At 31.5% G+C, this 68,654-nt stretch overlaps 3 protein-coding genes and 2 pseudogenes across 4 annotated transcripts; 2 read left to right on the top strand and 3 right to left on the bottom strand.

Moving 5' to 3' along the window:
• Positions 1-9,557: 9,557 nt before the first annotated feature.
• Positions 9,558-16,220, bottom strand: LOC125867324 (phosphomannomutase). 2 transcript variants are annotated; one of them, XM_049547778.1, is made up of 12 exons: positions 16,050-16,220; positions 12,898-13,035; positions 12,183-12,227; positions 12,009-12,075; positions 11,549-11,625; positions 11,201-11,236; positions 10,677-10,732; positions 10,377-10,476; positions 10,180-10,275; positions 9,997-10,086; positions 9,864-9,915; positions 9,558-9,758 (listed from the first exon to the last, which is right to left on the bottom strand). In XM_049547778.1, exons 2-12 carry the CDS (start codon positions 12,964-12,966, stop codon positions 9,688-9,690), a joined length of 759 nt encoding a protein of 252 aa, XP_049403735.1. In that variant the 5' UTR covers positions 12,967-13,035; positions 16,050-16,220; the 3' UTR covers positions 9,558-9,687. The 2 variants fall into 2 exon arrangements, with proteins under 2 accessions (XP_049403735.1, XP_049403734.1); XM_049547777.1 differs by having other exon boundaries at positions 12,898-13,040; positions 16,050-16,184.
• A 2,324-nt stretch (positions 16,221-18,544) lies between these two features.
• Positions 18,545-25,944, bottom strand: LOC125868420 (uncharacterized). Its single transcript, XM_049549075.1, has 6 exons — positions 25,933-25,944; positions 24,884-25,009; positions 24,153-24,227; positions 19,878-20,086; positions 18,874-19,000; positions 18,545-18,742 (listed from the first exon to the last, which is right to left on the bottom strand). Exons 1-6 carry the CDS (start codon positions 25,942-25,944, stop codon positions 18,659-18,661), a joined length of 633 nt encoding a protein of 210 aa, XP_049405032.1. The 3' UTR covers positions 18,545-18,658.
• Positions 25,945-29,475: 3,531 nt separating this feature from the next.
• Positions 29,476-32,909, top strand: LOC125868032 (uncharacterized; annotated as a pseudogene).
• A 1,172-nt stretch (positions 32,910-34,081) lies between these two features.
• Positions 34,082-34,643, bottom strand: LOC125866696 (uncharacterized; annotated as a pseudogene).
• Positions 34,644-53,591: 18,948 nt separating this feature from the next.
• LOC125867946 (peroxidase 27-like) lies at positions 53,592-56,079 on the top strand. Its single transcript, XM_049548535.1, has 4 exons — positions 53,592-53,834; positions 54,290-54,478; positions 54,582-54,747; positions 55,629-56,079. The coding sequence occupies exons 1-4, from the start codon at positions 53,631-53,633 to the stop codon at positions 56,036-56,038; spliced, it is 969 nt and encodes a 322-aa protein (XP_049404492.1). The 5' UTR covers positions 53,592-53,630; the 3' UTR covers positions 56,039-56,079.
• Positions 56,080-68,654: the final 12,575 nt, after the last annotated feature.

Raw genomic sequence — 68,654 nt, 5'->3', positions numbered from 1 at the left:
GGGTTCTATAGTAAGCTTGGAACTTGAAGTTCTTCCAAGATCTTGTGGTATGTCCTCATATGTCGAGGACAAGACTTTTCTATTCTAGTTTTATGATAAGGTTCTTGTAATAGACTTAATAGACTTCTTTTGATTGTAAAGGGCCGTGTCCCTAGTATGTTTTCACGTTTATGTCTAAGATGGCTAAGAGACTTAGTATTCCGCTTGTGTACTTTTGAATGATGTTTTTAAAAGTGACCTTTGAGTCTTATGGGATTTTATTTAAAGAGTTTTTAATTCCGCACTATTTTACATATCTAATGTGATGAATACTAAGGGCTTGTATAAGACCTCCGAGAGGTCGAATACGCATGTTACGACTTGGGGGTGCTCTCGGGTCGTGACATTAGTGCATACCTTGAATGCACACATTTATCCCTAAAGTGTCACTAAGTATATCTTTATAGTTTAGACTTGCAGGCCTTCATTGTCTAATAAAGTAAAAAATCGATTCTTCATTTTGCTAATGTGTGTTTGTAAGTTCTGCCATTCTTATGGTACATTTTGTGTTATAGAAACAATTGATAAATTTTTACTTCATTTGCTCCTAACTATCAATGCAATCATATTGAGGTCTATGTACCAATCAAAAGAATCACCTTTAAGGGAATGAACAAAATGTTTAAAGAGGTATTCACCATATTTTCCAGCATTGTTGCACATTTCAATGAAGTGTGCCACTTTTTGCTTTTGATTGCCCTTACCATAAAATAGCTGAAAATTTGGGGTTGACAATCGACAAGCATCTTCAAGCTATCATTCTATAGTGTACGACTTTACATTTATAAAAGAGGATTTTGTTCTAACCTTGTACTTATCCTTGATGATCCCCATGATGAACTCCTTTATTTGACTTATTGGAGCCATCCCTTCGGAGAAAATTTGAATCTCCTTAGAATGCTCCACTTGCTTTGCTAGATGATCAATCACTCGTTGTGTTTGCGGACACTTTTCAGGTGTATGACTAGATTCTTCTTTTATCATGCCTTCCATATTATCTATTAGTTTAAAATTCGAGCACCTTGATCTTAAACATAATTGGTTAATCATTCAATAGCTCTTGTCAAGCTCGTCAGTTGTTCCTCTACATATGAAGCATTAATCATCATCGCATGCATCACTATTGTAGATGATGGAGAATAACATGGATATTTCCGGATATCATATGTAGACTTTTTATGCGGGTAGATCTAGTGCTTAAGACATCATAATCAACTAGAGGGAAGGACTTCTTGGACATAGATAAACTAAGTTGGGCAAGGACCTTCTTGACCATTTAGGCGATGTCATCTCCTTATTTTGTGGTGTTTGCGAGGGACCTCATGTGTTTTGAAGATGAACCAAAGACAATAGTAGATTCAGACTGCACTTGTGAGGCTTGTTGTCCTAGCAATTTGGCTTTATTCTTTGTGTTTGATCTCATGCTTTCCTCAATAAAATCTAGGATGTTTTCCACTACAACAGAGAATTCAGTTTCAATAGTTCTTGCGGATGCGAATTTCAACTTGACCTTCCTTGAATCCATTTTAGGGTACTTGAACTTTGGTTGTTGAAGAGAAGACATGAGAAGTGAAGATTTTTCTATTGGGCGTGCCAAATTTGTAAACAACTAAATTTTATTCTTGAAAAATAATATTCAAGACAAGAAAAATAGCGATTAGTAATAATATTTTATTTCAATAATTTATGTGGGGGTTACAATCTTTATAAAATCTTATAGAAAAAGATGCAATCCTTTGATTCTTCTACTCATGAGCGCTAACTCAAGAGCTCACTTTGCTCTTGAATTGATGAAATACTTGTTGGAATTTCACCACAAACGTGGAGTCGGGCTTTGATCACAATCGTGGAGGTATGACAACTTGCAGCCCTCCACTTGGAGACAAAGACTTCTTTGTATGAGCAAGATTTACGGATCACCACCGAAAAACAAAGTTTCTCTATTTATATATCATTTTTTCTTTCTAGCCTTATGAAGACTCTTTTATATAGTCTTTAACTAGGCTTGAGGGTATTTTGGTCTCCTAATAATTCTAGCGGACCTTGGGCTTGAAGAACATGGGTTGGGCTCATCTTGTCAACTAACAGACTAACCCTAATGTAATTGACTTCGTTTAAGTCATATAATTTTAACTTAAACATTAATCTAACTTTACTAACCAAAAATTTGACTTGATCCACATATCATGAATTTTAGATTTAATCCAAAACTCAATATAAATATATCCAATAAAATTTCAATATCTACAATATTAACCATAGATAAATGTCCTAAGCCACCCCCCCCCCCCCAAACCCAACCCCAACCCCAAAAAATAAAAATAAATAATAATAATAATAATAATTTAAAAAAAAAAACAGGTAAATGCATTTGAATGGTGAAGCATCTTTAGTGAGCAAGTCCTATCACATTATTACTCATTTTTCATTCTTATTTGGGCATTTTATTTGACAAGGGTGTGTTTGGCATGAAGGAAAATATTTATTGAATAACGCTTTTTAATTTTTCATGTTATGATATTTACTTTTAAATTTTAAATTACTTTAAAATCTAAATTATTTTGTTATACATAATAAAAATGAAAGACAGACAATAATAAACCAAGCTATGATATTTACTTTTAAATTTAAATTCAACTCTTTACTTTAAGATCTAAATTTATTTTTTTTACCGAATAAAAATGAAAGACTGACCATAATAAACTATATTATGTAATTAACTTTTAAATTTTAAATTCAATTCTTTACTTTAAGATCTAAATTATTTTTCTCTTACCAAATAAAAATGAAAGATTGGTCATAATATATTATGTTTTGATATTTACTTTTGAATTTTAAATTCAATTCTTTATTTTAAATCAAATTTCATACATTTTTTTAAAAAATGAATAATTTTAATTCTAGCTACAAAATCTAAATATTTTTTCTTTATACAGAAGAAAAATAAAATAATGGCCATAATATACTATATTATAATTTTTGATACATTTTAATAAAATTAATCAGTTTGATATCTAGTTTAAAGAATCCAGATCTAAATTATTTCTTCTTATGAAAAGAAAATAAAAGAATGACCAAAATATGGTAGTTTGTAATCTATTTACATTTTTTTTCTTGTAGAATAAAAATAAAAAACTAATAAAAAAATATTATTACACTAACTAGTTCTAAATTTCATTTTTGGTCTATGTTTTAATTTTTTTTTATATAAAAATTATAATATAATTTCTGTAGTTCTAAATTCCTTATTTTAAGCCAAGTTTAATACATTTTTACAAAATTAATTAGTTTGATATCTAGTTTAAAGAATTAATATATAAATTATGCTCTTTACTTTAAATAATATTTCGTACATTTTTTTAAAAAAATAAATAAAATCTAGCTACAAAATCTAAATATTTGTTCTTTTTATGGAAGAAAAATTATATACTAGCCATAATATACTACATTATAATTTTTTATACATTTTTACAAAATTAATCAGTTTGATATCTAGTTTAAAGAATCCAAATCTAAATTATTTTCTTCTTATGAAAAGAAAATAAAAGAATGACCACAATATGGTAGTTTGTAATCTATTTACGATATTTTTTCTTATAGAAGAAAAATAAAAGACTAAACAAATAAAATATTATTACACTAAATAGTTCTAAATTTCATTTATGGTCTATGTTTTATTTTTATATATATAAAAATTATATTATAATTTATGTAGTTCTAAATTCCTTATTTTAAGCCAAGATTGATACATTTTTACAAAACTAATTAGTTTGATATCTAATTTAAAGAATCAAGATCTAAATTATGTTCTTTACTTTAAATGAAATTTTGTCCATTTAAAAAAAAGAATTTAAATCTAGCTACAAAATCTAAATATTTTTTTCCTTTTTACGGAAGAAAAACTAAATACTAGCCATAATATACTATATTATAATTTTTTATACATTTTTATAAAGTTAACCAGTTTGATATCTATTTTAAAGAATCCATATCTAAATTATTTTCTTCTTATAGAAAGAAAATAAAAGAATGACCACAATATGGTAGTTTGCAATTTATTTACATTTATTTTTTTCTTACAGAAGAAAACTAAAAGACTAACCAAAAAAATATTATTACGCTAACTAGTTCTAAATTTCATTTTTGGTCTATATTTTAATATTATTTTCATAAAAATTATATTGTAATTTATGTAGTTCTAAATTCCTTATTTTAAGCCAAGTTTGATACATTTTTACAAAATTAATTATGTTCTTTACTTTAAATCAAATTTCATACATTAAAAAAAACAGATAATTTCAAATCTAGCTACAAAATCTAAATATTTTTTTCTTTTTTAAGGAAGAAAAATTAAATACTAGCCATAATATACTATATTATAATTTTTTGATACATTTATACAAAATTAATCAGTTTGATATCTAGTTTAAAGAATCCAAATTTATATTATTTTCTTCTTATGAAAAGAAAATAAAAGAATCCACAATATGATAGCTTGTAATCTATTTACAATTTTTTTCTTATAGAAGAAAAATAAAAGTAACGAAAAAAGATATTATTACACAAACTAGTTCTAAATTTCATTTTTGGTCTATGTTTTAATTGTTGGAGAAGGGCCTAAAATACCCTTCAGGTATAGGGAATGGAACAAAAATACCCTCCTTCCACCTTTGGGCTCCAAAATACCCTTTCCTCCACCTATATGGACCTATATTACCTTTTCACTTAACAGATTTTTTAAAAGTAATAATTAATAATTTCATTATTGACGTGGCGGCCTTTAATTGGCTGAAATTTTAATTATCCAAAAATACTCTCCACCATTAAAGATGCTTCTTCAACTTCATACTTTCCAAGCCCAGCTTCTTCTCAATGGAGAAATGCTCAAAAATCCCTGCACTGCATACAGTTTACCTTTCCATCAAATTACAAACCTAATTAAATAAAATAGGAAAATACTCCACTAATTCAAGATTCAACTAAAATGAAAATATCTAAGAGTGCTTCAGTAAAGTTACATTCATCGGAAAAACATGTAGCACTGGGACAAACCTCATTGTTGTCCTTCTTAGCTTGCAAAGTAGCAACTATATCCACACATTTCTTTATATCAGGAATCTTTGTTTGCATAGAGTGAAGGAGTAGTAGTCAATTGTCCACTTATTAGAAAAGATAACAATATAAAAATATCAAGCAGTTAAAATAGAAACTCTCAAAATGTCTTAGATCGAACACTTGATCGGTCTGATTTGTTGTTGGGGATTATTCAGATCTTCTGTTTTCTACCCAATTTCTGAAATTTACAAATGGAGTTTTGTTAATTTGTTATTGTGTCATGGATGTATAGCTTAAGAGCTTATTTGAATTGCCAAAGATGGTATTTTTGTTAATCTTTTCAAACAGTGAACTGCATTGCTCTTCTATATGGTAAAGTATAGTGTTTTTTTTACTAGTTGAATTTAGGGATTAATGTTAGGGAACCCAATTTGTTTAATATAGCAGCTAGGTGGGTATTGAAGATTCTTTGTAAGAGACTTAAAGATCGCCCATTTGTGTATCACCTTTGGTAATTATTTTGATCCTCTATTTTCCCTTAATTCTGGAATTTACCAATGGGTTTCGCTAATTTGTTAATGCTCGTGGATGAATAGATGAAGAACTGATTTGAATTACTAAAGATGGTATATTAATTTAAATTTCAGCCAATTAAAGGTTGTCACGTCATTAATGAAGGAATACTTATTACTCTTAATTTGTTAAGTGAAAGGGTAATATAGGTCCATATAGGTTGATGGAAGGATATTTTGGAGTCCAAAGGTGGAAGAAAGGTATTTTTGTTCCATTTCCTATACTTGAAGAGTATTTTAGACCCTTTTTCGTTTAATTTTTATAAGTTATGTAGTTCTAAAATTCCTTATTTTAAGCAAGTTTGATACATTTTTACAAAATTAATTAGTTTGATATCTAGTTAAAAGAATCAAGATCTAAATTTTTATTTTTTTTAAACTTTAAATCAAATTTTGTACATTTAAAAAAAAAATCTATCTACGAAATCTAAATATTTTTTTCTATTTACGCAAGAGAAATTAAATACTAGCCATAATATACTATATTATAATTTTTGATACATTTTTACAAAATTAATCAGTTTAATATCTAGCTTAAAGAATCCAGGTCTAAATTGTTTTCATCTTATGAAAAGAAAATAAAAGAATGACCACAATATGGTAGTTTGTAATCTATTTACAATTTTTTTTCTTATAGATGAAAAATCAAAGACTAGCCAAAAAAATATATATTATTACACTAACTAGTTCTAAATTTCATTTTTGGTCGATGTTTAATTTTTTTTTATAAAAATTCTATTATAATTTATGTAGTTCTAAATTCCTTATTTTAAGCCAAGTTTGATACATTTTTACAAAATTAATTAGTTTGATATCTTGTTTAAAGAACCAAAATTTAAATTATGTTCTTTCTTTTAAATCAAATTTCGTACATTTTTAAAAAATTAAATAATATTAATCTAGCTACAAAATCTAAATATTTTTTCTTTTTACAGAAGAAAAATTAAATACTAGCCATAGTATACTATAGTATAATTTTTTACAAAATTAATTAGTTTGATATCTAGCTTGAAGAATCCAAATCTAAATTATTTTATTCTTATGGAAAGAAAATAAAAGAATGACCACAATATGGTAGTTTGTAATCTATTTACAATTTTTTTTTGTTTATAGAAGAAAAATAAAAGACTAACCAAAAAAATATTATTACACCAACTAATTCTAAATTTCATTCTTGGTCTATGTTTTGTTAAAAATAAAATTATATTATAATTTTTGTAATTTTAAATTCCTTATTTTAATCCAAGCTTGATACATTTATTTCTAAATTAATTAGTTTGATATCTAGTTTAAAGAATCAAGATCTAAACTATGTTCTTCTTATGAAAAGAAAATAAGTGAATGACCATAATATGATAGTTTGTAATCTATTTACAATTTTTTCTTATATAAGAAAAATAATATACTAACCAAAAAAAAAATATTGTTACACTAACTAGTTCTAACTTTCATTTTTGGTCTCTATTTTTTTTTTAAAAAAGAATATGAATTATTTTTAACACTAATGATTTTCTTTAATTCTATTTAATTTTTAACACTAATGATTTCTTTTAATTCTATTTAATTTTATTTGTGTTTTTGTCATCTAACCTTAATATTATTATTTTAATAAATTTACTATATATCTTGGCATGTATGGGGTCCGCATCTAGCTATGTGCAACTGAGAGTCTTACTGGCCTATAAATTCTTCATATATTCCATAGAATTGAGGTGCATTACTCAGTATCATTCTTTCTTTTTGAATAAATCAAAAGGCAAACTCGATATCTCTTTTAAGAATATTAGAATTTATTTTCATTACATCTATTAACATGTCTAACACAGATGTGTATATTGTTATGTTCTTTCGAACATTGAGTTCTCACCCTACACTTCTTCGTTGCCTATATATATACTCAAATCAGTGGCACTCATGAAGAATTTATGAGTCATTTTCAATCTCATTCAATGAAACAACAAGCACATTTCCTGTTACGAAGTTTTAACATGTTAGGTATAACGTCATCAAAAGATTTACCATCAGAGCAACAAACAAGATTCACAACAGTTATTCCCCAAACACCACTTCCACCACCACAGGGTTCTTCCTCAATTGCAGGTAACGTCAGGGGCAAAAGATTGCGTCAAGATTCAATGGATATTGATCTAAATAAAATTCCTTGTATGTCCATAAGCCCCTAATTAAACGTTCCTATCCAGGATACATATGATGAATTCCAGTTGTTTAGAACATTTTCAATGTTTTTTTTAAGTTTTCTTTTTTCAAGAGTTGTACTCTCTTAATAAATAAAATTTTAATTTTAATTTAGTCTTTATTCCATCGTAGAAGTTCTTTCAATTGTAACAAACATAAAAGGTAATGCATGGATCAACTAAAGAATACTGCAAACTATAGTGCTACTTTTTATACCTTTTTTTCATGATTCCATATTCTAATGTCCAAGCATAGAGAATATTTTAATGTTATTACACAAATTGTAGTTTCATCCATTCTTTTTTTATTTGGGTTTTCCACCCGGTGTTCGGAGCCCACATTGGAGCTTTGACTAAATTCGGATAGCACTCTGCAAGGCCCATTAGGGGGTGGCGCTCCCAACAAAATTTTCTCCATACCCAGGGCTCGAACCCGAAATCTCTGGTTAAGGGTGAAGCACTCCCACCAGTACATCACAACCCGTGTTGGTGTAGTTTCATCTATTCATGTCACAACAACATTGAAGTTCCTCTAACTGTAAATTTTAACATATAATGAATTTAAGAAGTTGTGTTAGTAGTTTTTTGAATTAAATTATTTTGAAACATAAAGAGAAAGAGAAAGAAGTAGTAACAAATGTATATTAGAGCTTTAAAATAAGGTCAAAATGTATTAAAGGAGGTCTAAACAAGTCAAATCAATGAACGAAATAACTTATTCAGAGATTTTTTGTTGATGCAAGAAGAAGTTATTCCATACGCACAAAAGAAAACCTTAGAGAATTGTAATTAGCCTTGGTTCAATTGTATAAGGAATTTATTGGGTTTAAGCAGGATGTGAATGAGAAATTGGGAAATGTGGGGAACCAATTTGGAGGAAAATGAAATGTCATTTATCTCATATTGATAGAAGAAAGGAAAATGATTGTCCTTATATGAGGAAACACTTCCTTCCGCTTTTAAAGGGTTAAGTAGAAGGTGCCCCCTCTCGCCTTCGTGATTGATTGATAATCTTTTAGGCAAAATTTATTTAATTAATCAAGATTGAAATTTGCTCGAAAATGAGCTGTTTTTTTCTGAATAGGTATGTTCACACCTATAGATGGCTATAAATAGCGAGGATTTCTCTCATTACTGCTACTTCTTTAATGGACAATTCTTTTTATTTTGGGAGGAATTAATTTACAACCTCGGGTACTTGAGGGAATTAAATTTCTTAAGGATAAACAATGGGTTTCATGAACTCGGATTGTTTTATTTTCTGTATTTCAATTTCATCTTTTTTGTTTCTATTTTGCTAACCTGAATACATGAGATAACAGATTTAGAGTTCAATACATGAAAAGTTATCATAATTGAACAAAAGGAATTACATAGCTTGGAATTATGAGAAGTTTGACCGACTCCAAATCAAGTCAAACAAGGATTGGATTCATGAAAGGTCTTGAACTTCAATATAAAAAATTGCATTGATACTTTGAAAACTTATCACACAAAGAGATTTGAGAGATAGAACAAGACCTATTTGAGAGTCAACTAAGAATCATAAAAAAGGATTACCATAGAGGGAACAAAACAAAACTCTCTTAAGAATAAATAAAGACCAAAGCTTTAATAATCACAACTAAATTCTCTTGAAGCTTTCTTGGCTCAAAGAGACCATTATTGAGCTACCTATTTGGATGCAAAGTTTGGATTTCAAGAAAAAGTAGTACAATCATTATAATTTTGATGAGAAAATTCAATACAAGAATTATTGCAATGATTCATTTCGATTGTGCGTAGAATACAAGCATAAAATCGTGTATTAGAAAACTGCAACAAGCTCAAGAACTTCCATTATCCTTGCCGAGGAATAGAACAGAACATTGTTTCAATGTCTCTTCCGGGCTAGTAACTGGAAAAAGAAAAATCAAAACAAATAGCAGGTAATGTGATTCCTCAAGTAATTATGCAAGAGAATAACTATTCAAACATCAAAAGAATGAAGTTTTAGACAAACCTGTGTGACCCACAGTTCTCTCAGACTCATAGATCTCATAGTCATTTCCTCCCTATTCAAGTAAAAAGCAGGACTCTTATATCAACTCAAACATGAAAAGAAATCTTCAAGCACGTCAGTAACTAAAGATTACCTTGTATGTTTTGTCTCCAAAAAAGTGAATTTCATTAAATTCTTCAAGGTATCTCAAACAATAAGTCTTGTCCCAGCCTTGGGGGAAAACCTGTCATGACCAAGATCCCCAAATCATCTGTTAATAATATACTTAAAACGTTTAGCAGTCAATGAGCACAAGAAAAGGCTTAAAAATGCTCACATCGAAACTAATTTGGCCTCCGATGGAGAAGGTGAGATTAAAATGTGCAAACTTTTCTCTGAGCACTGATACCATTGTTTCACGTATCTTCTGTACCTGATTATAGTTTAAAATGTCTTTAAATCACAGAGAAAAAGAATCTATTGGAGGTACATTACTGCAAAACATATATGCAATACTAGAGCAGTTATCTATACCTTGTCATACTTTTCAAATTCAACCCTTTCTTCCTGACTACAGTTCCTCCCAATAGGTGACACATTTAACATGCCACTTCTGAACTCAATGAATGTTCCTCTGCAAACAAGAATGATTAAGAAGTTTGCCATAACGATGCAGATAATTCAAACTTTGACTATGTTTGCTTGGATCCTTTAAAAATGTTTGTCGGGTGTGTGTCAGGTCCTCCAAAAAAAAAATTTGGAGGATCTGGCAGACTGGCATGGGTGCGCGACATTTTTGGAGGATTCAAGCAACACAGACTTTGATATGCTTACCTCTTTATTGGAATATCCAAGTCAGCAATGTAATGGAGAGTAAAGCTAATAAATTCCTGCATATCATTTGCATCCCATCAAGATATTTCTTGGACATCTACATATAAGCTCATTTCTACTTCAATTGGGTGAACCTAAGCTATAAACATAAATTCTCACCCAATTATACGCAACAAACATACACAATTAACTCTTCATGGAATGTGTAATAACTTGATTTTCAAATTTTTGTTAACTATTATAAACCTTGCTTTGAAAACTTACGAAATACCACGTCACAACAGTTTTCAACAAAGTACAAATTACATAGTAATCTCTCTTTTTTGCTCTTAGGCAAATTATTCTTCATCTTATAGATAAAGGTATACACGCAGAGACTAATTTATCACTTCAACGAAATTATTTTTCTTAAGCTAAACAACAAATAATTAGAAGGATCACTAAGACTTTATCGAACTGTACTCTTTGCACTATAACAAAAATAAAACATTTTCTCGTTAAATAAGAAAAACGTATTGACTAACCTTGAGCTTCTCGTCTCCAAGATATGACTTTAAGCTCTGCACGCACACCGGGAGTCATGTCATTTCAAAACAAATCACCCTGCTAATTAGCAACTAAGGAGAACGAAAGAAGGGATGCACATTGAAGATGGGTAGAAAGAAAATCTCTTCAAGTTGTTCGATAGTTCCAATTTTCATGAGACTTTATTTAGTTTTAACTTGGTACAAAGTGCTTAGGTAGTGGCAACAAGGATGTTGTTTTGAGTTGATAAAGACAATATCCGAAGATTTTGTTTTGAAACATAGTGAATATGCACTCACAAGTAATATAATACAGATACAATATCAAATTCTAGTCATTAAAATTACCTGTTTCCCAATAAGCTTGCCATCTTTATGTGCTACAAGGCCATTTTCAGAGAAAACATAATCATAGTCATTTGTAACTGCATCACAAATATTAGAAAGATCAAAATGTCATCATTCTCAAGAAATTCTTTTAGCCACATATTGGAAATCAAGGGACATGCATGACCTCAGAGATTGTTTAGCACTAAAGTTGGGCAGAAAAAGGTACATTTCAACAGTTAACATGGAGCTATAACCATAAGACTATGTATGCCCTTATAGTGAAAAGGTACTTTCATATTTCAAATCAAAACACAATCCAGTGCTCTTGGCTAGTAAACCCATAGTTCTACACTTCTACTCTTGCTTAATACTGTGAGGAATTTCAGATACTGAGCTAGAAACATGAGCTCTAATAAGTTGATGTAGCACCTTTCATCATCCCAACTCCAATTTTAGTATATATGCTACGTAAGCTAACCTGTATTGCCAAGCTGTTCTGATATCTTTACAAGGTCAGAACCTCCAACAACTCCAACAGTAACAACCTGTAAGTCGACAAAATTGTTAAACCAAAGAATCCTTAAGAGCAAAAATAATATATATGTGGAAAAAAGAAATAAAGAAAAATGAGTATGGCAAAAGAATCATCTACCTTTCTAAGTTCCTGCATGAATTTTAACATTTGTGGAGTAGATTCCTGACATTTTTATGCAAATTTACCAAAAAATGGAAAATCAATATCGTTATGAGAGTGATTAAATGTCACTACTAGTAAATTTACTGTAAAATTAAAGAAAGAAATAAGAATCAGAACAATAAAATTCATGACAATATTTTGAAAATAAATGTACAGGCTAGCAAGAATACACTGAATCATTCGACAGCGCCTCAATCTCAAACAGGTTGGATTCAACTACTAAATATACAAATCATTTATATCATTCTGCTCTATTCAAGGCCATCAAGGATGCAATTGTCTATAAAGTCAAATTAATCTACAATAAAGTTGTTTTCAATGTGGATCTGATTTTCACATGTTCCTTAGATAAAAAAATTGAAAAATATTTTCTTTAGAAAAACAAGTTCCTTAAAAATGAGGAAAATGAATTGTCTAATAGAAGTAGGTAAAACAAGTTCTAGAATTAGCATTCCACATTGATTTTGCCCTGCTATACACCTTATCATCATCCCACCTCTGTACCCCTATCCCCACCCTACCACCCCTATCCTCAGGTTGCTTCGATTATATACAAATACTTTTACAATAATATTTCTTTACTTGCATACCCAACACACCCCTAGTAACAGAAACAAGGGGAACAATCAAACTAAAACAACAAATACAAGCAGGAGCAATCATACTATACCTTCCTGGGTGCTGTAAGAGTTCCATCAACATCAAACAGAGCAATTAAACCAGCTTTCCTTGCAGCCATTTTTTATCTTTCTATACTTCTCCCCAACTCTTCACAGCATTGTACAACTAAACATTCAACCTTATCAAGCTACACTTGATAAAACCAAAATAAAATCCAATACAAAAGTTAACAAAGCTGAAATGAAACAAATCAAATTATAGAATCGCAATATATAGTTGTACTAATTTGTACAACACAATGGGCGGTGACACTTTGCGTACTGACTAGAAAGAAGTATTCAATAAGATGACAAAATGAAGCAAAATCAGTTACAAAAAATGCAAAATTTACACCGATTGAAGAAGAAGAGACGTGCAAGTGAGCAATTTTCCACCGCTTTATTGTGCATTCATTGGCTTACCTCAGCAAAAATTGGCTCGGAGAATCAGACGTAGATCTGAGATCAAATTGCTTTTGAGTAATTTATAGTGTGGATATTGGGATACCAGTTAAGGTGTTTTTGCTCAAAGAGTGCCACTAGGTTTTTTTTTCTTTTAATCTAATATGTCCCAATATTTGTTATGTGGTTTCTTTCAATTAGTACCCAATTATATTGTGCCAACTCATTCATTTTTGTCCTAATGATGCTAAAATCTTATAAATGTTAGAGTAGTAAGTGTTCCTTATTCTTAATTTGTTTGGAAAATCATTTTGGTAATTGGATTTGGTAATATTGAGTATAATTACATTGTCTGGTATGATTGGTTGATCATGTAATTACTTGGTTTATGTGTAATTGACAAGGATAATTACACTCTCTAATTTTCAGATGTGTGAATTGTTGGTAATTATTACCCTAGTAATTACACTAATTTCAATTATCAGGTGGCTTTCCAAACAAACCCTAAATCTTTTTGGGTACGAAATTGCCTTTGTTAGTGTGTACTTTACTCATAATGTGGGATTTTTCGATGTGAATTTAGATTTAGTCAAACTCCAATATGGAGTTGGACACTAGATCGGAGATCAAAAAAATTGGCATTTATTCTTGGTTAATTAATATAGTTCACTTTACCTGTCCGTTATTTTAAAAATAGATTTTTCTTTTTTATTGTCATTTTTACCATATTAAGAAAAAATAATTATTTTCTTCTATATTTTATCCTTTAGCATTAGTTATTTATTTCTAAAATTATTTTTCAAGATCTAATACAAAGAATTAAGTACTAATTAATAGGAATAATCTAGTAAAATACTATGTTGATTATTATTTTCTAATGTGTTTGTCAAGTCTAAATATGACAAGTAAAAGTGAACAAAGGGAGTATTTAATATTATATGATTCAATTTAAGTATTTTAGTTTATATTAGTTTGTCTCCAAAAAAGTCCGTCTTTTTTTTTCATATTGTAAGTTTTCTAATTATAATATTTTACATGGTAAATTTAAGACCATAAGATTTAAAAGACTATACACATCTTTTATTTGAGATCATAAAATTCAAATAACTTTTTTTATTTCTTAAACTACGTGCCTAGTCAAACTTAAATTAGGACGGAGGGAGTATATTTTTACTATATGTTCAATTATTACTCTCTCTGTCCCTTTTTACTTTGTCCAATCTTAAATTTTTACTCATCCATTTTTACTTGTCATTTTTGACAAATAAAGAAAATACAATATTTTTTACTTATTATGCCCTCAATTTATTTAGAAAGCTTTTTAAAAAAGGTAGAACCTCTTTAATGAGTAAATTTATTTTGGAATTCTATAAATTAATATGGGTAAAATGATAAACTCGCTATGTCAATTATTATTTTCTAATAGGTGTGTCAAGTCAAAAATTAGTGATGACAATGGGGCGGAGTGGGTTTAAAGCTATGCGGGGCGGGGCGGGTTAAGTGGGTTTTAAAAACTAATGCGGGGCAGGGCGGGGTGGGTTGCGGGTATATATGATTTTATGTGGGTTCAAACTTAATTTTAAATTTTTACATGTTATAAGAGTGATAGAACATTATTTATTAAGATAATTTCTTTAAAGCTATTAAAATATTCAAGATAGTAAATGAAAATAATCTCATAAAAAAAATACAATTTCTTACATGTTTTCCAAATGACCTCTACAAAATAAATTTTTAAGTCATTATCTATTAAATTAATACAACTTAATAAAAAAAATGAATTTATTTTATGAATTTTATTTTAAGTATCAAACTTAACTAGAAAAAGAAACATATAAAAAATTATGCGGGGTAGGATGGGGCGGTTTGAAAGCAAAAAAAGGAAAAAATTGTTATGTGGGGCGGAGCGGGACATATTAAAAATTTTGCGGGACATATTATAGTCAAACGCATGTCCTAAATAATTTTTTTCACTTTACTTGAAAATAAGTGTTTGGTCAACCCATGAAAATTTCAAATTTAAAAAATAACTTGTATTTAACATAAAAAAAATAAAAAAATCAACCCACTATTCACTTTTAACTTGTATTTGAGTGATTCAAGCAAAAACATTATTTCAAATATTATTTGCAAAATGTACAATCAAATATAACTCAATAAATTTTTCTAAAATATTAAAATCTTTGATATTTTGTATGATATTTTTCTATTTTTAATCAAATATTTTAGGATCGAGCCAAAAAAAAATTGAATCTATCTTTAATAAGAAGCGTTTTATTTTCAAACCGAGGTCTTTAAGCATGAGTTCTAATTAGTGAAAACCAAAAACAAATATCAAACATTAAGGGAAAAAAAATTAAGATTTGACAGAAATGAATAATCTACTTCTTTTTTTACTTTATTTGATACATTCATGTAGTTTGATCAAAATAAAATATGTTATATATAAATATACTAGGCTAGGTATGAGTTGAGGCACATCAATTTCACAATTTCCTTAACCAATGTAAAATTGAACAGAAAATCAAGCAATAATCATTAATCCCAAAAGGTTAGCAGCTGAATTCCGATTATAATGAGTTAGGGTTCACAGATATATTCGCTAATATCAGATACATTACGACGCTATCTCAATTCAAGCAAAAAAATCCATAGTTCTCGAAACTAAATGCTTAATCAAAACGAAATCTGGATGCGAGATTATTATAAAGCTAATTTATTTAAATGCTTCAAAAAAAATGATGCGATAAATAGAACTTACTATTCAGCGATCGACGGGCGATGAAATTTGCCGGTGAAGGACCGGCGAGAATTGACCGAAATCTGAATCTGGATCTGAATCTTCGTGGGAGAATTAAAGAGACGTAAAGAAAGCGTTGAAATTTGAGAATGAAGAGAAATTGCTTTACCTTTGGTTGTTTTAATTATCTTTTCATTTATTTCACTTAATTTATTCTTATACTAGATATATGAGCACGGGCCCAATATATATTACTCTCTTCGTATTATTTTACGTGAGACTTTTCAAATTTGAATATTCAAATAAGTATTTTTTATCGTAAATTTTTTATAGATCTTTTAAACATTTTAAATTATCAACTATTATGATTTATAGTACTTTTTACGTAGTTTACAAATATATAAATTTCATTTCAAAAAAATTGAAGATTTCATGGGCAAATTTTCGATCAAACTTAAATTGTTTGACTCCCGAAAAACGAAAAGTATCACATAAATTGAAATAGAGAGAGTATTGATTTTGTCCTAATATATGCGCTATGGATAAAAGTTAGAGAGCCAGCCGAATTTTTAAAAAAAATTTAACGAAATTGTTAATTATTGTCATTTATAGTATTGTCTTAGTTTTAAATAATATGTTGTTCTCCTTGTCTCATTTTATCTCAAACATGTGATACATACGCAAGGGGCATTTCTCTTCAAGTATGTTCTCAATCAGAACCCCCATGCTCAAACACATCTTTCAGGAACTCACTAGAAACAATTGCACTTGAATATATCATTAGTGCTCAAGAAATGAAAGCACTTAGAGTTGGTAAAGCCTAATACTACTAAAGCAAAAAAGGAGATACATCAACCAACATAAAAACATCAGTTTTTGTGCGCCAGTACTTCGTAGTTTGATAACTAAAATCATTATACCCAATATATTGGAAAGACCCATCCACCTATGTTGCTTGGACTCTTTAAAAATGTCGACAGGTGCATGTCGAATCCTCAAAAGCAGAGCATTATTGAAGAATCCAATATAGGTGCAGGGTCCAAGCAACATAGCCATCCACCTTGCATGTTATATGAACTCTGAAATAGGCCAGCAAAGAGTTCCACTGATCAATGATCTCTGGCAGCAGAAAAGTTCCATTTTTTATCACATTCTTTTCCACTTTGGAAAAGTCAAATCATTTACAGTCTGTTTCAAAGAGAGCAGAAGGGTGGGAGATATATAGGAGTACAAGTGAAAGGTTCTGCTAGATACCTATCCAAGCCTGCTTTTTTAGCCCCTTTAAGGACAAATGGACAAAATATATCTCTTTAACCCTTCGACTTGTTCCAAATAATAATGGGAGGGAGGGACATAAACTAGTGAATTTCTCCCTCCTTTACCCTTAAGTAACTAAACACCTCATTAAAAGTCCACATCCAGCAGTTTGATGATTAAAAAGACGGGTATTTCTTCGTATTAATTTTGATAAAAGTCACCAACTGACTGATGTTTATCTCAAATAAATCTACCACGGTTACGGGTTAACACAAACTAGATATTAAATTATAACTTGTAGTGTAAGCGCACAAAAATCATATGGATAACAGGCTCTTCCAACGCCTAAATGTCTTGACTGTCTGGCACACTGAACAGCATGGTTTTCAAGTAGCCAGCAGAACATGAGGTACTTACTATTCTTGTGCTGAACAATCCTGATTGATGTATTGCGTCAATACAAAGGGGCAAATATACAAAAAGCAATAGGCAAACAATTGTTACAAGAGAAAGAAAATGATAGTCAATCTTTCAAATTAGCACTACAAGACATTCTTCATGACATACTAGGAGCTACTCACTCCGTTTCAATTCGTTTATCTAGTTTTCTATATAAAAGATAGTATTTTTTTTTCTTTTCCGCCTCTAATAATTTTGGGTTTAATGAATAATGTGATGATATTTATTATGATTGAATTTATTTTAAAATGCTCAAGAAAAATATTAGAGGTTAATAATAGTATTTCTAATAGTTGCTGATGATGTAATTAATCACTTCTTAGTATAAAAATTGAGGTGAATTTCAAGACACAAGCTTGATGTAAGCCAGCCACCTTCAACTTCTGTTAGGTTCTCACTTCTCAGCATCAAATAAGACCTATAACCCATTCATAGCACACAAACTTAACTGTCTGCTTTCATTTTCACTTCTTTTTTTTCGTGTTTCATAATCTTACGTCCTTACATGCAAACCCCCCCATCACCCAGCTCCGACTGGTCAACCCCGTCTCAGGGGAGAATACCAGAGTTAACAATGCTCTCTATATGAGTCAAGACAGAAGCCTCCCAGAACACGAGTCACATTTAAATTAAAAAGGATTTCAATGTAGAATGACTTGTGTATACAAATAAACTACAAGAAAGACTCATATACTGTATAATTAAGCCGAGTCTCCAATTCCTTTTCCATTTTTCTCGCTGTTAACTTTTTCCGTGACAAGTATTACCTTACTTCTACTTTGGATATTATATGGTGCACAAGTGTAGATATTTTGCATGACATCATGTACCCATCCAGCTAGTTGTCTCTGAGATAACTATACCAATGGAGTCTCGGTGATTGGTGGAGAAATCTGAAGCCCCAGTCTTGATGTTCATCCTTTCCGCTGCCTAAAGGCCTCAACTGCTTGCAATCGAAGTCTTTCTTTTGAAGCATCATGTGCATTATTCTTGAATGCCTTCATAATGAGAACACAAGTACGTTTTACCATATGAATATCAGTGTATACAAGGTCAATGTCATAAGCATAGGCAAAGTTCATGTCAATGCGAGTGTGTATAAATACAGTATACAACTATCCAGCTGTACCTTTGGAACTGCAAGCTTAGGTGGAGCTTCAACGACTTCACCAAATTTTATTTCTTCACGGCCAGAAAATTCCATGTGTTCATCAGTATTGGCCTTTTTGTGCTTCTTCTTCATTTCTGCCAAACGCCTGCATACATCCAAATTAAAACCATTCGGTAACAACCTGTAGACAATGCAATGCCTGAAACCAGTCCCCCACCCCTCAGAACCAAAAAACACTAAAAAAAAAAAAGAAAAAAAATGAGAAATGAAACATGTCACAAAATGAGTATCGTATGTGAAATCCTTATTACATTTGCTTCAGCAAAGAAAGGTTAATTTGGGTGAATCCTTTTTCATTTGCTTACAACAGAAGTTGCTTGATTACCCAGATTGCTTATAAAATATGATATTGAAAGGAATACAGTGCGCACATACACATAGACGGTAGAACAATGATCAACTACTTGTTGCGTCAAGGAGTAGAAAGTTATCTGGAAAAAAATACCTCAGCTGCTTCTCAGTAATAGGAGAAACAAGCATATAATCTATTAAACTAGAGAAAACAGGTAATGGTGTTCAAAGGTTAGTCGCTAAATTAACACTGAATTTGATTTGAGTCAAAGTTGTCATAGAATAACCCCCAGCCTCAGCAAATCAACCCCCTTACTACCCAATGATCTTAGTCATTCTTTGATAGCATACATTATTAATTAATGGCTCCTGGTCCAGGAACACTCCTAAGAACTTCAAGCTCCATAACCGTGACGTAGCGGATTTGACTCCCTTGAATAGCCGGGATTAAAATGCATAACCTTTTCCCTCATGAAATAGAGTTGGTTTAGTTGTTCTCCTAAACAAGATATGTGGCATAAGCATTTAAAATTGACATAAAACAATGGCTCTGCCTCTACTTCAACTCTCACCTCTGATATTATAGAAAAGTACTTTTCAAGTAAAGGTTACTACTATCTCTAAGCCAGGAAAGTAAAAGAAGGACTTTTTGCTGAGGCATCAGTTCTTACTGTTTCTTTCGCTCCTTTCTCTTTGAACTAGTAATGCCCAGTTCAGCTGTATCAAACCGAAGGTCCTTCACTTCCTTTCTTTTTCTCTTTTTATTTCTCTTCTGATGTGCATTACTTTCTTCTGCTCCAACACCACTCAAACTGCTTTTGTCATCTTTCCATTTGTTACCCGCAGTTTTAGCTTGAACTTGATCTTCTGAATGTATTCTCTGTTCAGGGACACATAGAAGTCCAAAGTTTGAACACCTAATATAATACACAGAATGCATTCACATAGAAAGGAGAAAACACAAAAAGCCATTGGAGGTCATAGTAGAACAAACAGAAGGGAAGGAGAGAGAACTCGAGTTCCTTTGCTTAATGATTCACAACAATATGTAAGTTACTCTAGACAAGAGAGAGCAGAAGTATACGAATCTATATTGACAGAGTCAAAGACCATAATTGGAACAACAAATAGTGAAAAGATCACTGGCATTGAAAAATGTGCAACAATAGCATACAGAAGCATTGACATTTGTTTAAGTCAAAATGGAGACTAACAGAAAATTCTTGAGATACTTCAAGTAAACTTTTATTTATTTATTGACAAGTTCAAAGTTAAAATTGAATTTATTTTGATTAACTTAAATATTCCATATATGTAACAGGGAACCCCCTACCCCACCCCATCCCACCCCCCAAACAAGACATATAGAAAAGTAGGAAGCTTACATAAATATGATTCTTTTTTTTTGATAACCAAGAAATCCGTCTGTGACCCGCCCTTTGGACCAATCACAACCTTCTAAACTCGGTGGATAATGGGCCCGCCCCTCTACCCTTTCCAATTAATTATTCCAGAGATATATAGAGATTGTATTTTGGTAAGTAAAAAACTTAGAAAATACGATTATACTCTTTGGCACATGTAATAGCTACATACAACAACAACATACCCAGTGAGATCCCACTAGGTGGGGTCTGGGGAGGGTAGAGTGTACGCAGACCTTACCACTACCTCGTGGAGGTAGAGAGGCTGTTTCCGGGAGACCCTCAGCTCAAACATGTAATAGCTACATAAAACACTATTTTTCCTGCAGAAAGGGGCTGCAAAATCCGTCTAACATTCTATAGCTTATAGAAGAAGACAAGTGTTGAGAAAAGGAAAACTATAAGAGCGACAGAGTCTAACAAAGTTGCTAGAAAACCAAACTAGACTTAACAGGGATTAATTGAATTTGGTGTTTTCAAGCTTGACTGCTTACTTGAGCTGATCATATATTAATAGACCTATCATGGAACACTTCCGAGCTTATGAAGTGTGTTAATCACAATAACTACACTTGCTCGAGGGATTGTGAATACATCATATATTCATATGAAATGGCATGTTTTTCCTGGTATTTGTTAATATGCATATACCAAAGCTATAACATGAGCACCCCCACCCCTTTACTACAGTAACCTTAGATCCGGCTATAGCCAAACTTTTCTGTTCACCCCAACATTCCCCACTTGTCTGATTGTTGCTGAGCAAGAGCACTCAATCACTGAGCTATTACGCACTCTTTCAAGAGTTGCTTCTTCTAGGCAAACTTCCTAGCTGCAGTGGCGGAGCCATATGTATTCAAGGGGTGTCAATTGATACTATTTCGTTGGAAAATTATACTGTGTAGTTTGGTAAAAAGTTCTTTTATATATATACTATACATCAACGCCCTTTGGCTTCTTTACTACTTTATATTTTGACACTCCTTAGTAAAACTCCTGGCCCCACCACTATCTAGCTGTCTCTGCACCCCTGTCTCATTTATCACTGGATGGTCGATAAGAATCCTCTTAATCATATTACTAGTATTGGACTATTACATTTCTCTCCAAACAAAAAAATTCAAAAAAAAAGATATTCATAAATTGGACTATTACTTGTATAAATACCATTATAACCTAAATCAGTAAAAGAGTGGAATTTATCTTTTATTAACTATAGGTTCCCAAACTCATGCAATTCCTGCACTGCCTACAACTAGTAGACTAAATAATTCCGGGTAGACTGTACCTTACCTTATGGAGGTAGGGAGGCTGCTTCGTAAAGAATGTCCGCTCAAGTGAAGCAAATCAAAGTAGTAATGGAAAAGGAAAAAACGACAATGAAGAAAACATGACAACTAGTCGGAAGAAAACATAACAACTAGTCGGAAGCACTGCAGAACATTCATTCATTAAAGGTACCATAACATTAACAACACAGTGTGATTACCTAAACATAGTAAACAACATATAGATAGCATATACCAAAAGCCACTAACTACCTGAATAAGGCAAAAATAAGAACTACAAAGTCCCAACTTTCAATAGGCAATTTTATCTTCCCATTAGCACTACCACCACTATCTCCTTTCTTCCTGTCTGCATTATCCAATGAACCTTTCCATCCCCTAAAACAATAATAAGAAAACCCCACTTCGTAAGAAACATTGAAAACTAAGAAAAACAATTACTTTCCACCAAAATTCCATGTACTAAATCAATTCACAACCAAGCACATACAAGACAGTGTATGTACCTGAAAAGGCCATAATTTGACGGAGCTTAGAGGGAATGGCATCAATAGAAGAGGTGTTGGGTGGGGGAGGAAGTCTAGTAGTGCCTCCATGAGCTGCTCTGTAATTCTTCTCTCTTCTCTTCTTCCCTTTACCTCCCATTTTTGCTTCTTCTTCTTCTCTGTGTCGACACTGTAATTCGTTAAACCCTAGCACTCTCCTTACAACGTTGAAGCAGGAGGCATTAAATACAAATAGGTTCTCTTATTCTTTAAAAAAGGTTAAATTGGACATACAAGTTTTTATGATTACAATTAAACCCTAGATAGTATAGACGGAGAGTTTTTCTCATCCTTACGAGTCGTTTGGTGTGAAGTATAAAATATAATAATGAGTCAAACAAGCTAGGGGTTAATTAAATTTTTTTTGAACTTATTTCTAACAAACACATTATTCCTAAATTTAAAGTTAAGTGTCAACACTAGATGGACACCAGTGTTTTGGACGGCGAGAGGTGACAAAAGGCGACAAGGGCCTGCCTCGCCACGCGGCGAGGCGCTCGCCTTTTTGAATCGAGGCGCCAATTAATACCAAAAATTAAAAATATTTAATTGCATATATAAATATCCAAAATCTCAATAGCAATAACATAACATATATAAATATCCATTAAAAGTACTCCCACAAAAGTTACAATTAACCGAAATAATTATAGAAGAATTTTTTTTAAAAAAATGTAGGCAGCGGGCAGTGGGCAGTGGCTTTAGTAGTTCAGTTCTTATTCAGAAATCAGACTTCAGTCTTCACAATAAAAAACAGAGGGACTGAGAGAGTACTAAAAACAGAGCAAAAGAAGAGAAGATAGATTGATTCAAGAAAAGAAGAGAAGAGAGATTCTTGTCGACTTCAAGCAGTACCTGAGCAGCAGCAGCAGTCGCGACAGTCAACTTCAAGTTTCCAATCGCAGCAGCAGCAGTCGCGAACTCTAATTCCAGTTGAGGGATTGATTTCAAGTCTCCAGTCGCGAAATGAGAAGGAGCAATCGAGACATAAGTTTGAAAAAATACCCAAAAGAACCCTAATTTGATTATTTGGCTTTTAAATTATTAAAATTCAGACTTTTAAAAAAAAAAAAAGGCAACGCCTATTGCATCGCCAATTCCACGTCACCCCTCGCCTTGGCTCGCCTTTTTGATCTCGCCACGCCTCACCTGAAATAGGCGCAAACCCCTCGCCTCGCCTCATCGCCAAAGGCGAGAGGCGCTCGCCTTTAAGAACACTGATGGACACAAATTGATCTTGTAAGAAAATCAATTTTGTCATCAATAGGATCAACTAGTGTTGGTACTTATGCTTAACAAACACATTATTCCTAAATTATAGTTTAATATCAACACTAGATGGACACAAATCGATCTTGCAAGAAAATCAATTTTGTCATCAATAGGATCAACCAGTGTTGGTACTTATGCTTAACAAACACAATATTCTTAAATTAAAGCTTAGTATCAACACTAGATGGACACAAATCGATCTTGCAAAAAAATCAATTTTGTCATCAATAGGATCAACTAGTGTTGGTACTTATGCTAAACAAACACATTATCACCTAATTTAAAGTTAAGTGTCAACCTCGATGGACACAAACAAATTATCACAAAATTAAAGCATAGTATCAATACTAGATGGACACAAACACATTAGGAGAAAACAACTGTACTTGAACTTTAGAAATTTAGAAACACCAAACCTTATCTTCTACTTTGATGAAAGAAGCAGTATAGTCTTGTATCAACTTTTTTAGATGTTGAGCTTCCTCAGTTGCCTAGCACGAAAAGAAACAATTTAAAATTTCTTCAGTGGGAGTTATAGAGAGATTTCAGTCATTATTAACAGTTGACAATTAGTAACAAGTTTGTGTTGTTTTTTCTTTTTCTTGATAATTCAAAATAGGTTACTCCTATTTTCAATTGATCAATGTTGATTGGATTTATTTTCATCGTTTTGCTGTTACAGATTTCTTATTTGTGCAAATTTAAAGAAAGCTAGACCACCATTTCTTGACAGAAATCCAACCAAAAGCTACAAGAACAGCACAAAACAGAGCTGGACTACCAATTCCAAAACCCAACCCAAGACTCTTATTATGATGTTTATGGCCAGAATCTTAAATAATCGGAGGCTTTACAATCACAGTATTATCAGAAACATTATGAGGATGCCTCACAGGGCCAAATCCATAAGTTCGAAAACTCCAATTCTCAATACTATGCAATTCAGTACTTCCCTCAGTAGAAGCAGCAAACCCCACATACATTAACTCTTTTAGATAATCAGACAAGTTGATATCAACAATCAAGATTGGTTTTTTAGGCTTGAAACAAGTCAATGCATAAGTTGGAGTTGATTTTTTTTTTGTTTTAGTGATATTCCTAAACATTTTCAAATTGTTGATGAGCAAATGGAAAATTTAAAACTTACCAAGATTGCTGCTGCTGCCGCCCTCTGCTGCTGCTGAGACGGCGCCGGTCGGGAATGGGTCGGGGATGGTGGGCGTGAGAGAGGACTGAGAGAGCTGACTGGCTTCAGCGCTTTGAGATTATCATTCTTTTTTAAAAGAAGTGTTAATTTACTAAATAATTATCTATATTGAAAATATTTAACAAATACCGATATCGTGAAGTCGATATTATTTAAATAAATAATAATTTAAGTATATTGACCTCTTAAGGTCGATTTTATTAATTAAAATTACACACACATATATATAGTATCAATTAAGAATTCAAAAATATGTGAAATGTAGTTGATAAATATCAAATTTAATATATAAATCTCCTTAAATTGATCATCGATATTTCTTTAATTGATAATGTATTTCATATCTGAATCATTAATATATAAGACTCGATTTGTTAAACTACTCAACGAGTATATAATCAACATATTTCATACTCTGATGGATTATCATTTACATGTCATTATATTGTCTACAATATGATCACTACACTTGACATCCATTCAAGATCAAACTAAAAATCTTAATAGAACTTGTTTTGTACAGTACTTTACGATACTCTATTGTCTATTTCATAAAATGAGATAAGACATTGAAGGTTATATGTATAAATAATTAAACAATTAATTATAAATATAAAATTTAATTAATTATTATCATGACATTTCTACAAATATCATCTCGCATTTCATATTCGGATGGATTATATGTTAGCTTTCACCTCTACATCATTACATGAGGTATTGAGTTTATTATTTGATGACAGACTGATAGAATTTGTACATTACTCTAGAAATATAAGTATAATTATCTCCTGATTCATATTAACGTAGTTTCATACTCTAAATATGAATTATTGATGCTTTTTTGTTTATTCCACGAATTTTAACTTTTTATTTATAAAAGTATACAAAATTGTTACACTTTTGAAACAATTAATTGTAGGTGTAAAATGAAAATTTAGTATTATTCACAATACAAAATTATGATTAATAGGATATTTTAAATAAACCGACATTCGCATGTCGCTTTTACTAAAAGCAATTAGATTAAATAAAAAATACCGACCTTATGAGGTCGGTATCACATTAAATTTTAAGATAAATAAAAAGTAATCATGTTAATTAAATAATACTGACATCGAGAAGTCAATATTTTATATTAATTTATTTTTTAACTTATATAAAAAGGTCATCCGGAGAACGATCTATTTAAAGTTAATTGCAAATATTAATTTTTATATATATATATATATATAAAATTAATTAATTTAATTACGCACAATTTAATTTTACCGACTTTCGGAAGTCGGTAGTATAATTTTTTTTGTTTTTTACTTTACACAAAATCGTCATCAGGAGGACGATTTCAATAAAATTAATTCAAAATAATTCTTGATGCTATAATTTAATTGAGAAAAATAAAATATTATTATTTATTTATTTATTTAATACCGACATCAAGAGGTCGGTATTTGATTTTCCCGCTTTATTTTGCATAAAAACCAACTCATTGTAGTCGGTTTTCTAAATTTTTTTTATTTTTTATTTTTTTAACAATATCGACCTTCGGAGGTGGGAAATTACCGACTTTCATTTGAGGTCGATAATTTTTAGGTCGATATTCACTTTTTTTTAGTAGTGAAAGGGAGTAGGACATATACGTTTTACTATAAAAAAAAAATCATTTTATTTGAAAAGAAGTGTTCGGTCAAACCCATGAAAATTTCAAATTGAAAAAATAACTTATATTTAACATAAAAATAAAAATAAAAAATCAAGCACTATTCACTTTTAACTTGTATTTGAGTAATTCAAGTAAAACCATTATTTCAAATATTCTTTGCAAAATGTACAATCAAATATAATTCAATAAATTCCAAATAATTTTGTTCTAAAATATTAAAATTTTTGATATTTCATATGATATTTTTTTATTTTTAATCAAATATTTTAGAATCGATAAAAAAAAATTGAATCTATCTTTAATAAGAAGCGATTTATTTTTAAACTGAAGTCTTTAGGCATGAGTTCTAATTAGTGAAACCCATAAACAAATATCAAACATTAAGGAAAAAAAAAGATTTGACAATGAATAATCTACTTCTTTTTTACTTTATTTGATACATTCCCGTAGTTTGATCAAAGTAAAATATTATAGGAAAAATTACATAAGTGAAGGCCTTTTATTTAATAATTACCATTTTTAAGTATACTTTTAATTTATTACCATTTTTGTCAACTTTTAGCAATAGTTACTTAAAATAATTTTAAAACAAATTTGTTCCTTTTCATGTAATTTTTAACCTAAAGCAAGAAAAGTGTTGCCCATTCGCTCATATCCTCTCTCTCTTTTCTTTCTACTCTTCTGTCCGAAAATTTTAGGGTTTTGTTGTTCTTTCTTCCCCATCTTTCAGCACAGAATTCTAATGGAAAAAGAAGGAGGAGCACGAAAATCGCCTAGAAGAAGTCCGCGGATACTTAGTGATGTTGGTACTTCGAATCAGAAAGTTTATAGAAGGAGTCGAATGAGGGGTCAAGTTTCATCTCCTACGATGAAGTTAATGACTGTTCCAATTTTAGTTTGGGAATCTGACAAGAATCGGGTGAGCAAAACAAGGGTGAGCAGAATAAGGAGGAGCAGAACAAGAAGCAAAACAAAGGTAAAAAACGAGTTAAAGAGGTGAACAATGTGAAGAAATCGAAAAAAAGATGCGTTGATTTAGCATCTACGTCGAAGAAAATCGTGGACTGTGATGACGATTTTGATGATTTACCTCCTCAAGTTCAGTCAAAAAAATTGAAAAATAAAGATGGGCCGGAGAAGAAGAAGCCAGTGAAGGATGCAAAAACTCGAAATCGATTGCCTCAAAATGTCATTCTACCAGAGAGTAGATATTCGGTATGTGATAGTATTTTTCCTAGTTAGTTGTTGTTTTAGGAATGATTGTATACTGATTACTGCCTTGATTTTGAGATCTAGTATGTGGAATTCACCTTTAATTCAACTTTAGTATGTAGTAATACAATTTGTTTTAAACACTCAAATATGAATGTGAGATATCAAGTTAGGATGCATAGTGTTGCAGTGCTAGCTATTAGTAGCTTTATATCTCAGGTTTAAGGGATTGTCATCTGAAGAAATGGCAGGAAGTGAATAGAGCAGGTTTTGCATTTGTTTGATTAAAAGGGTCACCTAAATAAAGGGGAGGGATAAATAAGATTCTGAGTGCTAACCCTAACTAGTTTGGGATTGAGTGTCCTAGTGTCTTGAATACTCTTCCAATGAAAAGCAGTGCTATAGCAGGAAGCTAGCAGTCACTTTGAATTTGACATTTATGTTTTACTTAATTGCAAAATATTTCTTCTTTGTCCATTTTTTTGTCTAGAATTAGTGGGAGCTTGTCAAATAGCTGGTAACACTTGTTCGTGTGAAAAGATGTGTAAATGAGAGGACACATCATATATTTTGGAGTAACATTGTTTCATGTTCTATCTGATCTTTTCTCCCGCATTCGAATGTTTTGTTCCAATGGATAAAGTGGAAATGTAGGTTTAAATTGCTTTGGAAGTTGGTTTTTCGATATAAAATAGAGCTTTAAGGGTATGACAACTAGATCATTGTTTAGGCTGCTTGTGTTGAAGTTGATAAGTTCTGGGTTTGGATTTTGGAACCAGAAGTGGTCATCGGTGTAATTCATCTTTAATTCATCTTTAATTCAACTGATTACTACCTTGCTTTGATACATAGTATGTGAAATTCATCTTTAATTCAACTTTAGTATGTAGTAACACATTTTTAATTCATGTTTAATACATATGCAGGATCGTAAATTCTGGAAACATCCGGATGTTGTGTGTATTTCGAGTAGGTGGTCATCTTACACTAATCATAGTGTCATCGACCAAATCAAACTATCTTTATCTGATAAACAACTTGAGTTGTTAAGGAATACATGTTTTGGTTACTTTCTTGACCTTCCAAAAGCGAGCACACAACTACAAGTTATTCATTGCCTTATAAATAGAGAGTTAAAACACACACCGGATGATGTGTTTGCTATTGAAATAAATAACAAAAAGTTGTTTTTTGGTCTTAGAGAATTTGGAATAGTTACCGGCTTAAATTGTATTAGTGATGGCACTCCTATCACTGTTCCTGATTCTAAATGTAGTTTGTTCAGTAGTTATTTTCCGGAAAAAATCACTGTTGCAAAGAGTCATCTACGTGCGTTGTTTCTAGCTAAAAAATTCCTAGATGATGACTCAGCTGTTTCATTGGTTGTTCTCTTCTTCATTAATGATTTTTTATTTTCATATGAGGACAACGAATACCAAATTAGTAATAGAGATTTTTACCTTGTGGAAAGTGGACAATTCAATTCATATCCGTGGGGTTTAGATGTCTACAAAAAGTTGTTTGATTCTGTGAGACATGAGCTTAAGTCAACCCATAAATACTATAGATTGGGTGGCTCTTCAAATTTGGATTTTTGAGTGTTGTTCAAAAGTTGATGAAGATATAGCCATTTGGGTTGCTAACTCAATTTCAAGAATCTTGAATTGGAAGACAATTGCCGAAAGTCCATGGCAAAAATATATTGAGAAATGTCTCTTCATGCCTACAAAAAATAAGGTATTTGTACAAAGTTAATACATTTTATGACATTGTTTAATTCTACTCAAGTTACTATATCTATTTTTATTTTGTTTATTTGGTTTTTCAGTTTGAGAACATAGTGGCTAGTGAAGATGAAGTATCTAAATGCAGGCTTCCTGAACCTCGTGATTACAATGCTTAAATTTTGAAATTGGAGCCTAAAGGATCAAGTCATGGTCTAGACATGTTGACCAATAAAGTTATTGAATTGAGAAAAGAACTTGTAAAGGTATATACAAACTTGACTTTAGGCTCTTTTTTTCCAGAACTTTTATATTTTTAATTCTTGTGTTATGGCTTAATATCTACTAGGTGAATGAAAATAACAAAGCACTTGAAGAGAAGATTGATTTAGGATTTAATGAAATCAAAGAATTTGTGGTGAATTCTAACAAACAATTATTGGAGGATATTTCTTTGTTGTTTGCTAAGAATGGTGGCAGCAGCTCTGTTATCAGAGAAGTCAGGGAACCATCTAAGAAGCAGGCTGGCGAGACGTTTTCTGGTGGATTAGATTTCAATGGAGGTTTCTTTATATTTTCAATACATTTCTGTTATAGTCATAATATACTTTTAATATGTTTTTCTTATAATATGTGTTAATTACATATACAACATTCTCTCCCTATGTTAATGCATCTGTAAATGAATCAAGAGGTCACGATGCTCATGTTATGAGATCAAATCAAAATGAAGAATCTCAAGTGCTTAAAGCTTCAGTTAGATTTGCTGACGTTGAAAATTTTGAAAGAGTATCAAGTAAAATAGGTAATGAAGGATTTTATACAAATATATTACATATTTCATATATGTTAATTCAACAATCTTATTTTAAATGTTTTTGTTATGTACAGAGGAAGATGTTGCAGGAATTGCTATTGAAAAAGTTTTGTCAGAGGTTGTTGCTGATATAAATGGTATTAATTTTCTTCACTTCAAATAAACTTCTTTCATTTTATTTTAATAACATTATTAAAATATTTACTTTGCTTACAGTCCAAGAGGCTGCTGATGTGAATACAGTTGGGGCGCAACCTTATGGTAATGTAGTCAACAAAGCCAACATAAATAAGTGTTGCATCTGTTGACTGTAAATTAATCAATATGTCTATTGTATGCAGATGCAACAGAGGATTGTCAAAAACCTTTGCATACTCTTGATGATTTTATTTTTCTTGATGAAGATCTTTCTCAGATCAATAAGACCGAAGAATCTTATCTAAAGAAAAGAGCCCCTGTTGATCAAAACAAAAAGAAAGTGACACCGAAGAAATGTGGCAGAAAGAAAAATCCAGGAAAGTTAATAACATCTCCCTACACACAACATTTCGAATCTGGAGGAACTTTATGTGTAACACGTCAATTTTTTGAGACGAAACATCTTTTTTCATATGCAACTGGAGGAGATAATGAATTGGATTTGATCGATTCATTCATTAAGTGGCTTTATATGGGTACAAAGAAGAGGTAATTCATTTTGAAGTTTGTTGGTTAATTTGTTACTATTGAATAACTTACATAATTCATAATAGATACAAGTTTAATTCAATCTATAGAACTCTCTCGTTACCTCTAATTCACAATAGATACAAGTTTCTTAATTCACTCTTCTTTAGTTTCCTTAGTTACCTCTTTTTTATTTGTTGCTGTCCCGTTTCTGAGTATTTATGTTGTAATTTTTTTATGTTTTGATAGGGGAAAGAAACCATATACAGATGCTCTTAATGTTATCAGTCCAGCATTTGAATTAGGTATTAGTAATGTAGCAGAAAGACACTGATTTTTCAAATTGGCACATTCTGGACAAGAATGATGTGATGAGGTTAGTTGTATAAAGTTTAATTGGACGTCAATATTTGTTATTCATAACGCTTGCCATTCTAGGAGTCATACTACCTCTGCTGTTGAATTTCCTGAATGATTTGTCTAGTGAGCACCTTTGTGTTCCTTGGGTTGAAAAATTCTGTAATTTCTCTCCTGCCATATGAAGTAGATTATTGCTACTGCTTGTGTCATTTTATACACTTAAGTTTCTATTGCTTTACTTGTCGCATGCATTGTAGCCCACTCCAGCTATTCAGTGTATCCTGTGCTAGCTGTTCTTATTGATGGATAGCTAGTTCAATAATTTATGCCAAATCACATTAGACTGAATAGGTGCTGATGTGTTTCAGATTCTGTATTATATAGTGAGCAAATTGAATCACTATGAATTCTCTATTGTTCTGACATGTTTAGGTAATTAAGAGAAATATTTGTTACCAGAATGCTTGGATAGAGGTTAGAACACATTACACCAATTGTAGTCTCCTTGTGTAAGATAACGTCTTACTATTCACGTGTTTATCTTTCCCAACATTTTATATATGAGTGGTTGACACTTACTAACTGACAACTTCTTGGAGACTAATTATTGAATCTTGTGAGAATTTTGTGAATCTTGTGTGTTGCAATATCACTTACTGAGTTTCTTGAGGTTAATTGAATGTTTGTTTCTTGAGACTATTTCTTTTTTACAGTTCAATTCTAATTTTTTGCAGCATATTGATGTCATTTTCTATTATCTAAGAAAGAAAGGAAAATATGAAGTCAACAGTAATGTTCGATTTACGACTATTGATTGTGTGTTCAAGACGAAAATTACTACTTCTTTCTTTCAACTTTGTGATGCTCATGAGAATAAGAAGAACTATAAAGTAAAAGATTCTGATAATATTGCCCGGTATATATGTGGACATCGTTTGTTGGCAAGCACTTCGTGGGATAAAGTGGATTATATTCTTTTTCCACTAAACATTAAAGAGGGTTGTCATTGGATTCTTGTCGTGTTTGATATTGTGCAAAGGTCTTTAGAGGTATATGATTCATTTCCGGCAAGGGGTGGGGTGAATTTTGAGGTTAAAAATATTGTTGAGATGCTTTCAATTGTTTTACCATATTACCTGAGTGTGGTCAAGTTCTATGATAAGCGTCCTGAATTGAAGTCAACACCAAAATACAGTGGGATAGATGAGTTCGAGAAAATTGAGTTTCATTTCATAACTAAAGGTGTTCCCAGACAACAAGATGACTCGCTGTAAGTATTATCAAATAGGTATTCTTTTTTGTATTAAGTAGATATTTTGATAATAATTTTATATTGAATTTTTTAGGGACTGTGGAGTTTTCGTTGCTACATTTGCGGAGTTTGTAAGTAATGGCCAACATATTCTAAATCAACAAGTAAAGGCAGACATTCTCCGAAAGAGATTTGGAGCTATATTATGGGAATATGCAAGAAGGAAGCAAGCGAGTGACCTTTAAAGTGAAGATGAAAGACCGGAAAGATAAAGAAATATAGTTATATTAGTTAGTATGACTGTGAAAACTATATGGTGTAAAAACAGTTTGTAGTTAGTATGGCTATGAAAAACTATATTGGTCTATTCTTCACTTTCTGATTGCTTAGCTTTTATTGAACAAATATGTGCTGGCATGCAATGGTACTTGCTTGCACGAAAGATGTTTCTTTTTTTCGTATTTGGGTATTTGCGGATCTCGTAATTAGGTGTAGATTGTACCAATTCGTATTTGGGTGTTTCAACAGAGATTCAACAGCAATAAGGAAACTAAGCATTGAGGTAAACAATAGTTAAAGTGTATTACAATGTATTAAAGTTGAGTTAAGAAAAAAATTGAAACAAATAACTAAGGAAACGATGAGAGAGTGTTTTATAGATTGAATTAAACTTGAATCTATTATGAATTAACCAAGAAAATCAATCAGAAGAGTGAATTAAGAAAGAATTTAAACAAGTCGTCAAATCATAACAAATCAACCAACAAACTGCAAAAATGAATTAAACTTGTATTAAAAGTGTATTACAATGTATTAAAGTTGAATTAGAATAGTGAATTAAGAAAAAAATGGAAACAAATAACTAAGGAAACGACGAGAGAGTGTTCTATAGATTGAATTAAACTTGAATCTATTATGAATTAACCAAGAAAATCATGGTAAAACAAATTTTATTTCTTATTCTTATTCTTGATCATAAGGCCTAACATTTTTGCAAGTCTTCCTGTTGTGATCTTGTTGTCCACAGTTGCTGCATCTAATTTTCGCCTTCTTGAATCCATCTTCTTTGAGTTGTGTATGTCTTTTATTTTTTGGTCTTCCCGGAGGTCTCTTTCCATGAGGTGGAAGTACAACCTCTTCAAGAACATGTGTTGGTGTGTTCCATGTGCTTTCATCTGGCAGGGGATCCATTTGAAACTGATATGCCAGCAATAAATTTTTTTTTGTATAGTAATCAGAGCAATATTTCTCATAACCAGTGTGCTTTATTGTTAAAACAGCCAAAGCATGTGGACATGGCAACTCATCCAATTGAAATCTCCCACATGTGCATGTACGTTGGTGAAGACAAACTGTGAATTGTGTAATACCATCAAGTACCGTATACACATATTTATTTGTCTCTATAACCTATGAAAAGAAAAAAATATAATCACGAGAGATGTTAGATATGAATCAGAAGAAAAAATATTAGCAAAAATAATTTACAGATCAAGCATACCCTTAATTCTCTGATGCAGTTTTATTGCGCCGCAATATATTTTCATACTTTTTCCCAAGGTGAAAACCTGAAAATGTCGCCTTTGATCTGTTATTGTTATTCCATTTCTGGACAAGCTGTCTCATGAATTCCAAGAGGTGTAAGACTGTAAGAACTTTGGCATGTCTTGTTCTTGAATTGACTGGTTTTGCTATATTTGACGTCATCATCCAAGTTCTGTTTACTTCAGCATGCACACACGACCATTTGTTGTATCCAATGTTTAGCAAGTAATCTTTGATCCTCTTATCTATTTTCTCAACTATTGTCATACATTGATTAAATTCTGTCATGGTGTATGTTTTTGCCATAAGTAGAACAACTCAGTTACCCTTTGCTGACTTTTTCTGAAGTTTTTCATTATGTTTTGCAGTAAGTGCCACATACACGCAAAATGAGGTACTTCATCGTAGACTCTCGAAGTTGCCTTAATAATGCTTGCATGCCTATAGAAAACGATACACATCTCTAATCTTTGACCGAATACGTCTCTAAATTGCTCAAAAAACCACCTCCAAGATGCATCATTCTCTGAATCAACAATGGCATAAGCAAGTGGCAGTATACTCCCTGCACCATGTACAATTTGTTTAATACAATTTTAATACATTTTTACTGCAATTATAATTCATTTTTAATTCATAGTTCAGAAATTCAATATAGAAAATACTAGTATCATATTCGAAAGTCTCACCTGCTGCATCTAAGGTATTAGCGGTTAGTAGTGTCCCTTTGTATGCTCCTTTTAAGAAAGTTCCATCAACAACTACAATTGGTCTACAATATTCCCATCCTTTTATCGAGGTGAACAAAGCTACAGACGCATATAGAAAACGGTCATCCTCTGATTTGTGCAATCTTATATGGGAACCAGGGTAAGTTGCCTCTAGTATGTGAAAGTAGCTTGGCAACTTTGCATATGATTGAATTGGATCACCCCAGACTAATTCAAGAGCTGCTTCTTTAGCTCTCCATGCTTGCATATATATGAGTCGCACACCATATTCAGCTAACATGTCACGTTGTATATCTTTTGGTGTGTAAATAACATCTGGTTCAGCACATTTACCGACAATAATACTCCCAACAACACTCTTAGTTGCTTGCCTTTCCGATAATGAATTATGTAGCAACAAACATGTGTGTTCACTTTCAAATTCTCTAATCTTGAACATTTGAGATTTGTTCAAGCTTGAAGCTTGTAAACTCCAACTACAGTTTTCACCTAAGCACTGTATCGAATAGCTGTTGAAAAAAAATTAATATACAATCAATAATTTAAAGTGACTTGAATTTAGGTCTTACCTGATTGAGCTTGATCTTGTTGTCTTGAATTGAAAATGCTTAAGAATGGAATGTTTTTTTAGTGCACTGGTGAGGACATATTTATTCTTATACACTTGATCTTTCTCAAATAAAGAGTGATTGGGATTAACAATGATGCCTGGTGCTAATTCTTCTAGCTCATCAACTTCCTCACATGATCCAAAGCCAATTAACCCTATTGCCTCACCAATACCATTAAATGTATTAGAGAAGTATGAATTGTGTATAACCCTCATTTCTTCTGAAGTGTCTGAACATAATAGTGGAATGAGTGTAGAATTAGTCTCCAAGTTGACTGGTTCAGTTGCTGTGACACACAAAGGGTATTTTGCCATATCTCGATGTTCCTTTTTGGTTTCAACATATACTTTTACCCCCATATCATTATGAATTTGAATTGGAGGAGACCTTTCATCAATTTTATATCTGATTTCAACTTTACTTGTTGATGTGTCTATTGACAATTGAGTAGCAATTATAGAAACGAGGGTGGCAAAGTTTGATTCCGTATTTATCAACACACCATCTGCCACGTAATTAGTATATTTGTTGCTAGGATCCCATCGTCTATTGAAGTAAAGCAGCACGGCCAAATTAGTCATATTTTTTTTCCTGCACATTATTAAAAAGTGTGCAGATTAGTCTATTTTTCATTGCTTATGTAATGAATTCTCAGGTTAGCCTTTACAACTGTATCTAATTCAATTATTGTTCAGTTCAGCAAATGTACAATGTCAATGTTTCTGGGAGATATTAATACTATTATATAAAAGTCTATGAGGGAGTATATACATCCTTCCAACACACAAAACTCAAACTGGTGTGATAAGCAAAAAGAAAATGGAAGCCACAAAGATGAGCAGCAAGAAAACAAAAGGTAATAAGTTAACAGTTAAAGTGCCAGAAACCAAACTCATACCACATAGAACAGATGACTAGAGATGCCAGACTCAACAACTCCCCTGCCAGTGCCTGTTGATATCCAAATTGTAGTGCAAGCACAAACACCAAAATGGCAAAGGAATAGTGTGCACAAGAGAAGGACATGGGAGTGTTCTTGTATTAAAAGTGTATTACAATGTATTAAACTTGAATTAGAAGAGTGAATAAAGAAAAAAATTGAAACAAATAACTAAGGAAACGACGAGAGAGTGTTCTATAGATTGAATTAAACTTGAATCTATTATGAATTAACCAAGAAAATCAATCAGAAGAGTGAATTAAGAAAGAATTTAAACAAGTCGTCAAATCATAACAAATCAACCAACAAACTGCAAAAATGAATTAAACTTGTATTAAAAGTGTATTACAATGTATTAAAGTTGAATTAGAAGAGTGAATGAAGAAAAGAATTGAAACAAATAACTAAGGAACGACGAGAGAGTGTTCTATAGATTGAATTAAACCTGAATCTATTATGAATTAACCAAGAAAATCAATCAGAAGAGTGAATTAAGAAAGAATTTAAACAAGTCGTCAAATCATAACAAATCAACCAACAAACTGCAAAAATGAATTAAACTTGTATTAAAAGTGTATTACAATGTATTAAAGTTGAATTAGAAGAGTGAATTAAGAAAAAAATTGAAACAAATAACTAAGGAAACGACGAGAGAGTGTTCTATAGATTGAATTAAACTTGAATCTATCATGAATTAACCAAGAAAATCAATCAAAAGAGTGAATTAAGAAAAAATTTAAACAAGTCATCAAATCATAACAAATCAACCAACAAACTGCAAAAATGAATTAAACTTGTATTAAAAGTGTATTACAATGTATTAAAGTTGAATTAGAAGAGTGAATTAAGCTTGAATTAAGCAAGTAACAAATGACATGCAATCGAATTTAAACCTTCTAACCTTTCAAACTTCAAAAAATTTCAAACTCAACTCTCTGCCCGCTTGATTCATCTCGAAATTGATCACTGAATACACATCGGTGAAGGTTAGTATAGCCGAGATACAGAATTAAGGATGAATTAAACAAGTAACTAAGACATGCAATCAAATTTAAAGCTTCTAACCTTTCAAACTTCAAAAAACTTCAAATTCAACTCTCTGCTCGACTTGATTTGTCTCAAAACTGCACTGAATTCACATCTTTGAAGGTAGTATAGCCGTATTTGTGAAGAAAATTGTGAGTAAGAAGTGGCGAGAGAAAATCGCACCAACGAGAGAAAATCGTAGCGGCGAGAGAAAATTGGGAGCGAAAGATGGAAAGGACGAAGTGAATTTGATTTAATTCAGCCAAATTGTCATATATGGTTAAAAAAATAATGTTGACAAATATAGTAAATATTTTTTAAAAAGTATATAGGTAAGTGATTTTTCCAATATTATATATATATGGCACTGGCGCCAGCGAGGGCCCAACATATGTTAGTTTCCTTTATTGTATAAATTTTAGGAATTACATAGTTTTAATATGAAATTACAATTTATCCCTATTAAGTTTATAATTACATTAATCCCTGAAAAAAGTAAAACAAACCAGATACATAATATGTAGCTCGGATAGATTAAAAACTAGTTCGGATACATTATAAAATAAAGAGGATACATAATATGTAGCTCGGATACATTAAAAACTAGTTTGGATACATTATAAAATAAAGAGGATACATAATATGTAGCTAGGATACATTATAAAATAATTTAGAATTAGGAGAGAAATAAGGGATTTTAGAGATTTTTAGAAATAGAAGGGAATATTAGAAATAAGGAAAACATAAGATGTGTATTTCAGTAATTTTTCCTTTATTTCAATTTATGTTACGCAAATGGAATCAAGAGTCAAATAAATTTTTTGTATGTATTTTTTTTAAAATATTTTAAATTGTTAATTTACAGTGATTTATAGTACCTTTTATGTCATTTTTAAATAATATATATCACTTCTTTTGTTCCATTTTAAGTGACACAAGTGATTTTAGGAAAGTCAACGAAATTTCTTATATGATTCTCACATATTTTTAGTTGTTATTTTACGGTGATTTGTAATACTTTTTTACGTTACTTTCAAACAATATATGTGGCACAAATAAATTTTGAGAGTCAAATTATATGATTTTTTAATATTTTAAGTTATTAATTATTATGATATATAGTACTTTCTGCATCATTTTAAAATAATATATGTTACTCTTTTGTCTCAATATACGGAGTCGAATAAATATTTAGTACTAATAGACAATGTTAAAAAAACCTTGAATTTTATTAGTTAATAGAACTTTAAAAAAATAAAAATAACTATAAATACGGAACATTAATGTGATGAGACTTGTGGGGTCCGCATAAATGGTAACTTTTTTTTGCCATTTTAGGCATTGAAAATGGCTCAATTATTCAATGTATTTACCAAAGTCTATCACTGGGTTTATTGTAAAAAGGTGGAAAAGAAGGGGTAAATGAGAGTTTGAAAAAGTACTGCAACAAAATGCATTACCAATACAATTACATAATAGGAATTAAAGAAAAGGAAAAATCCTTTAGGCCAGATAATTTGGTCAGAATGATATTTTAGCTATGTTATTTTATTTTTTAAATATTTTTATCTTTTTAACTTTAACACCTTTTAAGTAAAAAATAGAAAAAAGATTAATTTATTTTAAAATAAAAAATATTATAATTTTTTAAATTTTCTAGCATTTCCCTTAAAAAATATTCTTCAACCACACCATTTGCAAAGTACTAGAATTATATAGTAATTACAAAATTGTCCTAAAATGAAATGTTAATTCCAAGAAGCACACATGTTGTCCGACAGGTGTGTGCTTTTTCACACTTATATATAATAGAATAAATTGTCCTAAAATGAAATGTTAATTCCATAAAGCACACATGTTGTCAAACAGGTGTGTGCTTCTTCACACTTATATACTAGATTATATGGTAATTACTAAATTGTCCTAAAATGAAATGTTAATTCCAAGAAGCACACATGTTGTCCAATAGATGTGTGCTTTTTCACACTTATATATAGTAGAAAAAAAATTGTCCCAAAATGAAATGTTAATTCCAAAAAGCACACATGTTGTCCAACATGTGTGTGCTTCTTCACACTTATATATACTCCAAGTAGAATAAAACAAAAATCCTTTTGGCCAGAAAAGTTTGGCCATAATTTGGCCAGAATAGTAAAAGGACATGTTCACACTATAAACTAGTTTTATTTTGGATAATTTTACCCTTTTAGCTTGAAAATTGAATATATTCTTGGGATCTCTATAATCTTCCATTATGTTTCCAATACATTGAAAATAATTAATGACATTAATGATGATTCCATAGTCAATTATGAAAGAAGACTACAAATTTAAACAAAAAAACATTAAGTGATCTCATGCAAACTATAAAAAAAAAATGTTTTCAAATTATGTTTTACAAAAAAATAATAATAATTGTAACATCAGTAGTAAAAAAAATATTTTTTGAATTACATTGTATTCTTGTTGATTGTATTAGAATAAGAAAAATTTCACGTTATATTACACATTTTATTCTTATTGATTGTATATTATTATAATTTTTTTTTACCTAACTAATATTACAACAGATTATGGCCAAAAGATTAGTGTTAACTAAATTTACTTAACATTAATTTTTTTATTCAAATATAGTAGTTAAAAAATAGTTAATTGGAATTTTTAGGTCATTTTAGTAACAAATATAATAATGATTCATAATTATCAAATCAACGTAATATAGGGGACAAAATTTTGTATGATTGATACTATTAATGTTTGACTCTCTTTGATTCGACATATATGAACTTTACACATGATTTCTATAATTATTGATATTTATCGGGTCTAATATCTTTTGAGTTATCGTTATCTCAATATTTTACAAATTACATTTAAAAATTATTTAAATATATTGTTTAATTTTATTTAAACACAATAATTTAAAAATATTACTTAACTGGAGGTCATTTTAGTAACAAATATAAGTAATGATTCACAATTTATCAAATCAACGTAATATAGGAAATAAGACTGGTAGGATCAATACTATTAGTGTCTGACTCTCTTTGGTTCGACATGTATGAGCTATACACATGATTTCTATAACTATTGACATTTTCTCTTTTGGTTAGACATGTATGAGCTACGCATGATTTCTATAACTATTGATATTTTTTCTTTGGTTCGACATGTATGAGCTATACACATGATTTCTATAACTATTGACATTTACCAGATCTAATGTGTTTTGAGTTGTCGTTATCCCAATATTTTAAAAATTATTAATGTCCAACTCTCTTTGGTTCGACATATATGAATTATATGCATGATTTCTATAATTATTGACATTTACCAGGTCTAATGTGTTTTGAATTGTCATTATTGTACAAATTACATTTAAAAATTATTTATTTGTATAACTTAATTTTATTTAAACATAATAATTAAGCAAATTACATAGTTGGAGGTCAGTTTAGTAACAAGCATAAGTAATGATTCAGAATTTATCAAATCGACATAATATAAGAGATAAAATTTATATAATTAAAAGTATATATCTGACTCTCTTTGATTCGACACATATGAACTATATGCATGATTTCTATAACTTTTGACATTTACCAAGTCTAATGATGAATTTTTCAACACCGGGGATAACTTCATGATCGACAGCGGTGCTGACTTCACAATGATACAATTTTCTTAATTGTGACTTGAAAAATTCATATACCGTGCGAATGTAACATTGAATTACATGTTCCTCCCACTTGAACAATGACTCACTTATAATATGAAATCCCTTGGACCGATATTCTGCTTCCAACTCTTTCTCATGCTTAGCTCTTATAGCTAACTCGTATTGGTGTATAAATAGCTTCAAGGTGCTTTGACGGGAGATGAATCCATCAATAAATGCATGCATTCCCTCACTTCTTTGTGTAGATAACATACCATCACAAAAGAATACATTAAGGTACGCAGGAACCCATTCCTCCTTCTCAATATTAAGCTTGTTGAACCAATCCCTTGTTTGCAAATCATACTTTCCAATATATTTTGCCCATCTTATCTCAAAGTTTTCAACACTAATACTATCAAGGATCATGGACTTGAATTCTCCACGTGCAATTTTATAATTGGGAAGCCCACTTAAGTAAAGCGGCAACTTTGAGAATATATACATGCCAAATACAATATCTATGTACAATATGTGGCATCACTTCCGCAATGGCTAGCTTAATGCTCGGGCACTGATCAGTTATGATAGCATTTAGGTGAACATTTCCCATAGCCTCAGGCCAAGTTCTAAAAATCAATTTGTAACTAACGATATCTTCATGAGACATAAGAGCACATCCTAGTAGTATCGATTGTCTATGGTGATTGATGCCAACAAAGGAAGCACATGGCATACTGTAGCGATTCACAAGATACGTCGTATCAAAGCATATCGCATCATGGAAGTGCTCATAAGTAGCCTTATAATGTGAATGCACCCATACCACATTTTGCAGCCTTCCACTATTATCAATGTCTATTGAATAGAAAAACTCCCTATCTTTTATCTGCATTTCATGAAAAAAGTTAAGCAATGACTGCGCATCCCCTTCTTGCTTTTCAAAATTCCTACTATTCAAAATAAAATTCCTACAATCCTTTGGAGTGCAACCCAAATTTTGTGGTCCACCGCATTGAACCTCAACAAGCCTAATGTTCTTAGAGGGTCTAATTCCAGATCGATCATGAGCTACAAGATCCCTTTTCAAAGATTGACTAATTGACCTGTGACCAGCCAAAACCGAGCTATGACAGGAAGCAATTCATGATTGTGCTCATTAAAAACTTTAGAGACACGCCAAAAACCATAGCTATCAACAATGGCAGTGATCCTAGCTTTTCAATTGTTACTCTTTGTGGTATACTTAACTTTGCGATTTCTAGCTTGATCACAACAATAAGTTAAATACTTAGTAGTGTCACCAACTATATTTTTTTATTTTGTTATTCTGTCGACAATTACCCAAATAGAATCATGGTGCCTGCGAGACCTTAGTAAACCTGTGATGAAATCCATATTAATCATCTCCCACTTCCATTCCGAAAGTTCTATATTCTGAGCCAAACCACCGGGCCTTTGGTGCTCTACTTTAACTTGTTGGCAATTTGGACACTTAGCAACAAATTCTATAATGCCCTTCTTCATAATATTCCACCAATATACCTCTCTCAAGTCACGATACATCTTTGTGGAACCCGGATGAATGGAATATTTGGATCTATGATCTTCCTTCATGATCCTCTCTTGGAGTCCATCCACCATTGGTGCATACAACCTACCTTGATATCTCAATACTTCATCTCTCCCTTGTTCAAAAGCTAATACTTTTTGCTTATGAACATTTGTCTTCAATTCAAGCAAAATTGGATCTTGGTCTTACTTTTCTTTCACTTCTGACACTAATGAAGATTCAACCCCATTCATCACCACTACTCCTCCTTCTGTGGAATCCATTAGTCGGACTCCTAAGCTTGCAAGTATATGCACATCTTTCGCTAACTCTTTTTTTTCCTCAACATGGGTGGTACTACCTATAAACAACCTGCTTAAACCATCAGCAACAAAATTAGCCTTACTTGGGTGGTAAAGAATACTCATGTCATAATCCTTGAGTAATTCTAACTACCTCATTTGTCTGAGATTAAGCTCTTTCTGAGTGAACACATACTGAAGACTCTTGTGATCAGTGAATACATCAATATGGACCCCATACAAATAATGACGCCATATCTTCAAATCAAATACTATGGCAACCAACTCTAAGTCATGGGTTGAGTAATTTTTCTCATGAACTTTCAACTGTTTGGAGGCATAAGCTATGACTTTGCCATTCTACATTAACACGCAACCCAAATGAACTCTAGACGCATCACAATAGACAACAGAGCCTTGCATACCTTCTGGTAAGGTCAAAACTGGGGTAGTAGTCAACCTCTTTTTCAATTCCTGAAATCTTTTCTCATAAGCTTCAGTCCATTGAAACTTCATTGTTTTCTAAGTTAACTTGGTCAAAGGGGATGAAATAGATGAGAAACCCTCTACGAACCTTCTATAATAGCCAGCTAATCCCAATAAACTCCTAATATTAGTTGGAGATGTGGGTCTATGCCAATTCTACACTGCCTCAATCTTCTGGGTATCAACGTTAATTCCATCACCGGAAACTATGTGGCCCAAGAATGCCATAGACTCAAGACAAAACTCACATTTAGAGAACTTAGCATATAACTATTTATCTTTCAAGGTCTAAAGAACTATTCTGAAATGGCTAGCATGATCTTCCTTATTCCTCGAATAGATTAGAATGTCATCAATGAAGATGATAACAAACATATCTAAATAACGCTTGAATACTTTAGTCATAAGGTCCATGAACACTGCAGGTGCATTAGTTAAACCGAACGACATGACCAAAAACTCATAATGACCATAACGGGTCCTGAATGTTGTCTTGGGAATATCACATTCCCTTACTTTCAACTGATGTTAGCCAGATCTGAGATGGGAGAGGATATTTGTTCTTGATGGTAACCTTGTTCAACTGACGATAATCTATACACATCCTAAGGGAACCATCTTTCTTTCTCACAAATAAAACTAGAGCCCCCTAAGGTGAGACACTTGGTCGAATAAAGCCCTTATCTAAGAGATCATTTAATTGCTCTTTCAACTTAGTTGGTTCCATTCTATATAGGGGAATATATATAGGACGAGTATCTGGAAGAACATTTATACCGAAGTCTATCTCTCTCTTAGAATAGGCTCCGGGTAGATCATCTGGAAAGACTTCTGGAAACTCTTTAACTATAGGAATTGACTGAATGGAAAGTATCTCAACACTAGAGTCATTAACTCGGACCAAATGATAGACACAACCCTTAGAAACTAACTTTCTTGCCTTAAGGTACGAAATGAAATGACCCTTAGGCACTGCTGAACTACTTTTCCATTCTAAGTCTGGCTCATTTGGAAACTGGAACTTGACAACTCGAGTTCTACAATCAACTGAGGCATAACAGGCATAAAGCCAGTCCATACTAAAAATGACATCAAAATCTACCATGTTTAACTCAACTAGATCAGCTATTGTACTCTTGTGATTGCGGAAATGAGACAATCATGATAGACTCTCTCTGCTAGAATAGACTCTCTCTGCTAGAATAGACTCACCAACATGTGTAGAAACACTAAATGGTTCAGTAAGTTGCTCAGGAATAACATCAAAATTCATAGCAACATATGGAGTTACAAAAGACAAACTCGCTCTTGGGTCTAGCAAAGCATAAACAGTAAAGTTAAAGACTTAGATCATACCAGTGACAACATCTGGTGAATCCTCTTGCTCTTGGCGACTATTGATAGCATACAAGTGGTTTGTTCCTTCGCCAGTAACGAAAGTAGCCCCTCAAGGTGCAACTCTGTCTGGTGGAGCAACTGAAGAAGACTGGGCTCCGTTACCCTGCTTGTTCTTTGGACATTATCGCATGAAATGACCATTCTGACAACACTTGAAACAACCAGTGGAGCCCTCACGACATGTACCTGAGTGGTTTCTACCACACTTAGCATAGGCAGGAGGCATACTACCCTTTTGCGACATGCTACCCTGATAATAAACAAGTTTAGCTTTGAAATTCTGACTACTGTACTCACATTTGTTCCTTGGTGCAGGTGCACTAGCATATGATAAAGCAGGTAATTTCTACTTATGTTGGAAAGAAGATCGATTCGCATTACTCTTTTGTTGTTCAGATTCATTCCCTGATGTCTTAATTAGCCCTCTTATTCTCAAACTCTTCTCTATCCTCTAGCTAGTTCTTTTCAATTTGTTGGACATGGATCATCAACCTTGCTATGCTCATGTAATTTATTAGCATGGCTACCTTACTTTTCTTACTTGACAGACGAGTCAACCCAACAATGAATAAACTCATCCTGCTCCTCATGTCGGCAACCATCTCTTTTTTTCTCTTAGCTTACGGGGAAAGAAACGCCTCATGAAGGAACTCTCGACCATAAGCCAACTCAAAATTGGTTACGCGTATGCACAAGTTAGAAAGAGACTTTTTAGAGATAAAACTCTAACGCACAAAATGAGTATGAAAGGAGTGAAGGAATTTCCTAAATGTTGCAGCATTCTAATTATAGATGTGGCGCACTTCACACTGATAACTAGAACTCTACAGACATGGCTTCGTAGACTCCCTAAGACTCTTTAACTATGTGCTCTGATACCAAGTTTGTCACCCCCCGAGCCTACAACTTGGGCAGGACTGGCACTCGAGAACCATTGTTGTCCGCAATCGAACTCTTGGCTTGGCTTACTTACTTAGCGTAAGACTTAATTCAACAAAGACAAGTTTATGTAATAAACTAGAATGTTATAATGGAACATTCACCTTGGCCGTTAAGGCATACTCAAGTCTTAATATATGAAATGATAAAGTCAATGAAAAGACTAAAGAACTAACATCTAACTGTCTATGAAGCCTCTAAAACAACTGAGATGGATGTCGGGACAAACCCCACGACATACTAATGAACTAACAAAGTCACTGAAAGCAATAAAAATAGTCTTCCGGAATGCAAGGAGGCTCACCAACTGACTCTGGAGTGCTCACTGGATCAATGATGCGCCGGATGCCGATCCTAGTTACCTGTGTCTGCATCATAATAAGATGCAGACCAACTGGCATCAGTACATTGAATGTACGAGTATGCGAGTTGGAATGCTAAACACAACATAGGCTTGAAAGGAATCTGAAGAACTTACCTGGCTCAACTCAACTCAACATAACTGAACTCATTTCAATATAAAGCAGTTTAAAACAAGTGCAATGTAAAGAAAATCTGTTTAAAATATGATGTCAACTCTGTGTGTATGCAAAGATACATATAACTCTGAAATGTATGTAAAAATACAATAAACTGTGTATTTAAGAATACAATTACTTCTATGGGAGTTTCTCTAACTGATAACCATTACTTAAGAGCTATTGTGATGATACAACGTTTTGCCTCACGCTTTCAGGGCCGTCTTATAACTTGCCAACGGTATAGAACCTGAACTACTAAGTGGATCCACTAGTCTATGCTAAAAAGCACTAAAGGAATCATTTCTACCCATGATTGCTACATGGTTTATGGGGGATGTGAGTTGTCTGAACTCTCCCCCATATCGGTGCTCAATACTACTCCCAAAAATATAATATTAGCTCTTATGTTTAAAAACATATTTCTTTGTGTGATTTGAGATAAGTGCTCAAAAACTTAGCTCAAAGGCTATCTTGGAAATCAAAGTTTCCTCTCTTGCTTCATTTAGAAAGCGATTACTCTTTTTTGAAAATTAGCCCGCAGGCTCTTTGGAAATCGAGGTTTCCTTTCTTGCTTAAATGTGAAAACATTTTAAACCCTTTGGGAATACATAGTCCCCATATACTTTTGAAGAAATGAACTTCAAACTTTACTCTTTAATCTTTACTCAACTTGAACTTTAAGTCTTAAAACAAAGTTAAAACATTTGGAAAAGACTTTTGGAAAACTCTAAGAACTTCTCTTGACTTTGATCTTAACTTTTCTTGAATTGGATTATGGATTCAAGGTTCATGATCTCATGTTTATGGATGATTTCATAATGTTTAGATGTACCTAAGAGTGTTGGAATCAACTAGAAAACATAGGTACATTGCTAAGAAACTAGTACGAAAAAATGGGAGACGAATGGAAAAACTGGCTTCCCTTGTGCTCTGAGAGGCGCGGGGCACCATCCTTGAAACTTCAGAGAGCTAGGTGGGGTGCTCTGGCTGGTGCGGCACCCCAAGACCCAAACTTTAGAGATTGTTTTGGGGCGCGCTGAGAGGCGCGGCGCCCCAACCCCCTTACCTAGATTTTTACGAATTTCCTCCTTCGTTTTTCAACTCTAAACTCGATTGGTTCTTTCCCCAAACACTTCGAATAATAAATACCCTCAATATACATCAAATTCTTCTCTAAAAACACGACTATTAACATGAATCAATCTCAAGAAAACTCCAATCAACACAACCCACAAGAATTCAACACGAATTTCATCAAGAACTCAAGGATTTACTTTCAAATCTAATAACTTCGCTGAGATTGAATCATGATTGGTGCATGGGTGAAATAACCCAATGCTATTTGATCTCACATACCTTGTAGGGATCACCCTCGACAAAATCCACAAGCTAAACTCGACGATCTTGACGAATAATCTTGCTTCTCTTTTCCTTTCTCCTCTTCTTTTCTCTTTTCTCCAAGCCCTAGTGCATTTTAGTAAAAGCGTAAACTGATCTAATTCTGATTAGACCCTAAATTAATTACCAAAAACGAAATAAAATAATTGGACAAGGAAAAGACCAAACTACCCTTTCAAAATCCGGATTGGACTGTCCTTATTCCAACAGCTCAACTTCCAAAGGGCATAACTCACTCATACGAACTCAGAATTGCGCAAACTCAGCGGCGTTGGAAAGATAATTCCAAGAGCTTTACTACCATATCTGTAAATACCACTAAATCATTCTGAGATAGAAGTTATGTACATTTGAAGTTGGCCAAAACTCAACTTATTCTAACTTAACAAAATTTCCAGATTTTCCTTCTTTCCAAAAATGACTATTTCCAATTATTAGCTTCTTTCTAGTTATTTCAAATTGCGAGATGTTACACACTATCAGAGATCCTAATCAATAAACCTGAAATGTCATGCGTTGGACAATACTCACCCCAATGCCTTGCAACTGATAATCATCACAAATTCTCTTCTCTTCACTACAATTTGAATTCCACCTTCAGTTACACCTTTGTAAGCACCTCCAAATCCACCAAGACCAAGCTCATTCTCTAGTGAAAAATTATTGGCTACTCTCCAAAGATCTTGGGTTGAAAAGACAAGGTTTCCACTCTTTGAAATGAGAAGGTTTCCACTCCATGCTTTACAAGTGCATTTCTTGCGTCACACGTGTATCTCGTGCATTACATGCATGCATTATGTGTGTCACATGTGTATCTCATGCATTACACGTGAATTTTGTGCGTTATATGTGTATATTATGCATTACACGTAAATTATGTGCATCATATGTGTATCTCATGTGTTACATGTGCATTATGTGCGTCACATGTGTTACATGTGCATTACGTGTATTTCGTACATCACACACGTATATCTAGTGCACCACATGTGTATCTCGTGCGTCTAATATGTCTTATTACTTCAATCAACATGAATATGAGTTTTTGAATCAATTTTAAACATTCTTATACAAACACTCCAATTAAATTTTTTAATCTAAAACATATATTGCAGCGATAAACATTAAGAAGATATTTGAAAACCAAAAATCACATAGACTATCCCATTATCTCACACTTAGGCAAGAGTAGTTCTTTAATGAACTTCATTCGAATATAAGCTAATTTCAAAGAAACAATATGATCAAGAAGACTAAAATTGCATAAAATTAATTTTACCGGTCTAAAATACTTGACAGCTAAAAAGTTGAAACCCATTGAAAGAAAATAGAAAAAATGAAATAAGATCATCTCTTTTCATCTTAATTCGTCATTAATAATGACTCATTTGTCTAAACGAACAGTACTAATTAAAACTCCTTCCAAGTTCATTTATTTCTATCTTGCACCATATCGAATGAGAGAGAAAAATTTGCACTTCTTCAATGGCATTCTATGGGGAATGATCCATTTTCTATCTGAGTTGCAAAATTCAGCTAAGCTTACAAATTGTTCTTGCATGTCTTGCAATATAGTTGGACACGTGCCTCATTTTTTTGGAAACTTTTAATTTCTCACTGTTTTAAAGTTGTCATATAGTTGTTTAAACAACAATATACCAAAAAAAATTGTGGTTCAGAGCTTCGAATTTTGTGGTTGAGTAATTAAGATAGTCCTAGATTGAATGATTCAATCAATGTATATATAGTTGGTACTATGCATCAACTTATGTTGTAATGGCTTCAAGACAACGATTTTAGTGGACGAATTCTTGATACAATTGGTGATTTGAATTCCTTGACGAAGGATCTTAGTTTGAATGAAAATCAACCCATTGGTTTGATTCCACAAGGATTGGTGAATATCTAAACTTGACTATGTTAGACTTGAGCGATAATACGCTAATAAGTCTTATCCTAAAGTTTAGAGCTGCTAATGCTATATATTCCTCAATTTTTTTTTCTGTCAATTCAACTCCCCACGATATTCCTTGTTCTCCTCAAGTTAACACATTATTAGATCGTCTTGGTGGTTGGAATTATCCAGTCAAACTTGCTTTGGAATAGTCTGGTAATGATCCATGTACATGTCCTTGGCGTTAAGAATCAGTTGCAACCCTAAAGGCCAGGTTATAGTAGTTAATCTACGAAGCAAGAACTTTATGGATATTCTTGGCCCTTCACTTGCAAACACGGATTCACTGCTTGAAGCTCACTTAAAAGGAAATAGTTTACACGGTCAAGTTCAAACAAACATAACAGAGCTCTAATTCTCGAGTTTGTTGGACGTGAGTGGGAACAATTTTGATCCACCATAGCCAAAATTCAAGGATAGTGTGAAAGTCATTACGGATGAATATGCCCATTTTGTTGCTAAAGTAATTGTGGCGGCTACCAAAATTATCATTATAGTTGTGAGTGTAATTTTTGTGGTCTTAGTATTTGCCACTATTTTTTTTTTCAAGAGTAGGAAAACGCGAGAAGACTCAGTTACTACTGTCTTAGAAGAAGATCCCAAGATGTGCACTACAAATAGTGGAAACCATGTCATTTCAACCCAAGATCTTCGAAGGCTAACCAATAATTTTGCATCCGAAAATGAGCTTGATCATGATGGATTTGGAGTTGTTTACAAAGGTGTTACTAAAGATGAAATTCAAATTGCAGTGAAGAGAATGGAATCTACGATTATCAATTGCAAGGCATTGGATTAATTTCAGGCAGAAATAAATGTTCTTTCCAAGGTTTGACATCGCCATTAATTAGTTTCACTCTTGGTTTACTCCATTGAAGGAAATGAAATGTTTTTGATATATGAATTTATCCCAAAGAGAACTTGTATTATGGTTGAATTAGTTGGACATTGCACTGTTAGAGATCCTAATCAATAAGCCTGGAATGCCACAAGTTGTGAATGTTCTTGGCCAATTAGTTGTGTGTTGCACTATTTCTTTGTTATTTTTCTTGTATATATACTTCACATGAATGTATAACAATATATATGAGATTTAAAAAAAATAGATTATGTACTAATTGACACGAGATACACGTAAGACGAACAAAATGCACATACGACGCATGAGATGCTCATGTGATGCACATTGATACTATTTTTATCTAATATACTTGAGAAATTACTTTAAGGATTGACTTTTAACCATCAATTCTATTAAGCTGTCATTGGACAAGGCGCACAGGTATGTTATGATAATTTAAAAGTTCAGTTGGCAAAATTCAAATAGATGAATTCAGAATACAGATTTGTTACAAATAGAGAAATTCATTAGACCATTTTGACGAACATTAACTCATTGTTACATTTATTATTTTGGGTCAGTCTGTAGGTGGCGTGTGGGCAATTTGAGCATTGCACTTATTATGTCTTTTATAGTATTTCTTGTCAAATTGAAGTGTGCGGCTTGGACGGAAATTAAAATAGGAAAATTATGCGAAATGACAAACATCTAGAGTATATAATGTAATATAGCTAAGTGTTGATTATTTTTAATTCGTAATTGTAGTATTGCGAATTTTTGCTATTCGGTTTTTGATTGTATAAATTCAGAATTTGTATAATTTGGTCCCTGATTGTATAAATCCATAATTTGTATAATTTAGTTCCTGATTGTATAAATTTAAAATTTGTATATGCTTACCCTAGTTATTTGTATACGAATTATGAAAAATTCATAATAAATTTTTTAAAAATTCTATACATGTGATATCGTTTTGGCTGGATAGTTTGACTTTTATTTTTAGTTAAAATCAAACCAAATCAACTATAATTGATTTTTTTAATAATAAACCAAGTTAAACTAAATCACTAATCGATATTTTTTCCAATTTGACTCATATTATCGATTTGATGTAGTTTGTCGGTTTTTCTTGTACACTCCTAAGTGAAAAGCTTGAAAAAAGATTGGTATTGTTGGAAAAACATGAAAATAATGACAAATTACCCGGGATGCAGAATGAAATTGTTAGATTTGTTATTGTTTTGACGAATTGATTATTAGAGTTTGTTCTTTATGTTATAATGAAACCTATGTTTCAAATTTGAGCTTATTTAAGATAAATTTGAGCATTGAATAATGTGCTTAATGATAAAAATCTGACAAACAAAGTATTAGTTGGACAAAAATTTGTTTACTTGAACGTCATACAAAAATGCTTGAAATAACAAAATAATGCACTGATCTCATACGAAAATGTTTGAAATTGAACCCTGCCAAGGCCATATCTTTAATTAAAATATCTGAAATTAGACCTTGCCAAATTTATATATTCCATCATCTCTTATTCAAATACTTCAAAACTTTCATTGAATATATAAAACCTTGTCAAGTTCATAAGTTTATTAGAAAAATGTTTGAAATTGGCCTTTGAAACTTCAGGTAATTAAAATGTTCGATATTTAGTGTTCATAAGGTTCAGACAAGAATATCTAAAGTCATATCTAAAATTTTCAACTTTAATGACATATGTTTAAAAAATTTCCCAAAGCCTTAATGTTTTTAACTTCGATAAAATTAAATTAATGACGGTCCCAAAAACAAATATTTACGCACTTTGCCCATATCTCAGCTTCAAAATCTCCCATCTTATCCATAAAACTAACTAATTCGTGGAACATGGACAGATAAGTTGTTTATATATATTATATTGGCATGATTTTACTCGGTCAGATCAAGAAGTAAGATTCCTCCGAGTAGAGAACAACCTATCAAAATGCATGCATGATTAATACAATAATATATATATATATATATATTCTCCGTCCCGGGCGGAGCCAGAAATTTTATTAAGTGTGTTCAAGAATAATGGTGTGTGGCTGTTAAAATAAAATAAAAAAATAAATATTGTGATATTTGGTGTTTGAACCCAAAACTCCTTCTTTCAAATGGACACTCATTACTACTACGCCAAAGGCATAACTTTTGTTAAGGATGCCCAATTTTAAATATATATTCTTTAAATGTAGAATTTGACATATATATACAACGTAATTTTCCGACGAATTGGACACCCTGGGGTGGTTGTGGCTACGCCACTGCTCCGTCCCAATTTATATGATGTAGTTTGACTAGGCACATTGTTTACAAAAGAAAAAAAGACTTTTTGAAATATGTGGTCTCTATATATATTTTTGCTTCGTCTCAATTTATATGATGTAGTTTGACTAGATAAGTAGTTTAAAAAGGAAAAAAAAGACTTTTGAAATATATGGTCTAAAATGAATCATAGATATTTATGTAACTATGAATCATCTCATTAAAGATAAAATGGATATTTTAAAATTAAATTGTTACTAAATATAAAAATATATCATTCTTTTCTGGATAGACCGAAAAAGAAGGTGTATAATATAAATTGGATGAGAGAAAGTGATTAAATTTATTAAAGAAGGCAGTGTAAGTATTGAGAAATTATATGAAGATTCCTTTTATGCTAGTAACATGCAATTAAATTAAAGGTCAACCATTCATTAGATTGATGCATTTACCTACACTACTACAAAAAATCCTTTTGCTTAACAAATGACAAGGAAATGTATATATATTCATATGAATATGGTAATGACATGCAATAATTTTATTGAAAGTCATGTATAGTTTAATTAAAGTCAACTCTATTAGTACTCCTTTATATTCACATCCTAAAGTATTTAATTTTATCACTAGCCAACTTGTTTAAAGCCAGCTCTTGCATGGAAAAAGTTCAAATCATGCATGGTAGTACTTCATATCTAATTAGTATATTATAAATAACCAATATGTGTCACATAACAAGACCACCAAATCAAGAAAAGAAAATACTACAATTTGTGTGTTTCAATTTTCAACAATTATGGCTTTCCCAAAGGTAATTTTCTTCTTGATGCTTGCAATAATTCCTATTTGTTATGCACAAGGCTTGAAACTTGGCTATTATGAGAAAACATGTCCAGGAGCTGAGGCTATTGTGGAAAAGACAACTTCACATTACATCTCTAGAGCACCAACTCTAGCTGCTCCTCTTCTTAGGATGCACTTCCATGATTGCTTTATTAGGGTATGTAATTAAATTTGATTTATTTTATTTTCATTTCCATCTCCATATCCTATTATGAATAAGTATAACCACTACTAGAAACAATGCGTTTTTTCTCATAGCGAATCAGTGGAAAATTTGTGCTACATAACATGATTTTCCACCTAATCAGCTCACTTGGAAAATGCATGGTGTGAAACAGATTCTTGACATAGTAGAAAACTTCCTAAATTTCTTTGCATGGAAACATTACTATTGTTTTTTGTCTCACTAATAATTTCCAGTGGAAAATGGTGATTTTTAATTACCATGTTATTAGGTTACATGTTAATTACTTATCATAGAGATTTTCTTGTAATTACCCACCTATAGTGTAAACATACAATGTCTTTGTGTGCGCCCACACATTAACTTTTTAATAATCACTTCAGCTTTTTCATACTTCAGACGTCGACTCATAAAAATGGTTTGTACAGGGATGTGATGGATCTGTATTGCTAAACTCAACAAAGAACAATCTAGCAGAGATAGATGCAATTCCAAATCAATCCCTCAGAGGATTCCAAGTAATTGAAGCTGCCAAATCTGAATTAGAACAAAAGTGTCCTGGGGTGGTTTCTTGTGCTGATATTCTTGCTTTAGTTGCAAGGGATGCAATATCATTGGTAATTATTAATTAGAGATTAATTAATTAATTATGTAACTAATTAAGAAGAAAAACAATTATTGTTAATTTTTACATTAATTATGGTTTTGCTTATTTTATAGATTAAAGGACCATATTGGAATGTTCCTTTGGGAAGAAGAGATGGAAAAGTGTCAATCATGTTGGAAGCCCTTTTCAATTTACCACCTCCTTTTGCCAATATTACTACTCTTAAAGCTCAGTTTGCCTCTGTTGGTCTCAATGCAAAAGACCTAGTTGTTCTATCAGGTAATATATATTAGGGGTGTTAATTGGACGGATTGAACTGAATCTTAATAGGTTGTATAGTAAATTAAAAATTGGATCATAATTCAATCTGGTCAACTCTTAGTTTTAAATTATTTGTTTATTCTCTTATAATTTGTTTATGCATCTAAGAAAACAATTTCCTTATATTCTAAATATATATAACATTATATGATCTATAATGTTTTAAAAAAATAAAATTTCTCATAAATCGATTTGGATTGCATATTAGTGTATAAATTATAAATGAGATGAATTAAGCAAATTTAAATAGATTGAATTAATAAAATAAGCAAATAATTAATTGGTTTAAATCTAAACATGTTGAATAAGTCAAGATTTAAAGGGTTTTTGTGCCACTATTATGATTTCAAATCTTATTTCGTCAGTCTTAATTGTTTGATATTCTTTTTTTTTCTTTTTTTCAATACAAAAATCTGGCACATTTTTAGAGTTGTAAAACACCTAACTCTTTACATGATAGTTTTACCCATAATGATATACATTTATAGAATATGTAAGGGTGTCAATGGATCGGATGGAATGCATTGAATATATGTTCAGGTCAACTCATCGAGAGTTGGCTATATAATTAGTTTAAAATAAATAAACTTTTCAATAGATTGAATTGAGTAGGGTCGAAATTGGCCTACTATGAAAATATGCTTAGCACAATTTGTCGAGAGCTAGTCATATTCATGGACTAATTTTGTTACTATCTAAGAATATTTATACAATTTTACTGTGGAGCCTATAATTGAAGGTGAGTCACATTAGCCCGTCAGTTTTGGTTAAATTTTTGAAATAGTATTTGGAGAATATATTTCAAATAAACGTTTATTAACCAATTGCATGTTGTTCAGGAGGGCATACCATTGGAAATTCTCATTGCTCTTCCTTCACAAGTCGAATATACAACTTCACAGGCAAAGGTGACACTGACCCAACTATGGATTCTAACTATGTTGCTCAATTGAAGAGTAAATGCACCTCAATTAACGACGTGAAAACCATTGTTGAGATGGATCCAGGAAGTTTCAAGACATTTGATGGAAGTTATTATAGTCTTGTGGCAAAAAGAAGAGGGCTTTTCCAATCCGATGCCGCCCTTCTCGATGACAATGAGACTAAAGCTTACGTCAAATTACAAGTTATGTCCCATGGATCAACGTTTTTCAAAGATTTTGCTGAATCAATGGAGAAAATGGGAAGGATTGGAGTTTTAACTGGCAAAGCTGGTGAAATTAGGAAGCGTTGTTCCTTCATAAATTAATTTATCTAGGCCCAATTAGCTCTTCATATCTTTCTCTCTTTTTCCTTTATTTGATTTGCATTTTTGAAAAAAAAAATCTATCGTTTTAGTTATTTGGTCTATGACGCTTATATTCTTATATTTTGATTATTTATATGTACTCCTATTCGATATAATAATAATATTAATAATAATGGTTGTGGTTGACTTATAAATTGCAATGCAACATTGTCTATTTTTATTCATGATACTTTTTACGTCTCAATTTGATAAACATAAACACTCTTCCTAAATTATCATTTTTTATATTAGAAGTTTAAGAATGAAAGTATGACTTTTAAAATGTATGACCTAAAATAAGTCGTATATATTTGTACTATTATAATTATAAGAAAATTTTGAAGTTGAACTAATTGTTAAAATAGTGCATGCCCACGCACGAATCTGATGAAACTAACATCATAAGGTAAGAAAGCAATAGCTTTCCTCTATTGATGGAGGTTTGAGCTCACGGGAGGAGCATTCGGAGAGAAAAGGACAATGTATTATTGAATGTAAAATTGAATAATCATTACAAGGTGTTGTGTGTCTCTATATATATATATATATATATATATACACACATTGACTTGCCAACTTGACTCTGACACACTAACAAACTTAATCGACTAATTCTAACCAACTTTCTGAACTCTAATTCTAGTTAACTATGTGCTATCTAATAATCTGTAATCATAATCTCATCAACCCCCCCCCCCCCCCCCCAAGTTGGAGGTGAGCAGACATAGACAACTTGCTTAAAAGTGTAGCATGATGGACTTTAGCCAAGGCCTTGGTGAAAACATCTGTCAATTGAGAATCTGTGGCAATGTGATGGAGTGTGATCATTCCATGTTGAAGCTTGGTCTTAATGAAATGACAGTCTATCTCTGCATATTTAGTTATTTCATGAAAGACTGAGTTTTTAGCAATGAGTATTATTGCCTGACTATCACAAAAGACATGTATAGGCAAAGAGCTTTTCAATGTCAACTCATCAAACAATCTTTCAATCCATAATAGTTCACCTACCACTTGTCTCAGAACTATATATTTTGCTTTAGTAGAAGTTAAAGACATTGTTGCATGTTTCGTAGACTTCCAACTAATGTGACTGCCATTCATACTGACCGAATTCCTTGAATCAGAGCAAACTTCTCAATCTGAGTCACAATAAGCACTAAAAGTGAGGTCAGATTTGTTGGAAATAAAAATTCCTAATGTATGGTCTTGTTTGAGATATCTGAGAACATGATAAGATCCTTTCAAATTATGCGGTTCTTTAGGTGACTGCATGAAGTGGCTAAGGTGTTGGACATTGTATGCTACATCCATCTTTGTGTTGTAGAGATAATTGAGTTTTCCAACCAACTTTCTATAGTGAGTAGGGTCTGACAACAACTTGCCTTATGTGGCTTTCAGCTTCTCAACAAAATCAAGTGGTAAAGTAGTGGTCCTGTAGTCTATGGAATCAAACTCCTTCAAGAGATTAAAAATGAGTTTTCTCTGCGAAATAAGAGCACCATATAATATTTCTAGTATCAGAAAATAGTGCAGTTTTTCTAGATCCTTTATTGTAAACTGATCATGCAAGAAAGCCTTTAAAGAAGTAATTTTCTCTAAATCACTATCAGTTAGATGACATCAACATATATGGTAACAAATACTAAGGAGCACCCTTTGTGTTTATAAAATAATGAGTAGTCATTATTTAAGTAAGTGTACCCTTTTGAGCAAAGATTGCTGGCCAATTTGTCATATTATTGTCTGTTGGCTTATTTTAACCCATATAATGACTTGTTCAGTCTACAAACCATGTTGTTACTGTCCACTACAAGTCCTTATGGTAATGTCATGTATACATTTTCATTTAAATCCCCATTGAGGAAGGCGTTGCTAACATCTAGTTGATATGAATCCCAACCTTTCTTAACAACCAAGGAAATCAAGATCCAAACAATGGTCATATTTACTACAGGTGAGTGTATCCCTTCACTACCAGTCTAGCCTTTAATATTTTTCACACTACCATATGCTTTGTATTTAATCTTGTATACCTATTTGCACCCAATAACATTCTTGCCTTTAGACAAAGCGACTAACTCCAAAGTGTCATTTGCATACAAAGCATCAAATTCGTGTGCCATTGTCATTTGCCAGGAAAGATTTCGGATTGTTTCTTCATAATAAGAAGGTTCACTGTCATGTGAGATGATTTGGACTAACTGCTGACTATTTGTACATAGGGTGGTGAAACATACATGGTCATGATTGGACATGAATGAGGTAAGTGAGTGATGTGGATCTGAGGTGTTAGTTGTAGATATGGAAAGGTGTAGATTAGGCAAGGTGTAGTTGTATTCTTTCAGGTAGTTAGGGGTATGAATAGACCTAGTTGTCCTTTTAGGTTCTTATGAAGCATCATTAAAAACAAAACTGTCAGACCTGGATGATGCACGTATAGGTTGTGTACATGTACCCAACATAGGCTCATTAGCATTAGTGGTCACATGATTATTAGTAACTTTAAGGGATGTGTGAGAATTCAACAATTCATAATTAACAAAAAATATTTTTTGTACCAACCATACAAAACAATTTATTAGGATGATGCACAAGCGATTTTAAAACATAATTGAAACTAAAACCATTAAGAGCAAGAACAAAAGGAAATAATGGTTTCATCGAAAATGCCATCTCTGGACACATGAATCCTTTTGGTAGCTAAATCTAGGACCATGTAACCTTTTGTATTGAAAGGGTATCCAACAAAAATGTATAGTTTTGCCCTTGATTCAAATTTATCTTTCCTAGTTTTCAAGATAGTTGGAAAACAAAGGCATCCAAAACTTCTAAGGTGGGAGTATGTTGGCCTTTTTTGATACAATAGTTCATATGGAGATTTTTTTTGTAATAGTTTTGTAGGTAATCTGTTAATGACGTAGGTAACGGTCGGGACACATTTTTCTCAATATCTCATGAGCAGTTTTGATTGGAACAGGGGTGCCCTTGTTGTTTCAAGAAGATGTTTGTCTTTCCTTTCTATCACACCATTTTGTTGAGGTGTGTAAGGGTAGGATCATTGGTGTATTAAGTTTTTTTTCTTGAAAAAACCAAGTTGCCTAAGCACTTGTGAACTCCAGACCATTATTAGATCTGATGATCTTCAGTTGGTTTGGAATTGGTTTTCTATGAGAGATGTGAAGGATTTTACAATTTGCAGTGCATTACTCTTGCATCTGAGCAGTTGTGTCCAAGTTGATCTATTGTGATCATCTACCATGGTTAAGAAATAATGATAACCATCGTGAGTGGGTTTGTGGTATGATCTTCACGGTCAATGTGAAGCGGTTTAAATAATTTGTAGGTTCACTACTAAAAAACTGCTAAAAAACGACGGAAGAAAAAGCGACGAACAGCGTCGCTCCAAAAAAGCGACAGACTAAGAGATGTCGTCCGTCGTTTTTAATTAAAATAATTATTTTTAAAATTATTTTACAAAAAGCGACAGACTGCATCTCTTAGTCCGTCATCGCTTTTTATTAAAAATAATTATTTATAAATTAAACAATAACCACGTTGTCCGTTGTTTTAATTTATTTTATTTTATTAATTAGTTTTTTAAAAAAGCGACGGACGGCATCTCTTAGTCCATCGCTTTTTGGTCAAAATATCTAGTCAAACATTTTTAAAAAGTGACGGACAGCGTCTCTTAGTCCGTCGCTTTTTAATTAATTTTTTTTTTAAAAAAAAATTTAAAAGCGACGGACGGCATCGCCTAGTCTGTCGCTTTTTTCGTGTATTTTTGCTAATTAATTATTTTATATAGATAGTGACGCAGTCCGTAGCTTTTTATTAAAAATAATTATTTATTAATTTAAAAAAAGTCACGCCGTCCGTCGCTTTTTTATTAATTTTAATTGTTTAATTATTTTTTAAATTAGCGACGGACAACATCTTTATGTCCGTCGCTTCTTGGTCAATATATCTGGTCAAATATTTTAAGAAAGCGACGGACAATGTCTCTTAGTCTGTCGCTTTTTGGTCAAAATGTTGGTTAAACTTTTTTTTTAAAAAGCGACGGACATAGAGACGTTGTCCATCACTTTTTTAAAAATATCTGCACTAGTAGACACGATTTTCCCCATTTCTCCATATAAAAAAAAATTGAGAAATATTTTGATTTAATTTTATTTAAATCATCTTCCGGAGAATGGTTTTGTGTAAAATAAAAAACAAAAAAATTATAATGCCGACTTCCAGATGTCGGTAAAATTAAATAGTATGTAATAAATTAATATTTTCAATTAACTTTAAATAAATCATCCTCCGAATGACGGTTTTATATAAGTTAAAAAATAATTTAATATAAAATACTGACCTCCCGATGTCAATACTATTTAATTAACATGATTACTTTCTATTTATCTTAAAATTTAATGTGATACCGACCTCATGAGGTCGGTATTTTTTATTATATCTAATTACTTTTAATAAAAGCGACATCCGGAGGTCGGTATGTTTAAAATATTCCTATTAATCATAATTTTGCTATTGTGCATAATATTAAAATTTCATTTTGCACCTACGATTAATTGTTCAAAAAGTGTAACAATTTTGTATACTTTTACAAATAAAATGTTAGAATTCGTGAAATAAAAAAAAATATCTATAATCCATATTTAGAGTATCAAACTACGCTGATATATATGAATTAGGAGATAATTATACTTATATTTATAGAGTAATGTACAAATCCTATATCAGTCCGTCGTCTAATCATAAACTTAATATCTCATGCCATGATGTAGTAGAGGAGAAGAGCTAACATATAATCCATTCCAGTATGAAATGCGAGATAATATTATTATATACGTTCGATCTTGAATGGATGTCAAGTGTAGTGATTACCTCCCTAATTATGATGACATGTAAAGGATACTTCATCGGAGTATGAAATATGTTGATTAATTATATATATATTCCTCGAGTAGTTTAACAAATCAAGTCTTATATACTAGTGGTTCAGATATGAAATACAATATCAATTAAAGAAATACCGATGATCAATTCAAGGAGATTTATATATTAAAATTTGATATTGATAAACTTTTGTTGATCAATAAAATTAAATTTATATAATTAGAAGGTATATAAATTAAATTTATAATATTAAACTTTTGTTGATGTGTAGTTAAATTATATATATATATATATATATATATGGCCAAACACATATACAACCCCTCTAACTTGTCCACATTTTTCATTTTGGCACTTTATCTTAGCCTTGTTACATTTTAACCCTTGAACTCCATTTTTTATGTTCCATTTTAACACGAAATACTATTTTTATGATTTATTTATTTATATAGATATTCTTCAATTGCAACTTCTTATTTTAAATAGACATGTGTCATTTAATTTTAGTTAAAAAAATTAAAAATTAACAAAAAATAATTCTTTTTAAAAAATAATAATTTCTTTTTAAGAGTGTTATGTATTTTTGTGTGAAAAATAACCGACGAAATTGTGTTGGTTTTCTTTCTTTAAAATCACTGACAACCTAACAAAGTCAGTCGAGTTTTAACATTGTTTAGTAGTGTTATTAGCAATGAACAAGAGTCGTTTTTAGTAGTGTTATTAACTAAGTCAGTCGAGTCTTTTTGAAGATGCGTTTTTTTATTCGTATTGATTTATATTAAAAATTAAAAGTGAGTATTTGCGTTAAATTTAGATAGCCTAGATGATAAGCAAAAATAAATAAGTAGTGTAATTTAATTTGATTGAATGTTTAAGAAAGAAAATCAAAGAACTTTCGTCAATTTATTTTCATGCAAAAATACAGAGAAATATCAAAAAATAATATTATTGTTTGAAAATTTTTATGTTCGTTCGCGAATGTTTTTAATTTTTTTAATTAACAGGCACACGTCTATTTTTTTAAAATAAGAAATTGCAATTGAAGAACATAAATAAAAACAAATCATAAAAATTAGGGTTGCCTAAAAAATTATATATTTTAGTATGCATGATTTATAAAAATATTATTATTTTTAAATTATTATATTTATCGATAGTTAAACTCAAAATAATTACTTTACTTATATTTTAAAATATTAGATGTTTTTAATAATGTGTGAAAATATTTTATTATGTAGTATTTTATTAATCGGATAGCATTTCCTTATTCTTCCTCTAAATTATTTAAATTATAATCCATTCTATTCCAATTTGTTTCAATTCTAGCCCTCTTTCTATGCAATTCTCTTTCGATTTTAGCCTCTAATTTCAATTTAGTCGCAGTTTTAGCCCTTTTGCTCATTGCAATTATTTCAGATTTCAATCAAACTCATCCCTTTTAATCTTGACCACCCATCTCACTCCAAGTTAATCTCAGCCTTACATCTATTTTAAATCAACGGTCAAGATCTATTTTCTTATTTTAATCTACTAAAAGGAACCAACCCTAAACTAATTCATTCTTCATCTCTTTCTCCTTACCACCGCCCAGCCTCCTCCTCTCTCTCATTCTCCGTCCATTTCCGGCGAGAAGCAGCAGTTGTGACCAGCAGCCCCGGCGTCGTCCTCTCTTCTCCTCCCCTTCCCATCGCCTCTTTCTCTCTTCTCCTCCATCGACGACAACCAGCAGCTCTAATCGGCGAGCAACAACAACTAGCAGTCAGGCGAGCTAGCGCAGGAAGCAGCTCCGGCAGGCGACCTCCGATCAGCGAGCATCCACCAGAGATTCCACGGCGAAGCAGCAGTGACAGCGTGACCAGCAACTCCGGCCAGCGAGCCACTACGAAGCTCCAGCACCGGTGAGCAACAACAACACCAGCGAACACCAGCAGCTCCAGCGCCACCAGTCGCATGTTTCTCCGGCGAAAACGACAATCACTTTGCATAATTTGGATTGCTTAAGACGGATCTTAACTGATTCATCCCAGGTACAAATTCCTTTACTTTAATTTTAAGCATGTCACTGGGAATATTGTAAAATGTGAGATAGTTGCACCTTTTCATTTTAGATTTCGAATTCTTACTATATGTGTGGGCTGCTTGTTCTTGGAAATTATGTGTGTGTGACCCTTAGTTTATAATCAATTATCTAGCATGCTATGGTCTTTGTTAATGTTGAACTATTCGCCTATGTTGGTGTTCATCTTGAGGTTTGGAATAATTTGTGAATTCTTGACTGTCTGTATCAGTGATTGTTTATCAAGTTCAGTCTTGATTGAGAACCAGCCCGTTATTTTTCAATCTGCTCCTAATATTCTTTTTACCTTATTGAATCCAATGTAAAATATGTCCTAATTAATGCTTTAAATGATCCTTCGGCTATATATATTTCGTATCAATTTTTGATTTATTTGATTGTATTAGATTATTATAAAATGTGAGCATAAATCTGAATGTAATTCCCACTTCCTTAAATAATTATGTCTATTGGTTTAACTATATCAATTATGTCTATTGGGATTTTAGGACTAGTTTGAATTTGTGATTTTAAGCCTAGTTTGAATTTTGAATTTAGGACTAGTTTGAATTATTATTGAAGTTGAACTTAGAATTTGAACATGAACTTGAACTTAGAATTTGAAGTTAAACTTGAACTTGAACTTAGAATTTGAAGTTAAGCTTAGAACTTGAACTTGAAATTAGAACTTGAACTTGAATTTAGAAGTTGAACTTGAACTTAGAACTTGAACTTGAACTTGAACTCGAACTTAGAACTTGACCTTGAACTTGAACTTAGAACTTGAACTTGAACTTAGAACTTGAACTTGAAATTAGAACTTGAACTTAGAATTAGAACTTGAACTTGAAATTAGAACTTGAACTTGAACTTAGAACTTGAACTTAGAATTAGAACTTGAACTGAAATTAGAAATTGAACTTGAGCTTAGAACTTGAACTTAGAACTTGAACTTGAAATTAGAATTTGAACTTGAACTTAGAACTTGAACTTGAACTTAGAATTAGAACTTGAACTTGAAATTAGAACTTGAACTTGAAATTTAACTAATTTTAGAACTTTTCGTGCTAGGCAACTGAGGAAGCTCAACATCTAAAAAAGTTGATACAAGACTATATTGCTTTTTTCATCAAAGTAGGAGATAAGGTTGGTGCTTCTAAATTTCTAAAGTTCAAGTACAATTGTTTTCAATAATGTGTTTGTGTCCATCTAGTATTGATATTTAGCTTTAGTTTTATGATAATATTTTTGTGTCCATCGATTGTTTGTTAAGCATAAGTACCAACACTAGTTGATCCTATTGATGACAAAATTGATTTTCTTGCAAGATCGATTTGTGTCCATCTAGTGTTGACACTTAGCTTTAAATTTAGAAATAATATATTTGTTAAGCATGAGTATCAACACTAGTTGATCCTATTGATGACAAAATTGATTTTCTTGCAAGATTGATTTGTGTCCATCTAGTGTTGACACTTAGCTTTAAATTTAAATAAGTTAAATTTAAAAATGTGGTTTTGTTGATGGATTTAGTTGTTGGAATTAAGTCAAAACTAAACTAGTTAAAGTTGTTTAAATAAGTTAAATTAAATAATGTGGTTTTGTACCATTTTTCGGTGCGGAATTCATCTTATTGGTAGGTGAAAGGTTCATGATATTTTTGGTAGTGTAGTAGGTGGTAGTGTGGTAGGTGAGTAATTTATTTTAAGAATTTTATTATAATATTCTTTTGTTAAGTGTCTTAATCTTGATATCTCTTTAATATTATTTATGATATATTCTAGGTATAACATATCTTGGGTTCTTTGGTACATATATAAATTTTCCTCCATTAATTGTTCTAATAGTTTTATGTTTTCCATAGATTCTATCCAATATTGTAAATATTCGTAGTTCATTTTAATCTGAATTTATTTCTAAATCATACCATTCTATTCTTTCGTAGTCTAAATCATGTAGGTCTATTTCATACCATTGTTGGTTCAATATATCTTTTCATTCGTCATCATTAAATATTTTTTCCCATATGATTCCTCTTAATTCAATTATTTTTATATCTTTAAGTATATATAAGATTAAAGTTTCATAGTTTTTTATGATTTCATCATGAACGTATGTAGTCATGTTCTTTATCATGCAGATTTTTTATTTCAAATTATTCCTTCCTATTATATTCATAATTGATTAAATTCATATTAGATCATTATGAACTAGATTATTTGTTTATCATGTTCTCCTGTCACTACAAGCATCGTACTTTAGCGAATACTTCCTTCTTATCAGCACCTCAACTTTGTTTACTCCCTAAACGGCTTTCCTCGCCTACCGATTTCAACATTAGGATGACATAGTATAAAAGTTTTCTCCCTGTTTTCTGTGTGCTAATAAACTAGAAATCACGATTCAAATAATTCTAATACATAATAACTTAACATAAATTTATTCAATCATATATATGATATTCAGGGATATATGAAATTAGTTTTGCAAATTTTTTGAACAATATACCTTTGCTTCTTGCTTATTCATGATATCTGAAATATCTTATTGGATTTCAGATTGTTGCTCCATTTATCTAAATACTTAATTTTTGTAGAGAGTTTTTTGAAAAGAGCGTTTTATATATTAGGTTTCACCTACCTTTCATATTACATGTATCTTCCTTTATATAGATAGGAAATGATACCATAATGCACGTACTCTATGTGCCTAATAATAATATGATATGGCTAATTATGACTTTTTACAAATATAGTACACCTACTTTATGACACACCATACTTACTTTACACTTGTCCACCATTCTTATCTACTTACTTTAATATGCACATGCATAATAATGCATACTTGACTAATTTACATATTATCTACATCTTTTTGACTACTTTACATTATTTACTTTATCTTTTTTGCCACTTTGTCTGCCATTTGCATCTTATCTTATCTTTTTTATCTTGTCCATATTTTATCTTGTCTTGTCTACATCATATCTTCATCATCTTCTTTTACTCTAAATCGACATCTGGAATTATGTTATCTTCACCGTTGCATTTTGAACATATGTGATATGGATATTTGTGTCCAATTAACTTGCAATATCTGGTTAATAACTCTGCCAAAATAAATTCTGCTTTTAGTGTTCGTGTTATAGGTCGTTCTTCTGGCTTAAGTAATGATAAAATTCATCTTTGGACTTCATCCATATCTGTTTTCCTTAGCTCCCTTGAATTGGAATAAATCATTAACTGATCTCTTGCATAGTAGCTCCATATAGCGTTTCCTTTTAAATAATTATTTGCTAGATCTTGTATAATGGTTGATATACCAATTATTCTCTTATTGGCATAAAAACTGGGTATCTTGCTATTTTGTATCTCTGGTTGTTGTCCGATATTATCATATCTTTTGTTAGTCCTATCTTTACCACTTGTATCAGAGGTTTTATTTCCTCGTATAATATCTCTGTTGTTGCCGTATTAAATTTTACATAGAATAAATTTCCCTTAGTAACTCTCTTATATGTAATAAATTTTTATGTAGTTCCGATATTCCACTTCGTTCCTCTCCGTCATATGTATATACTGTATTTAATAGTCTGTAGTTATAACATGTCCTTACTAAGTAGGCGTTAGTTTTCGGTTGTGCAATCAGTTTATTATAACCTTGTAATTTTTGGGTTAAATAATCCTGGTTGGGTTCTTGGGTTGTAGTAGATCTGGATTTAAGGTTTAAAAATGTTTGGATTTTGTATATATTTTCTATATAGGTTCGTGTAATATGGTTATATGTTATTTTGTCATGGTGTAGGCTATCCGCATATGTAGAAGTTTGTGGTTCTATAGTTAATGTGTTTTTTGGTGTTAGCCTCGGGGTAAATGGTTTTTCAAATAACTAGTTTAAGTTTGAATTCTTATGTTTTTCACTAACTCGTTGGCTTGTACCTGCAACTGTATTTAAACAAATGTTATGAGTTTTTAGGTGTTTTCCAACGTCACCTTTTAGCTTTGGATTTTTTCTGTCTTTCGATCGACATAGCTCCGCATTTTTATAGTCATGTTGCTGACTTATACTAGCTTTAGACTTCAGATTATCTTCATTAGTCTTTAGCTTTTGTATCTCGTTGTCCATACTATCCACTTTTGTACAAAGTGTAGTAATGGCTTTAAGTATCTTTTCGATGGTATCTTCCCCCTCAGTCTCAGTCTAAGTAGCTTTGTCGTGATAGGTAATCTGCAATAACATTCTTATCAGTTTTTATTACTTCAATTATAAATGTAAAATTTAATATATTTAATACCAATCTCCTTATTTCTTTTGTTGTTACCGAATCTTGTATTTTTCTTGTTAGCCACCATTTTACTTGTGTATTATCTGTTCTTATAATAAATTCGTTATATACAATATATGGTTCAAATGATAATAAACATTTATATACCGAATATAATTCTTTCCTATTTATTTTTCATCTTATTTCTGCATTAGTAAATGTTCCTGAATAATATCTACAATGATGTTTTGTTTTTTCTTCTCCATACCTGTATTTTAATACTCCTCCATAACTTTTTTCACTGGCATCTGATTCTATTATATAAGTAAATTTTTTATTTTCATCTGAAAAATATAGTTTAGGTAGGTTCTTACATAATAATTTTATTTTTTGTATTTGTGTTTGGTCTTTCTTATCAAACTGGTATTTTACATCTTTCTTTAATTTTTGTTGTAATGGTTTTAAATTTTCTGCTAATTTTGGTATGTATTCTCTTACTTGGTTTACTAGTCCTAGAAATGATTATAATTTCTTTTTCGTATCTAGCTGTTCATTTGAGTTGATTATTTTTTGTACTATATGCGTTTGCATTTTTATTCCATTTTTATCTATTTGTATTCCTAGGAATTCTATTTGATTTTTCATTATGTCTGTTTTCTTTTTACTTAGACTTATGCCTGAATATTCTATAATATGTATGAATTTTACTAATAATCTTATGTGTTCATCTTGGGTTTTAGAATATAGTAATATATCATCAATATATACTACACAATTTTCTAATTGTTTAAAGTAGTTATCCATAAAGTGTTGATATCTACCTGGTGCATTTTTATATCCAAATGGTAATACATTATATTCATAGAATCCTTGTGGTACAGTGCATGCTGTTAGTTTTTTAGATTCTTCTTCTAGTTTTAAGTGGTAAAATCCTGATTTACAATCAAATTTGCTAAAATAATTATATCGTTGTATTTGTCTTATCTTTAGTTTTTTATTTGGTATCGGATAATTATATGTTTTAGTTTTTGCATTTAAATTTCTATAATCAATAACCATGCTGCTTTTTCCTCTTTTTTGTTGACTATGTTTATTTACGATAAATGTCAGGCTTGTGTGCTTACTATTGCTTTTGTGTATATATCCTTTTTCTAGTAATTCATTTATATGTATCTTAAATTCGGTTAAATCATTAAAATTATACTTTAATGGTTTTTGGGTTATTATACTATTATTATCAATTAGCTCAATTTTTACTTTTGTTTTATGTTTCTCCCATCCTTGTAAAGGATCCTCACTATATAATAATTCTAACTTATCTTGGATTATTTTTACTTTATCTATAGAGAATA

The sequence above is a fragment of the Solanum stenotomum genome, chromosome 6 (assembly GCF_019186545.1).
Source record: "Solanum stenotomum isolate F172 chromosome 6, ASM1918654v1, whole genome shotgun sequence".
Classification (NCBI taxonomy): Eukaryota; Viridiplantae; Streptophyta; class Magnoliopsida; order Solanales; family Solanaceae; genus Solanum; species Solanum stenotomum.
Note: the sequence above shows the minus strand (reverse complement) of the source record. Positions and strands in the feature narration are given on the sequence as shown.

Coding starts and splice junctions, on each gene's coding strand:
- LOC125867324 (XM_049547778.1), bottom strand. CDS start 12,966: ATGGCTGCAAGGAAAGCTGGTTTAATTGCTCTGTTTGATGTTGATGGA. Junction 10,733..11,200: donor TTGGAGACGAGAAGCTCAAG/GTTAGTCAATAC, acceptor AATGATATGCAG/GAATTTATTAGCTTTACTCT. Junction 9,759..9,863: donor GAGAACTGTGGGTCACACAG/GTTTGTCTAAAA, acceptor TTCTTTTTCCAG/TTACTAGCCCGGAAGAGACA.
- LOC125868420 (XM_049549075.1), bottom strand. Junction 24,228..24,883: donor CGGCAGCAGCAGCAATCTTG/GTAAGTTTTAAA, acceptor TTTTCGTGCTAG/GCAACTGAGGAAGCTCAACA. Junction 19,001..19,877: donor AGAAAGGAGCGAAAGAAACA/GTAAGAACTGAT, acceptor GGATGTATGCAG/GCGTTTGGCAGAAATGAAGA.
- LOC125867946 (XM_049548535.1), top strand. CDS start 53,631: ATGGCTTTCCCAAAGGTAATTTTCTTCTTGATGCTTGCAATAATTCCT. Junction 53,835..54,289: donor TCCATGATTGCTTTATTAGG/GTATGTAATTAA, acceptor TGGTTTGTACAG/GGATGTGATGGATCTGTATT. Junction 54,748..55,628: donor AGACCTAGTTGTTCTATCAG/GTAATATATATT, acceptor CATGTTGTTCAG/GAGGGCATACCATTGGAAAT.